The 71,171-nt window shown below is 46.0% G+C and overlaps 5 protein-coding genes across 12 annotated transcripts; 4 read left to right on the top strand and 1 right to left on the bottom strand.

The window, feature by feature from the left end:
* The first annotated feature begins 37,007 nt into the window (after positions 1-37,007).
* LOC123100637 (LOB domain-containing protein 42-like) lies at positions 37,008-38,191 on the top strand. Its single transcript, XM_044522530.1, has one exon. It carries the CDS (start codon positions 37,082-37,084, stop codon positions 37,976-37,978), a length of 897 nt encoding a protein of 298 aa, XP_044378465.1. The 5' UTR covers positions 37,008-37,081; the 3' UTR covers positions 37,979-38,191.
* A 3,331-nt stretch (positions 38,192-41,522) lies between these two features.
* Positions 41,523-43,891, top strand: LOC123100636 (UPF0548 protein At2g17695). Its single transcript, XM_044522529.1, has 4 exons — positions 41,523-41,685; positions 42,873-43,140; positions 43,219-43,435; positions 43,518-43,891. The coding sequence occupies exons 2-4, from the start codon at positions 42,878-42,880 to the stop codon at positions 43,725-43,727; spliced, it is 690 nt and encodes a 229-aa protein (XP_044378464.1). The 5' UTR covers positions 41,523-41,685; positions 42,873-42,877; the 3' UTR covers positions 43,728-43,891.
* An 8,918-nt stretch (positions 43,892-52,809) lies between these two features.
* LOC123100635 (cyclin-dependent protein kinase inhibitor SMR1) lies at positions 52,810-53,501 on the top strand. The gene has a single exon (XM_044522528.1). It carries the CDS (start codon positions 52,906-52,908, stop codon positions 53,317-53,319), a length of 414 nt encoding a protein of 137 aa, XP_044378463.1. The 5' UTR covers positions 52,810-52,905; the 3' UTR covers positions 53,320-53,501.
* Positions 53,502-59,462: 5,961 nt separating this feature from the next.
* LOC123099076 (phosphoglucan phosphatase DSP4, amyloplastic) lies at positions 59,463-65,140 on the bottom strand. Of its 2 annotated transcripts, none has more exons than XR_006448079.1 (15): positions 64,836-65,140; positions 64,677-64,734; positions 64,502-64,546; positions 64,313-64,415; positions 63,221-63,297; positions 63,072-63,148; positions 62,663-62,743; positions 61,858-61,990; positions 61,496-61,555; positions 61,262-61,318; positions 61,041-61,136; positions 60,806-60,865; positions 60,254-60,357; positions 60,040-60,171; positions 59,463-59,900 (listed from the first exon to the last, which is right to left on the bottom strand). XR_006448079.1 is itself a non-coding variant. In XM_044521209.1 (15 exons), exons 1-14 carry the CDS (start codon positions 64,859-64,861, stop codon positions 60,043-60,045), a joined length of 1,110 nt encoding a protein of 369 aa, XP_044377144.1. In that variant the 5' UTR covers positions 64,862-65,138; the 3' UTR covers positions 59,463-59,900; positions 60,040-60,042. The 2 variants fall into 2 exon arrangements, 1 of the variants encoding a protein (XP_044377144.1); XM_044521209.1 differs by having other exon boundaries at positions 60,254-60,361; positions 64,836-65,138.
* A 196-nt stretch (positions 65,141-65,336) lies between these two features.
* LOC123099078 (uncharacterized) lies at positions 65,337-69,816 on the top strand. 7 transcript variants are annotated; one of them, XR_006448081.1, is made up of 6 exons: positions 67,208-67,321; positions 67,537-67,567; positions 67,727-67,876; positions 68,477-68,589; positions 68,911-69,102; positions 69,218-69,571. XR_006448081.1 is itself a non-coding variant. In XM_044521212.1 (4 exons), exon 4 carries the CDS (start codon positions 69,300-69,302, stop codon positions 69,795-69,797), a length of 498 nt encoding a protein of 165 aa, XP_044377147.1. In that variant the 5' UTR covers positions 65,337-65,856; positions 68,477-68,589; positions 69,006-69,102; positions 69,218-69,299; the 3' UTR covers positions 69,798-69,816. The 7 variants fall into 7 exon arrangements, 5 of the variants coding, with proteins under 5 accessions (XP_044377147.1, XP_044377146.1, XP_044377149.1 ...); XR_006448080.1 differs by lacking the exon at positions 67,727-67,876 and having other exon boundaries at positions 69,218-69,570; XM_044521212.1 differs by lacking the exons at positions 67,208-67,321; positions 67,537-67,567; positions 67,727-67,876 and adding an exon at positions 65,337-65,856 and having other exon boundaries at positions 69,006-69,102; positions 69,218-69,816.
* Positions 69,817-71,171: the final 1,355 nt, after the last annotated feature.

The raw sequence follows: 71,171 nt of genomic DNA, 5'->3' as shown, positions 1-71,171 counted from the left end.
TCAAGGACATAATTCTTCTGTGCAGCAATGAGGATAATCCTCAGATCACGGATCCAATCCGCATCATTGCTACTAACATCTTTCAACTTATTTTTCTCTAGGAACATATCAAAATAAACAGGGAAGCTATGCGCGAGCTATTGATCTACAACATAATTTGCAAATACTATCAGGACTAAGTTCATGATAAATTAAAGTTCAATTAATCATATTACTTAAGAACTCCCACTTAGATAGACATCCCTTTAGTCATCTAAATGATCACGTGATCCAAATCAACTAAACCATGTCCGGTCATCACGTGAGATGGAGTAGTTTTCAATGGTGAACATCACTATGTTGATCATATCTACTATATGATTCACGCTCGACCTTTCGGTCTCCAGTGTTCTGAGGCCATATCTGCATATGCTAGGCTCGTCAAGTTTAACCCGAGTATTCTGCGTGTGCAAAACTGGCTTGCACCCGTTGTATGTGAACGTAGAGCTTATCACACCCGATCATCACGTGGTGTCTCGGCACGACGAACTGTCGCAACGGTGCATACTCAGGGAGAACACTTAAACCTTGAAATTTAGTGAGACATCATCTTATAATGCTACCATCGAACTAGGCAAAATAAGATGCATAAAGGATAAACATCATAAGTGATATGATATGGCCATCATAATCTTGTGCCTTTGATCTCCATCTCCAAAGCACCGTCATGATAACCATCGTCACCGGCTTGACACCTTGAAATCCATCGAAGCATCGTTGTCGTCTCGCCAACTATTGCTACTACGACTATCACTACTGCTTAGTGATAAAGTAAAGCAATTACATGGCGATTGCATTGCATACAATAAAGCGACAATCATATGGCTCCTGCCAGTTGCCGATAACTTTGTTACAAAACATGATCATCTCATACAATAAAATTTAGCATCATGTCTTGACCATATCACATCACAACATGCCCTGCAAAAACAAGTTAGACGTCCTCTACTTTTTTGTTGCAAGTTTTACGTGGCTGCTACGGGCTGAGCAAGAACCGTTCTTACGTACGCATCAAAACAACAATGATTTTTTGTCAAGTGTGTTGTTTTAACCTTCAACAAGGACCGGGCGTAGCCACACTCGATTCAACTAAAGTTGGAGAAATTGACACCCGCCAGCCACCTGTGTGTGAAGCACGTCGGTAGAACCAGTCTCGCGTAAGCATACGCGTAATGTTGGTCTGGGCCGCTTCATCCAAAAATACCGCCGAATCAAAGTATGACATGCTGGTAAGCAGTATGACTATTATCGCCCACAACTCTTTGTGTTCTACTCGTGCATATAACATCTACGCATAAACCTGGCGCTGATGCCACTGTTGGGGAACGTAGTAATTTCAAAAAAATTCCTACGCACACGCAAGATCCATCTAGGTGATGCATAGCAACCAGAGAGGAGAGTGTTGTCTACGTACCCTCGTAGACCGAAAGCGGAAGCATTATGTCAACGCGGTTGATGTAGTCGTACGTCTTCACGATCTGACCAATCTTAGTACCGAAAGTACGGCACCTTGATACGTCTCCGTCGTATCTACTTTTCCAAACACTTTTACCCTTGTTTTGGATTCTAACTTGCATGATTTGAATGGAACTAACACGGACTGGCGCTGTTTTCAGCAGAATTGCCATGGTGTTATTTTTGTGCAGAAATAAAAGTTCTCAGAATGACCTGAAAATCAACGAAGAATTATTTTGGAATTAATAAAAAATACTGGCGAAAGAATCAATGCTAGGGGCCCACACCCTATCCACGAGGGTGGGGGCGCGCCCCCCTGCCTCGTGGGCCCCCTGGAGCTCCACTGACCTCAACTCCAACTCTATATATTCACGTTCGGGGAGAAAAAATCAGAGAGAAGGATTCATCGCGTTTTACGTACGGAGCCGCTGCCAAGCCCTAATCTCTCTCGGGAGGGCTGATCTGGAGTCCGTTCGGGGCTCCGGAGAGGGGAATCCGTCGCCATCGTCATCATCAACCATCCTCCATCACCAATTTCATGATGCTCACCGCCGTGCGTGAGTAATTCCATCATAGGCTTGCTGGACGGTGATGGGTTGGATGAGATTTATCATGTAATCGAGTTAGTTTTGTTAGGGTTTGATCCCTAGTATCCACTATGTTCTGAGATTGATGTTGCTATGACTTTGCTATGCTTGATGCTTGTCACTAGGGCCCGAGTGCCATGATTTCAGAGTTGAACCTATTATGTTTTCATGAATATATGTGAGTTCTTGATCCTATCTTGCAAGTCATTAGTCACCTACTATGTGTTATGATCCGGCAACCCCGAAGTGACAATAATCGGGACCACTCCCGGTGATGACCGTAGTTTGAGGAGTTCATGTATTCACTATGTGTTAATGCTTTGGTCCGGTACTCTATTAAAAGGAGGCCTTAATATCCCTTAGTTTCCAATAGGACCCCGCTGCCACGGGAGGGTAGGACAAAAGATGTCATGCAAGTTCTTTTCCATAAGCACGTATGACTATATTCGGAATACATGCCTACATTACATTGATGAATTTGAGCTAGTTTCTGTGTCACCCTATGTTATAACTGTTGCATCCGGCATAATTCTCCATCACCGATCCAATGCCTACGAGCTTTTCACATATTGTTCTCCGCTTAGTTACTTTACCGTTGCTGTTGTTACAATCACTACAAAACTGTTACTGTTACTTTTGCTACCGTTACCGTTACTTCCATACTACTTTGCTACTAAATACTTTGCTGCAGATATTAAGTTATCTAGGTGTGGTTGAATTGACAACTCAACTGCTAATACTTGAGAATATTATTTGGCTCCCCTTGTGTCGAATCAATAAATTTGGGTTGAATACTCTACCCTCGAAAACTTTTGTGATCCCCTATACTTGTGGGTTATCAAGACTATTTTCTGGCGCCGTTGCCGGGGAGCACAACTCTATTCTTTGAGTCACTTGGGATTTATATCTGCTGGTCACTATGTGGAACTTGAAAGACGAAAAAACCAAAATTTATCCGTCAACTACGAGGGGAGGTAAGGAACTGCCATCTAGCTCTGCACTTGATTCACCTTCTGTTTTGAGTAAACTTGCGACACCTAAACCTGCTTCTGCTATTAATTCTGATATGTCGCTTGTTATTGATGATGCCACTTCTGCTATGCATGATACTTATGATGAAACTACTTCTATGCTTGATACTACTGTGCCACTTCGTGAATTTCTTGATGAACAACTTGCTAGGGCTAGAGAGAATGAAATTATTGAAAATGATAATACTGATGAAAGTGATGATGAAGATTCTCCCCCAAAATATGAATTGCCTGTTGTGCCTGAGGGCTATGTTATGGATGAAGAAACTGCTAGAGACTTTCTTGCTTGTAATGATAGAAGTAACCTTAAGAAATTATTAGCTAAGCTGAAACAAAAAACTCTGAATGCTAGAATGAAATATGATCCTGCTTATGCTACTTCACCTATCTTTGTTACTGATAAGGATTATGAATTCTTTGTTGATCCTGATATAATTACTTTGGTTGAGTCTGATCCTTTCTATGGCTATGAATCTGAAACAGTTGTGGCACATCTTACTAAATTAAATGATATAGCCACCCTGTTCACTAATGATGAGAAAACTCGCTATTACTATATCCTTAAGATATTTCCGTTCTCATTAAAGGGTGATGCTAAGATATGGTTTAATTCTCTTGATCCTGGTTGTGTGCGTAGTCCCCAGGATATGATTTATTACTTCTCCGCTAAATATTTCCTTGCTCATAAGAAACAAGCTGCTTTAAGGGAAATATATAATTTTGTGCAAATCGAAGAAGAGAGTCTCCCACAAGCTTGGGGGAGGCTTCTCCAATTACTTAATGCTTTGCCTGATCATCCTCTGAAGAAAAATGAAATACTTGATATCTTTTATAATGGACTAACCGATGCTTCCAGAGACCACCTGGATAGTTGTGCTGGTTGTGTTTTCAGGGAAAGAACTGTTGATCAAGCTGAAATTCTATTGAATAATATGTTGACTAATGAAAATAATTGGACACTTCCTGAACCAACTCTTAATCCAACTCCGAAGAAAAGGGGTATTCTATTTCTCAGTCCTGAAGATATGCAAGAGGCAAAGAAATCTATGAAAGAAAAAGGTATAAAAGCTGAAGGTGTTAAGAATTTACCTCCTGTTGAAGAAATACATGGTCTTAATTTACCGCCTGTTGAAGAAATACATGGTTTTAATCCATCACCTATTGAAGAAACACATGGTCTTGATAACCCGACACAGGTAGTAAAGGTAAATTCTCTCTATAGATATGATAAACCTGAAATCCCGCCTACTAAATTTGCTAGCCAATGCTTAGATGAGTTTGATAACTTTATGGTTAAGCAAGAAAACTTCAATGCTTATTTTGGTAGAGAATTAAAACGCAATTCTTATATGATTGAACACTTGAGTGATTATATGTCCAGACTTAAAGGTGAACTTAAACTCATTAGTAAACATGCTTCTATGGTTACCACTCAAGTAGAACAAGTACTTAAAGCTCAGAATGACTTGCTCAATGAATTGAATAATAAGAATAATGACTTTGCTGTTAGAGTTGCAACTAGAGGGGGTAAAGTGACTCAGGAACCTCTGTATCCTGAAGGTCACCCTAAGAGAATTGAGCAAGATTATCAGAGAACTAATGTAGATGCACCTAGTCCTTCTAAAAAGAAGAAAAAGAAAAATGATAGGACTTTGCATGCTTCTAGTGAACCTGTTGTAGACACACCTGAGAATCCCAATGATATTTCTATTTCTGATGCTGAAACACAATCTGGAAATGAACATGAACCTAGTGATACTATTAATGATGATGTTCATATTGATGTTGAACCTAGTAATGATAATGATGTAGAAATTGAACCTGTTGTTGATCTTGATAACCCACAATCAAAGAATCAACGTTATGATAAGAGAGACTTTGTTGCTAGGAAGCATGGTAAAGAAAGAGAACCATGGGTTCAGAAACCCATGCCATTTCCTCCTAAACCATCCAAGAAAAAGGACGATGAGGATTTTGAGCGCTTTGCTGAAATGATTAGACCTATCTTTTTGCGTATGCGTTTGACTGATATGCTCAAAATGAATCCTTATGCTAAGTATATGAAAGATATTATTACAAATAAAAGAAAGATACCGGAAGCTGAAATTTCCACCATGCTTGCTAATTATACTTTTAAGGGTGGAATACCAAAGAAGTTAGGAGATCCAGGAGTACCCACTGTACCATGCTCCATTAAAAGAAATTATGTTAGAACTGCTTTATGTGATCTTGGAGCCGGTGTTAGTGTTATGCCTCTCTCTTTATATCGTAGACTTGATTTGAATAAGTTGACACCTACTGAAATATCTTTGCAAATGGCTGATAAATCAACTGCTATACCTGTCGGTATTTGTGAGGACGTGCCTGTTGTGGTTGCAAACGTCACTATTTTAACGGATTTTGTTATTCTTGATATTCCCGAGGACGATAGTATGTCTATTATTCTTGGAAGACCCTTTTTGAATACTGCAGGGGCTGTTATTGATTGCAACAAAGGCAATGTCACTTTTCATGTTAATGGTAATGAGCATACGGTACACTTTCTGAGGAAACAACCTCAAGTCCACAGTATCAATTCTATTGGAAAAATTCCATCGATTATTATTGGAGGTTTTGAATTTCCTCTTCCTACTTTCAAGAAGAAATATTTTATTCTTATTATTGGGGGCGTGCATATCCCTGTTGAGGTAACATAGTGTTATTCGAAATTTCTCCGGATTCATGTTATTCGAAATGGGTTTGTTAACAAGACCTGATCAACTGCAGACTAAGGCATAGCCTAGTGGTGGGAAGGGGCTGATGCCTTCCCACCCACCCAGGTTCAAGGCATGGTAATTGCAATTTGGGTTTGTTGCACCAATTATACTGTAGGGGGTTCCCTTACAGTCTTTCTGTCAAAAAAAAAACAAGACCTGATCAACATTGTTAGTGGATTCCTTTTGATGAGCATGAGATGGATGAAGTTAGAAAGCACAACCTTCTATACCCTTCTTTTACTTTCTATTATTTGGATTAAATAAAGCAAAATTAGTATTTTCTGTCAGTTTTTTGAATTATCTGGGCAATAAAAAATACCCCGAAAATAAAAGTTCTCCAAATGCCCCGAAATTGAAATATGATTTTTTCTGGAATATTTGAGAATATCTGGCACTGAGAACACATCAGGGGGAGCAAGCACCTGGCCACGAGGGTCCAGGGCGCGCCCACCCCACATGGGCGCGCCCCCCTGCCTCGTGGGCCCATGGTGGCTCCCCTCCACTTATTCCAGCCACCACACACTCCTTCCTCCCAAAAAAATCAACAACCAGCTCAAGCACGGGTTCTTGCTCATCTTGCTGCCATTTTCGATCTCCTTGCTCAAAGCACCTCTCACAAAACTGCTTTGGGGGATTGTTCTTCGGTATGTGACTCCTCCAATGGTCCAATTAGTTTTTGTTCTAGTGCTTTATTCATTGCAAAATTTTGCTGCCTAGGTGACCATGTTCTTGAGCTTGCATGTCAAATTTATGTGGTTCCAAGTAGTTCTAATGCATGATATAGTCTCTAGGCACTTGTGGGAGTAGTTGCTATCAATTTTGTCGAGTTTGGTTCACTTTTATTTGAAGTTACTAAAAAATTCAGAAATTTTTCAGAGGAAGAAATATGTTTAGGAAAATGTATCAAGGTGGTCCTTTAAGGAAGCAAGGACCCAGGCTCGCAATACGCGATGCGGACGATGAACCACCGAGGGAAGCTCAAGTGCGGGCTTGTGAATGGCCTTCAGAGGACTTTATGGATCGAGCAGGAATCAAGGAAGAATTTAACGCATATGTGCGTAATGCTGATCTTGAGAGCTTCGAGGCAGATAAGTGCCGTCAGTACCACTATCTCACTGATTCCTTTGTGAGAAGGTTTGAATTTTCATCATCACGCAATTCTCAAACTATCCTGTTTGATCTTTATGAAAATTCTTATACTATGGACTTAGAGGATTTTAATACTGCTTGCAAACTTCCACAATGGGGTAGCACTAGTGAGCCTCGCAATTCTGAGTTTAGAGATTTTCTTGCTAGTATAACTGTGGGGGAGTCTAGAGATATAACACGAGCTACCATAGGGAGCATTCATTTTCCTGCTATATATTATTTTGCTCTCTTCATAGTTAGGTGCATAAATGGTAAGGATGAAGCATGTCACATGTGTGTCCCTGACCTCAGTGTTCTCAGGAGTGCTGTATTAGGAGATAAACATTATAATTTGAGAGCCATTTGTTGCACGTAGGTTGCATAATAATAGAGTTAATGGAGATTTCTTTGGTGGAATTTATGCAACCCGTCTAGCTAATTTTCTTGATATACCCATACGTGAGTATGATGTTGAGTTGCCTCCTGTTTATTGAGATTATGAGGCTATGGTTCGTCATCAGTTTGTTGAGAGGAACGATCAGTTCCTCCAGTACTGACTAATCTTTGACAGATGATGCACCTATCACGTCACTTTCCCTGCTCCTACTTTCTTTGACTTTCAGGCAAAGGGGAGATATGTCATAACCAGGGAGGAGGCAAATGAGTACGAAAGGAGGACGAGGGCAGCTCGCCTCCAAGCTGCAGCCCACGATGCAATAGCCGCTGCATCTCAGTACGACCCCAACTACAACTTTGGATATCCGCCAGGCCAGCCGTGGCAGTAGACCAACTTAGGCCAAAAGCCTAAGCTTGGGGGAGTACGTATTTCTCACCGACATTACATTTATGTTCACACACTCATTCTAGTTGTCGGTGTTCATACTTTTTCATTGTACTATCCATGCTAGTTATTTTTCTTTTTCTTGCCTTCTTCTTGTGTGTTTGATAAACCTTAAGAAAACCAAAAAAAATTAGTTGTAGCTTTTAGCTAGCTTACTTTCTTGCCGCAGTAGTATTAATTAAAAGAAAACCCAAAAATATTTCCTGTTCTTCTTTTGCTTGTTGGGAGCTTTCCTGTGTAAATAGTTTTATTTCTTTTATTTTCTTTGGGGGTCGAGAGGAGAAGACCATAATGAAAATGTTAAAGTGGCTCTCATATGCATTATTGTTGATTTAACCAAGAGCCCATATTATCTTGTCTTCTCCTATATGACAGATGCCTGCAGATTCCAGCTTAGTCCAATGCACGTGCACTATTATTATTTTTTCACATCGTTCGGTCGTGCAAGTGAAAGGCAATAATGACGATATATGATGACTTGATTGAGATGAGAGGAGCTGGTATGAACTCGACCTCTCTTGTTTTTGTAAATATGATTAGTTCATCATTCCTGATTCAGCCTATTATGAATAAACATGTTTGCAATGACAATTAGAGATTATAGTTGCTTATGGCATGCTTAATTAGCTAGGAGTTTATAATGGTTTACCTTGCGTGCCAACATGCTATTAAAATGGTTGCGGTGTGGTATGATAGGGTGTTATCCTCCTTTGAATTATTCAAGTGACTTGACTTGGCACATGTTCACGCATGTAGTTGAAACAAAATCAACATAGCCTTCACGATATTTATGTTCATGGTGGATTATATCCTACTCATGCTTGCACTCAATGTTTATTAATTTTAATGCATGTTCATGACTGTTGTCGCTCTCTAGTTGGTCGCTTCCCAGTCTCTTTCTAGCCTTCACTTGTACTAAGCGGGAATACTGCTTGTGCATCCAATTCCTTAAACCCCAAAGTTATTCCATATGAGTCCAGCATACCTTCCTATATATGCGGTATCTACCCACCGTTCCAAGTAAATTTGTATGTGCCAAACTCTAAACCTTCAAATGAAATTCTGTTTTGTATGCTCGAATAGCTCATGTATCAACTAGGGTTGTGTGTATCTTCCATGCTAGGCGGGTTAGTCTCAAGAGGAGTGGACTCCGCTCCTCACTCACGAGAAATGGCTGGTCACCGGGATGCCCAGTCCCGTGCTTTATACAAATCAAATCAAAATAATTGCAAATAAAACTCCCCCGGGACTCTTTTTAGTTGGAGGCACTCGTTGTTTCGAGCAAGCCATGGATTGATGCTTGTTGGTGGAGGGGGAGTATAAACTTTACCATTCTATTTGGGAACCGCCTATAATGTGTGTAGCATGGAAGATATCGCCATCTCTCGGTTGTTATGTTGACAATGAAAGTATGCCGCTCAAAATATTATTTATCTCTATTTCAAAAACCGAGCTCTGGCACCTCTACAAATCCCTGCTTCCCTCTGCGAAGGGCCTATCTATTTACTTTGATGTTGAGTCATCACCCTCTTATTAAAAAGCACCAGCTCGAGAGCACCGCTGTCATTTGCATCAATTACTATTAATTTATATTGGGTGTGACTATGACTGGATCTCTTTTACCATGAATTACAATGTTTAGTCAGTCCGTGATCTTCAGAGGTGCTCTGCATTTATGTTTTGCGGTCTCAGAAAGGGCTAGCGAGATACCATCTTGTTCTATCATATCATGATTGTTTTGAGAAAGTGTTGTCATCCGAGATTCATTATTATTGCTCGCTAGTTGATTATGCCATTGATATAAGTAAACATGAGACCTAAATGTTATTGTGAATATGGTTATTTCATAATCTTTGCTGAAACATGAATGCTGGCTTTACATATTTACAACAACAAGAGCAAACAGAATTTGTAAAAGTTTTTCTTTATCACTTTCACTTTATCAACTGAATTGCTTGAGGACAAGCAAAGGTTTAAGCTTGGGGGAGTTGATACGTCTCCGTCGTATCTACTTTTCCAAACACTTTTGCCCTTGTTTTGGACTCTAACTTGCATGATTTGAGTGGAACTAACCCGGACTGACGCTGTTTTCAGCAGAATTGCCATGGTGTTATTTTTGTGCAGAAATAAAAGTTCTCGGAATGACCTGAAAATCAACGGAGAATTATTTTGGAATTAATAAAAAATACTGGCGAAAGAATCAAGGCCAGGGGGCCACACCCTGTCCACGAGGGTGGGGGCGTGCCTACCCCCCTGGGCGCGCCCCCTGCCTCGTAGGCCCCCTGGAGCTCCACTGACCTCAACTCCAACTCTATATATTCACGTTCGGGGAGAAAAAAATCGGAGAGAAGGATTCATCGCGTTTTACGGTACGGAGCCGCCGCCAAGCCCTAATCTCTCTCGGGAGGGCTGATTTGGAGTCCGTTCGGGGCTCCAGAGAGGGGAATCCATCGCCATCGTCATCATCAACCATCCTCCATCACCAATTTCATGATGCTCACCGCCGTGCGTGACTAATTCCATCATAGGCTCGCTGGACGGTGATGGGTTGGATGAGATTTATCATGTAATCGAGTTAGTTTTGTTAGGGTTTGATCCCTAATATCCACTAAGCTCGCCTGGATGAGTCTCCCGTCCATGCCGCCATCCGCGCCGCGCTTGGCGTCGGAAACGCCATGGGTGCTGACTTTGAAAATCAAGTCTGGTCTGCAATCCTCCAACCCATCACTCCGTTTCGCCACAAGAGCTCCGGAATCCACCTCACTGCCTCAATCGAGCGCGCCGTCTTGGAAATCGACTGCCTCATGCTTGCATGCTACCTTCAAGGTTGCCTGGGAGGTCAGTCCGACATGTTCATGACACTCCAGCTCTCTCCATCAGTCTTTCGTTTCACCGTCTCATCGGCGCCGGTGGCTCTTGCCATCCTCCGTGAGAGGAAATCGTTTCTCCACGCATTGACATCTCCTTTGGCGTCTGCTCGCCTGCGGACGCCACAAAAGACAACCCTAACTCCATTGCCGCTCGCCTAATGGCCTCACCTATTCCTCGCCAGCCATCAACGCCGATCGAAACCACCCACCACGCTGCTAAAACGGTAGACATCGGTGATCGTTTTCAGCACGCTTTCCGTTTCATCCACCAAACCTTAAACCTCGACCCCACGATCGGCCTTGCTTTCCAGTCAGCCCTATGGCAAGCGAAACGCTCTATGGTTTCGCCTCCCCGCCTTGATCCATCACCCCGACGCAACACCATCATCTTCTTCCACTCCTGCCGCATGCCCATTGACTGCTACCTAGTCGCAGCTCTGCTGCAAACAAGGTTCGGAGGCCGGGCAAAAACCTTCGACGTCCAACAATTATCAACTTCAGCGTATTCCTTCTGCGTTGCCTCACCAGACGCCCAAGCAAGAATCACTTCATGCTCCCCACTCTCCACGCCATTCTTCTACGCATTGGTCATCGTTGCTGCATCCTCGACAGCTGCGGGGCTGGCTGACACCCAGTCTGCCTCGCCTCCCCACCTGCGCTCCATCAACAGACAAGACTCGATGCGCAGGACGGCCCCCGCTCCTTCAGCCCCCCGCAACGACCAGGTCTCTCTGCCGGACACAACATCGGCATCGCTCAGCGCTGCAACTGAGGTTAGGCCGTTCCGTCATGGATTTAAATTCTTTAACCGGATTCTAAGCATGTACCACACCGAGATCACACGACCTATATTCCCACTACGCCACGCAACAACGACTCCTTTCTGGATAGTCTGCACCTCTACACAAGTTATTCCAAACTCCACACTAATTTGCAATGCTCTAGACCACCACTTCTCGGTTAAACCAGTTTTCCAGGCAACTAAGCTTACTGACCGTGTGTTCCGCTCCTCTGTTGTATCAAAAGAGGTTAGATTTGAAATCTTGAAAAGATCGCCACTGGTTTTCAAATGCCTATCCCTACACCTCTTTGACCAGCTTTCTACGGCCACTGCGCGTGAACAGTAGCTAGCCGCCCAACTCGGACCGACCACGTTCGTCCAAACAACACTGGAGCACCATGCCCGCCGCGAATCGATACTTGGCTCACACCCGTCTACCATTGCCGCTCAACGTACACCCACACACTACACTTTCAAACCACGGGACATGCCTTTGTCCTTAGGTCCAAACAATGGGTGCATCACCACCACGAACACAATAGCAACAACTCCCTGCCACCACCCTGACGCGAATATAGCCACGTTAGCTACACCTATGCTTTTGACCATTGCTGAAAATGAGGAGATGGGCTACACACCTGCCCCTGCCTCGGCACAGCTACCTGCACTTGGTCAACAAGCCCAGCCCGTGACCCAAACCAACCATGCCCATACTCCGCCGCACAAGCCCACCGCACGCCTAGTGCATGAGCCACAAGGCTCTACATCCGGGCCCCCCCTGCCGGTCCATGAACACCAGCCAACCGCCCCCACGCCGCTCGCATGCATGCATGCGCAGCCCGTGCCGCACGTCCCTGCCCGCCACAAAACTCCAACACTGCTCGCGTCAGCCGAAACTGATCCCTGCCCTGCCTCTCAGTCACATGTCCCCTCACCGTCTGAACCCTGTACCACAACCCGTCCTTTGACTGAATGCTCAACGCCAACCATGGACTGCCCGCTGACACCCAGATCGTATCGGGACGTTCTTATCTCCCCTCCACCTCACACGCATGCAACACATACCTCTCCCCCTATAAATAACGCATGCACCGCACAGCTACCTCATCCAGCCCATCGCTTCTCCCCGCCCCTCCACACCCGACGCCGCTGCTTCCGCTGCCTAGCACTGGACCACCAGGTCCAGCACTGCCGAGACCCCATTAGGTGTGCTCGCTGCTGGTGCTCCGGTCACAAAGCTCGTCGGTGCCGCTCGGTTCGCATCCTCCCGTTCTTCCCATCTCTCCCAGCAAGCCCCAACGCCTCTAACCCAGCATTCCACCTCCAACAAAACACGCCAGCAACTCCCACCATGGCCAACCATGCTGCACCTTCCCCGTCCGTCCGCACCGGTGCTACCGCCAACTGGCCGCGCGATGCCGCCGGCCCCAACGCCCCCTTCATCGGCATCCCTGTTGCCCACCACTCCACTTCCCCCTCCATGCCCCAAACCAACCCATCCGCAAACCCCGCTACGCCCACGCTCGACCTAGATGCCTTGCGTGCTCGCCTAAATGAGGCACGAGCTGCGGCCGCCTTCGGCCCGTCTCCATTGCCTGCTCACGGCGACCACCACCAGCGCCACTCCGGCCCTCCCCTGGACCATGCACCGCTCATTGTCGCGCCTCCATGCCTTGTCAATGACGTCGGCCACATCGCCTTCGCCCACCTCCGCACTCCCATCCACAACCCTGCGACGCTCATCCACGACGCCATCTTAGCCCACGCCGGCAACCCCAGCTTTAGTGTTGCAGGTTCATGGCGAGGGGCGGGATGCGTCACTTTCGAGTCGGCATGCGTGCGGGACTACCTTGTCAGCCTCGGCTCCCTCGACTTCCGTGGCAACCAAATCACACTCGAGCCGGTCGAGCTTGCCGACAGGGCGTCCCCCGTCTTTGACCAGCTCATCGAGGTCCAGGCTGCGCAATTCCCGCACGAGCTCTGGCACGACGCTGGGATCTGGTGGGCTCTCAGCCGCCTCGACGACGTTTGCTCCGTCGACCACTACTGCCTCGAGGGCCATGACTTCAGAGCAGTCCGCGCCCTCGTCATGGTCGATCGACGCAAACGCCTTCCGGACTCCCTACCAATCCAGATCCCCCCCTCCAACGACATCAAAGTCGTCAAGATCACCAAGCTCGCCACGATCCTCGACCCAATGGGGCCCTCTGACCCATCGCCGTTCTTCTCCGACTCGGACTCGGACTCGGACTCGGACGACCACTTCTCCAACCGCGGCAACAACACACGCCACGACCCCGAGGGCTCTGCTGACGAGCTGCCTCGCGGCCCGCCGCCGTCCCCTGTCCTTGCAACCACTCCACCTCCCCCCAACAACATCGCCGGCTCCGTCGACATGCCTCTGCACGTCTCCTCCGGGGACGAGGGGCCTACAGGGGGGAGATCCACATCCTCAACATCTCATCCGACGACGACTCCGCCCCCCTGTCCCAGCGTGCCTCGCCTCCCAAGGCAGCCCATGCGTGCCCTATCGCCGACTCATCATCATCGACTGCTACCATCATGCGCCCCACCCCACGCCTCGCTGCGGATGTCGGGGGTGTACTCCTGCCGGCGCCCCCGCTCGCGGTCGACGGTGTCGTCGGCGACCTCGACGCCCCTCCCCCTCCGTCCGCCCTGCAGCTGTCGTCGGCGTTCTGTCAGTACGACAGCTCCACCTCGTCCAACTTCGACGGCGATGCTGCAGCCTTCACCTTCTCGGCTAGAACCGAATCCCCTGGTACAGTTCACGCTACGCCTTGTCCCCCTTCCGCAAAAAATACGCAAATCTCACATACCATATCAATGACCACAGCAGCATTGGAACCTGCAGATTCTGCCACACATGAGTCCGTGCTTCGCAAACTGCGGCACTGTGCCAAACGCTCGGCGGACAAGACAAAAAGCCTCCGCCGCAGCTCCCGCCTGGCCACCAAAGAACCCTTTGTCTTCACTGATATGACTACTAGGGCTGTCAGGGCAAAACCCGCGCGCCTCACTGCCTCGGACGTCGCAAAGGCTCTCAAGGACGCCATCCACAACGCCCAGCTTGATGTTCCTGAAGCCCCGCCTGCTTCTGCCGCAGCCCTTGCGGAGATTGCCGCACTGTGCGGGGCTGACGGCGATGTTGTTGCTTCCGTTGCTCATGCTGATGACAGCAGCGACGACGGTGGTGCTGACGCTCTGCCATGATGCTCCCACTATCCCACGCGCGCCCACGTGGCGGCCTAGCGGTGACTTGCTGTCCCTACCACGAGTCGACCCATCGGGTCTACTTATCCCCTCGCTTATGTGTCCGGGGCAAACCTTCTGGCTGCCTCATCTACCCCTTAGTCTATTGCCCCCTATCATTTCATATCAGTAGTTTGCTCTCGTCTAAGTGTTTGGTGTATTTCTACCTGTATGAGTAACACCACCCTATCTATCTGTTCGTGGAATGTACGAGGTCTTGGTGATGTGTCAAAATGCGCTGATATCCTCTCCGAACTTATCAGCATTAACCCACACTGCGCCCTCCTACAGGAATCAAAGCTAAATGACATTACTGAACAAAAATTACGATCCTTCCTACCTCGCTCTCTAGACCAAAATGTGTTTTTACCGGCCGACGGCTCGGCTGGTGGAACAGTCTCAGCTTTCAACTCAAACTACTTCTCAGTGCTCTCCCACACGCACAACAACTTCACCACATCGATCAAACTCACGTCCCTTGCGCACCCACAACCCTTTATCATCACAAACGTCTATGCTCCCGCAACTCGCAACCTCAAACAAGCTTTTCTCGATGAACTCAGAACGATAAAACAAGACGATCACACGCCCTGGCTAATAGTAGGAGACTTCAACCTTGTACGTTTTTCGCATGAAAAAAATAACCACAACTTTCGCCAACGAGAAGCAGATGCTTTTAACAGCATGATCAATGAGCTAGCCCTACTCGAACTCGCACTGCTCGACCGACGCTTCACTTGGTCTAACAAACGCTCTGTGCCAACCTTAGAACGACTTGACCGGGCGTTCTTTAATCTGTCATGGAATAATTACTTCCCTAACACAACACTGTCCTCACTGCCACGTATCACATCCGATCACGTACCCCTAATCCTACGCATCCAGACAGGTGTACCAAAACCACGCCACTTTAGATTCGAGTCCGCATGGACTCACTCCGCAGAATGCCATAACATCGTGCAGAAATGCTGGGCCAACAACCGTCAATCAGCCCTGAAAACAACACGTTCCTCTCTCAAACAATGGGCTTCCAAAAGATCACCAGCCCACCTCCGCGAAGCAGCCGCAAAACAAGTCATAAATCTCCTCGACCTAAAAGAAGAAGCCCGACCACTCTCTAGAGCCGAACACAGGTTAAGACTTGTTGTCTCAAATGCCCTGCACTTAGCTATTTCTGAAAAAATGGCCTTCTGGAAACAACGGGGGAAAGTGCGCGCTGCTATTCACGGTGAGGAGAACACTCAGTATTTCCACGCCGCCGCCTCCCAGAGACTTCGAAAGAACACTATAACTTCCCTCCTACAAAATGGGACGGAGTTCCACTCCCACGACCAAAAAGCAGTCATTCTACAGCACAACTTCACATCCATCATCGGCTGCGCACCGCCTACATCCTGGCCATTCCAGCCACAACAATTCTACCCCCAACCGCTACCCCAACTCCTCAATCTAGAATCTACCTTTACTCATGATGAAATAAAAAAACCTTTCATGCAAATGAATCCCCTAGCTAGCCCCGGACCGGATGGTTTTGGCCCCCTCTTCTACTGAAAATACTGGAATCTCGTAAAAAACCACATCTTCTCATTCATGACAGATTTCCAAAACCTCTCTGCACAAACTGAATGCTTAAACCGCGCCCACCTAATTCTGCTGCCAAAAAAAGAAGAAGCAAATACACCAGGCTCCTACCGCCCGATCTCTCTCCAAAATTGTCCCGTCAAAGCCGCCGCCAAGATCCTCACAAACAGATTAAAACCGCTGATCCCACTGCTTGTTCACGGAAACCAGACTGGTTTTATCTCAGGCCGTTGCATCGCGGAAAACTTTATCTATGCTACGGACCTTATCGGCTCCTGCCATAATCGAAAAGCCCCAACCATGGTCATAAAACTAGACTTCAGCAAAGCCTTCGACACTCTCTCCTGGGAATCTCTCCACGCCATCCTCCACTGCCGCGGCTTCCCGCCAAAATTCACGGCCTGGATCCAGGATATCCTCTCAACAGGAAAAACGGCCGTCATGCTCAACGGGATCCCAGGAAACTGGATAAACTGCAAGAACGGACTCAGACAAGGAGACCCCATATCACCCTACCTTTTCATCATCGCTGCTGACCTCCTTCAACAAATGATCACACAACACTGCGACGCTCGACACCTCACACACCCCCTGTTCACACACCTGCCACCAACCGTTCTATAATATGACGATGACACCCTCATAATCGCCAAGGCATCCAATGACGCCGCCATGCAGCTAAAGCACATTCTCCAAAATTTTGCCATGGCTACAGGCCTCACGATAAACTACACAAAAACCACTCTCGTACCTATGCATGTCTGCCCTTCTGTGGCGGACTCCATTGCTACCACCTTGCAATGCACAACCTCAACCTTTCCACAAATCTACCTAGGCCTACCCCTTGCACCGACCCGTCTACCCCCAAACGCCTTTCTACCCATTATCGAACGATGCCGAAAATTCTTATCAGGTTGGCGAGCAAAAATCCTATCCAAGGGCGACCGGCTCATCCTTCTGTCTGCTGTCCTTGACTCCATCTTAGTCTATTTTATGTCAGTCTTTCTCATCCCAAAAAGTGTGCTGAAAACCCTAGACTCTATACGTCACGCTTTTTTTTGGGCCGCAGAGGAAACTTGCACCGGTGCTCAATGCTTAGTTGCCTGGAAAAATGTTTGTAAGCCTAAAAAGCTAGGTGGTCTAGGGCTAAAAAATCTTCATGTTCAGAATAACTGTCTATTAATGAAATTTGCCGTAAAAGCTCTGCTACCGGACCAAACTCCGTGGCAAGATTGGATCGACCTTCAACACCCAAATGCTCTCATCGCTCCACAAAATAGCCACTCCTTCCTCTGCCAAACCATAAACCACCAACTACCAGCTCTACACACCATCTCCTTCGTCATCACAAAGTCTGGAACAAACACCTATTTTTGGCTAGATATTTGGTTACACCAACAATCACTCGCTACTCTCTTCCCCTGCCTCTACTCACATACCACCACCCCCCCTCGCTCGTGTGGCTGCTGTTATGAACCACGGTCTAGAATCAATCCTAAGGAACCGCCTAACATCTAATGCCGCTTCCGAGTTGTGCTCTTTGTTGTCTCTCCTGCAGGACTTCCAGGTGTCGCCGGGATCGGACGAGCGCTACCTAAACGGTGGCCTCACTTTCTCTACACGGGCCGCCTATCAGCTGGTCATGGCCGACACTGATGACAACGCTCATGCCATTGCAATTTGGTCTTCATGCGTTCCAAACCGTGTGAAAATCTTTGCATGGCTTCTGTTTCGTGGAAGACTCAACTCCAAAAGCAACCTTATCCGCAAGCACATCGTGCCAGACGCGCTATGTCCCCGTTGTGGGTTCGACGGGGAGACCGCCTCACATATCTTCCTAGACTGCCCCCTCGCTCAGAGAATATGGCAGCGAATCGGTCTATCACCACCCAACTCCATCGACAACCTTTGGGACTACCGCCTCCCCAACCAGCTTGACGCGCTAATTTGGCACTCCATCCTCCTCATCATCCTATGGAAAATGTGGGACTCCAGAAACGCCATGACTTTCAAGCAACAGAACCACCACAACATCTTCACCCTCAAGCGAATCATTGATGACCTTATGGTCTGGACGCACCGGATGAAGAAGCCGGCGCATAAGCAGGCCACCTCCTCATGGCGTTCCTATTTCTTATCACGCTTACACGTGCTTATGTAATTCACCTTTGTAATCGGACAGACGTTGGGTTACAAAAATGAGAAATATATTCAGGTGGGGGAGCTCCCCCCCCCCCCCCCCGCGGTGATTTTTCAAAAAAAAACACTATGTTCTGAGATTGATGTTGCTATGACTTTGCTATGCTTAATGCTTGTCACTAGGGCCCGAGTGCCATGATTTCAGATCTGAACCTATTATGTTTTCATGAATATATGTGAGTTCTTGATCCTATCTTGCAAGTCATTAGTCACCTACTATGTGTTATGATCCGGCAACCCCGAAGTGACAATAATCGGGACCACTCCCGGTGATGACCGTAGTTTGAGGAGTTCATGTATTCACTATGTGTTAATGCTTTGGTCTGGTACTCTATTAAAAGGAGGCCTTAATATCCCTTAGTTTCCAATAGGACCCCGCTGCCACGGGAGGGTAGGACAAAAGATGTCATGTAAGTTCTTTTCCATAAGCACGTATGACTATATTCGGAATACATGCCTACATTACATTGATGAATTGGAGCTAGTTCTGTGTCACCCTATGTTATAACTGTTGCATGAATAATCGCATCCGGCATAATTCTCCATCACCGATCCAATGCCTACGAGCTTTTCACATACTGTTCTCCGCTTAGTTACTTTACCGTTGTTGTTGTTACAATCACTACAAAACTATTACTGTTACTTTTGCTACCGTTACCGTTACTTCCATACTACTTTGCTACTAAATACTTTGCTGCAGATATTAAGTTATCCAGGTGTGGTTGAATTGACAACTCAACTGCTAATACTTGAGAATATTCTTTGGCTCCCCTTGTGTCGAATAATTAAATTTGGGTTGAATACTCTACCCTCGAAAACTGTTGCGATCCCCTATACTTGTGGGTTATCACACCTCTGCGATCTGCACACGTTCAGCTCGGTGACGTCCCACGAACTCTCGATCCAGCTGAGTGTCGAGGGAGAGCTTCGTCAGCACGACGGCGTGATGACGGTGATGATGGGCTTCGCCTAAGCACTTCAACGGTATGACAGAGGTGGATTATGGTGGAGGGGGCACCGCACACGGCTAAGACAATGTTAACTTGTGTGTCTATGGGGTGCCCCCTCCCCCGTATATAAAGGAGTGGAGGAGGGGGGAGGGCCGGCCCTCTATGGCGCGCCCTGGAGGAGTCCTACTCCCACCGGGAGTAGGATCCCCCCCTTCCCTAGTTGGACTAGGAGAGGAAGGAAGGGGGAGGAAGGAGGAAGAAAAGGGGGGCGGCCCCCCACCCAATTCGGATTGGGCTTGGGGGGCGCGCCCCCTCCTAGGCTCTCTTCTCTTCTCTCCCACTATGGCCCAATAAGGCCCATATACTTCCCGGGGAGTTCCGGTAACCTCCCGGTACTCCGGTAAATGCCCGAACTCACCCGGAACCATTCCGATGTCCAAACATAGTCATCCAATATATCGATCTTTATGTCTCAACCATTTTGAGACTCCTCGTCATGTCCGTGATCATATTCGGGACTCTGAACTACCTTCGGTACATGAAAACACATAAACTCATAATACCGATTGTCACCGAACGTTAAGCGTGCGGACCCTACAGGCTCGAGAACTATGTAGACATGACCGAGACACATCTCCGGTCAATAACCAATAGCGGAACCTGGATGTTCATATTGGCTCCCACATATTCTACGAAGATCTTTATCGGTCAAACCGCATAACAACATATGTTGTTCCCTTTGTCATTGGTATGTTACTTGCCCGAGATTCGATCGTCGGTATCTCAATACCTAGTTCAATCTCGTTACCAGCAAGTCTCTTTACTCGTTCCGTAATGCATCATCCCGCAACTAACTCATTAGTCACATTGCTTGCAAGGCTTATAGTGATGTGCATTACCAAGAGGGCCCAAAGATACCTCTCCGACAACGGAGTGACAAATCCTAATCTCGATCTATGCCAACTCAACCAATACCATTGGAGACTGCTACCTCTTTAGCACTGCGTTGGTTTTCCCTTGAAGAGGAAAGGGTGATGCAGCAAAGTAGCGTAAGTATTTCCCTTAGTTTTTGAGAACCAAGGTATCAATCCAGTAGGTGACCACACTCAAGTCCCACGCACCTACACAAACAAATAAGAACCGCAACCAACGCGATAAAGCGCTTGTCAATCCCTTCACGGTCACTTATGAGAGTGAGATCTGATACATATGATAAGATAATATTTTTGGTATTTGTATGATAAAAAGTAAAAGTAAAGAAAGCAAAATAAACGGTGCCAGAAATAACTTGTTGACAGGAAATTAATATGATGGAAAATAGACCCGGGGGCCATAGGTTTCACTAGTGGCTTCTCTCAAGATAGCATAAGTATTACAGTGGGTGAACAAATTACTGTCGAGCAATTGATAGAATTGAGCATAGTTATGAGAATATCTAGGTATGATCATGTATATAGGCATCACGTCCGTGACAAGTAGACCGAAACGATTCTGCATCTACTACTATTACTCCACACATCGACCGCTATCCAGCATGCATCTAGAGTATTAAGTTCATAAGAACAGGGTAACGCTTTAAGAAAGATGACATGATGTAGAGGGATAAACTCATGCAATATGATATAAACCCCATCTTTTTATCCTCGATGGCAACAATACAATATGTGCCTTGCTGCCCCTGCTGTCACTGGGAAAGGACACCGCAAGATTGAACCCAAAGCTAAGCACTTCTCCCATTGCAAGAAAGATCAATCTAGTAGGCCAAACCAAACTGATAATTCGAAGAGACTTGCAAAGATAACCAATCATACATAAAACAATTCAGAGGAGATTCAAATATTGTTCATAGATAATCTTGATCATAAACCCACAATTCATTGGTCTTGACAAACACACCGCAAAAGAAGAGTTACATCAAATAGATCTCCAAGAGAATCGAGGAGAACTTTGTATTGAGATCCAAAGAGAGAGAAGAAGCCATCTAGCTAATAACTATGGACCCGAAGGTCTGAGGTAAACTACTCACACATCATCGGAGAGGCTATGGTGTTGATGTAGAAGCCCTCCGTGGTCAATGCCCCCTCCGGCAGGACGCCGGAAAAGGCCCCAAGATGGGATCTCACGGGTACAGAAGGTTGCGGCGGTGGAAATAGGGTTTTTGGCTCTGTATATGATGTTCCCAGGGTATATGGGTATATATAGGAGGAATAAGTACGTCGGTGGAGCAACGAGGGGCCCACGAGGGTGGAGGGCGTGCGCAGGGGGTAGGCGCGCCCCCCTACCTCGTGGCTTCCTCGTCTGTTGCTTGACGTCCACTCCAAGTCCTCTGGATCACGTTTGTTTCGAAAATCACGTTCCCGAAGATTTCATTCCTTTTGGACTCCGTTTGATATTCTTTTTCTGTGAAACACTGAAATAGGCAAAAAAAATAGCAATTTGGGCTGGGCCTTCGGTTAATAGGTTAGTCCCAAAAATAATATAAAAGTGTATAATAAAGCCCAATAAACATCCAAAACAGAATATAATATAGCATGGAACAATAAAAAATTATAGTTACGTTGGAGACGTATCAGAGACACCTGTAGAGCACCTTTATAATCACCGAGTTACGTTGTGACGTTTGGTAGCACACACAGTGTTCCTCCGGTATTCAGGAGTTGCATAATCGCATAGTCATAGGAACATGTATAAGTCATGAAGAAAGCAATAGAAAATAAACTAAACGATCAAGTGCTGGGCTAACGGAATGGGTCAAGTCAATCACATCATTTTCTAATGATGTGATCCCGTTAATCAAATGACAACTCATGTCTATGGCTAGGAAACTTAACCATCTTTGATTCAACGAGCTAGTCAAGTAGAGGCATACTAGTGACACTCTGTTTGTCTATGTATTCACACATGTACTAAGTTTCCGGTTAATACAATTCTAGCATGAATAATAAACATTTATCATGATATAAGGAAATATAAATAACAACTTTGTTATTGCCTCTAGGGCATATTTCCTTCAGGATCGTCCGGTGGTGCCAAAGAAGAAGTCTTGTTCTTCTAGTTTCTTGCCGGAGGACGAGTCGAGGAAGGCGTCGCTTGCTTGAAACTTGACTTGTCGCCAGTACTTGGTGATGCTCTAGTCGAGGTAGGAGGTGTCAAAGTCGAAGTAGGGGTTGCTTGAGTGTATGAGCCGTAGGTCTTGGATGAGTACTTGGTGTACTCGAAGTCTTCTTGTACTTATCGTTCCGCCTTGGTCGCTTGGTGAACTAGCTCGAGAAGGTTGGAGTAAGGTTGGAAATTGGCAATCTTTCGTATTAGGTGGTTGAGGCCGTTCAAGAAGCGTGCCATTGTTTGCGCATCATCTTCTTTGAGATTGGCTCGTATCATGGCAATCTCCATTTCTTGATAGTATTCTTCCACCGTCTTCGTGCCTTGCTTGAGGAGTTGCAACTTCTTGAAGAGATCTCGTGTATAGTATGTAGGCACGAAGCGTGCTCGCATGACATCCTTCATTTGTGTCCAAGTCGTGATAGGTGGCTCATCCTTCTCGCGACGTCGCTCAATCACTTGTTCCCACCAAATGAGGAGGCAGTCTTGGAACTCGAGGGATGCCATGGTGATCTTCTTTTCCTCGTCATAGTTGTGAAGACGGAATATCTTGTCGACTTTCAATGCCCATTATAGGTACTCCTCGGGATCGTTGCTGCCGGAGAATTTTGGCATGGTGAACTTGAGCTTGCTGTAGCGGAGTTCTTCATCATAGTGACGATGTTGATGTCGCTCTTGTCGAGGAGGAGGATCTTCAAGTACTCAATCCACTTGGTGTCGCTCGAGACGTGGAGGGGGGGTCTTGGATCACTCGATCCTGTTGTCGAGGAGAAGGTCGGGGAATGTGTTCGCGGTTTCACCTTTCTTGTTGTTCTTCACGTCGAGCGGCTTCTTCTTGTTGTGCTTGACGAAGCGCTTCCTCTTGGTCACATACTTGATGACTGCGTTGGGCAACGGCTCGAGTGGACTCTCGGAGTGCGTCTTGAGCCGCTTGAGCTTGAGCTTCACGGTTTTGTTGCTCTTGCCGAATTGCATCGCCGTCTTGATATTCTGGATGTGGACGATGTGGCGGTAGTTGCTCTTAATCCATGTCTTCTCGCTCTTGGTGTCGTGCTTGCTCTCGCACTCGAACTCGGTCTCGGAGGCCATTGCCATGGAATGGATTTTCTTGCGCTCGGCGATCTTGAGTGTCGTCGCGTCGAGGAGGACTTGTGTTGGAAGAAGAATAGGACGATAAGTGGCGACTCGAGTGGCGCCGTGAAGAGGTTGAGGAAGATGCGTGGCTCACGAGCATGTTGTGAAATTCATCCATTTGTTTGGAGCGCTTGGCGTCCAAATAGCCCTGTTGTCGTGCTTCCAATTGTCGTAGGTCGGTGGCGAGCTGCTCGATGCGATCACCCAAAGCTTCACTCTCTTGATGTAGAGCTCGTTGCGCGATGAAGAAGTGGTTCTTGGTGACGTAGTCGCGTTCACCATCTTGCTCCTCAAAGAGTGGGTTTGCCTAAGAAGAAGGCATATCCATCATGTGAAAGTGATGAGTAGGAAAATGAGAGAACAAAACCAAATTAAGTTACCTTTTCCGAAGATTGTGGATGTAACAAGTACGATCCCACATGATGCTATAATAGTAGAATTGGTACCGGGTATTGTTTCTTACACCTACAAGTAAAAGTCTTATGGAAGAGCTCGGTTAGGAAGTGGCACAAATAATTCAAGCAAATGTTAGTCAAGATGTTGAAAAAGTTGAGAAGATTCACAAATGGCAAGTAAGACAAATAGATCAAACCCAAGGATAACACGAGGAACACACACACGAAAGATAAATGGGATCCGCACAACCAAGGTGTGAGCTCTAAGATGTTGAACCACAGAAAATGCTCTTGTTGTACGGATACTAGAGAGATGCTAGCTCGATTGCTCCAATGGGCTAGATACGCTAGTGCACCAACCTAATAGAGAAACGGATCGTCTCACTATCCCAAGTATGCTTATGTATGTATGAACCAAGATGATGGACTAGGTAAAGTGGCTCAATGCTATTGCTTGCAAGCTCTTGCTTCTCTTCTCTTTTGCTTAAAAGCTTTTCTTCTTATTCTTTTTGACTATGCCACAATGCTTGATGTACGAGCCACAATGCGAGGTTACAAGTGGTATATGCACGGTAGAGACGGAAACTAATGGTGCACTAAAGGCGTGGCCCGACAATACTCAACAAGCTAGTCTCAATGGGTAAGCTACGAAAAAGAAGCTCGATGGCTATCAAGGTAATGGCAAGGGTAAGACAATGGTGTCGTCGAGGCTACCGTCCTTGCTTACGGTTGGTATGAAGATGGAGTGGTCGAAGCCGATGTGGAGTCCGAGTCGATGATCGAGTGGCAGTGATGATGATGCCGGATCGCGCCTAAGTAGCCGAAACACCTTAGGACACGAGAGAAACCGCAACCCAAAACTCAAACACCCACGAGAAATATTACGGAAGAACACAAGTGGTGGTTGGGTGACAAAATGGTGAAAAACATCAAATGTCCGAAGTGCTCTGGATGGTCCATGCGCACGGGGTAAGTGAGGCCCGTGTGCACGGGGTCCTCTGGAAGCGAACGAAAAGCTTAGGATTGGTGGTGATTTTCAACTTTGAGGCTAAATTCGATAGAAGGGTGGGGAAGATGATAGGGGGTAGATCCACTTGCCAAACACCAAATTCGTGGATCAAATCAACCAAATCTCACAAGATCCAACAAATTGCAAGAAGAATTTTGGGACTATTTTTGGTGGGGATTTTTGAATTAGGACGAAAAACAACAAAATCAAGCTAGAAAATGGAGGGTAGGGACTCCAAGATGTGAATCAACCTTGCTCATGATACCAAGATGTTGTAGGGTGAAACCCTAAGATGGATCTTTTCACACTTGGAGGGGGGAAAGGAGATGAACACCAAGAACACAAAGAGGAAATCACTCCAACAATACCCAATTACACATCCACTAGAGTAGCAACACAAGATCCAGAAGTTCACAAACACAACCAAAGGAAAGATACAATGGTAGAGTTCTTCCCACTCCTAGGAGATGAGGTCTTGATGATGGTAGTGTTCTCCAAGATGGAGGTCTTGAAATCCACAAGTGGATCCTCTCCTAAGAGGCCTTGATCTCCAATGGAGGTGGTAGAAGGAGCAAAGCTCGCAAATATCTCATCTAATACTTTGCTAACCCTAGGTACGAATTATATAGGCTTGGGGAGGTAGGAGACGAAGTGGAGGCCCAACAGCAATCTCAGCCGCTCATCCTGTAGGGTCCGAGCGCATGGGGTAAGTTGGGCCCGTGCGCACGGGGTACTACAGTCGTAGCTCCCTGTGTAGTCCATGGGCACGGGGTCGCCTGGGACCTTTTGTCTAGATTCTTGGGAACTCCTTCTTCATCCTTGGCGACTTGGGGCGCTTCTCCTTGGACTTGGTGATGCTCCTTAGCTGCTTGGTGGTGTTCCTCTTCATACCTAATGAGGCATAGAGCATCTTGGTGAGGTAGCAACCAAGTTCCGTTTGTGTCCATATGCATATCAAGTAGGAAGGAGTTCACCTCGGTTTCCATTGCACGTGCTCTAGCTCTTGTCATGGGTCCACGTGGTGCTTGATGTGTTGGTGTAGAGTCCATGTGGATGATGGAAGGATGCTCTAACTCTTGTACCAATATCATTAATCACCAACTAACAACAATCACAATCTCCCTTAACACACTGAAATCCACTTATTTGTCTCTTACTGCACGCACATAAGTTCCCACACATATATCATATTAATTGCATGCACAAACCGTCAGTGAGACTTGAAACATTTATCAGAGGTGATGAGAGGCACACCACCTTTCATAATGTAATTAATGAGATGTGCAGAGGCAGATTTGGGCCTGGGCTGTAGCCCCAGGCGTGGACCGGCTAACACCTTACGTGTACTAGCAAATATTCTGGAATTTGAGATACAAACAAACCTAGCCCCAGGCTTTTGCCAGCCCATTAGCCCAAGTATAATCCCTCCATGGCTGTGCAGTTGACACTCGACCGTCTCTCGCCCGATCGTTCCTAAAAAATGGGTAATGCCACACTTACGAAGAAGTTTAACGTAATCTTACATGATTAGCCAGATGTCAATTTGTGATTGGGATTAGGGAGAGGGGGGCCACCCCAGTTAATATCAAGGGGAGAGAATTATTTAGGGAAAGTGATAACCCACAAGTATAGGCGATCAATTGTAGACCTTTTCGATAAGTAAGAGTGTCAAACCCAACGAGGGGCTAAAGGTAGAACTAATATTTCCTTCAAGTTCTATCGACCATCGATACAACTCTATGCACGCTTAACGTTTGTTTTACCTAAATAAGAATAAAAATAGAAGTACTTTGTGTAAAGGGATAGGTTTGCAAGATATTAAAGAGCGTAAAAATAAAAGTTAGGTGCTGATTTACTAAAAGAACAATTATGTTAGTATAGCAAGTGTGGAGAAGTGGTGGTACGATTTGCGAAATTGTCCCTAAGCAATTGGCTACGTTACTAGACCGATAACAAGTTTTTATGTGGGAGAGGCCACTGCTAGCATGTCATCCCTTACTTGGAATTCTTTGCACTTATGATTGGAACTATGAGCAATCATCCACAACTACTAAAGCTCGTTAAGGTAAAACCCAACCATAGCATTAAGATATATTGGTCCCCCTTCAATCCCGTATGAATCAATTTATATGGTAGGAAGAAGCTTCTGGCACTCTTGCCCTCCAATGCATAGTCCTATCAACATGCAACTAACCATATGGTGTGATCCACATGCGCGCTCATATGATGGGCACCAAAGGACAGCAACATAACCACAAGAAAATTAAACCAATCATAGCAATTCACCATTTACCCCAAAGAACAACAAAACTCTACTCAAATATTATAGGATGCAACACATTATTGGATAATAATATTAAGTATAAAGCACCATGTTCAAGTAGGGGGTACAGCGGGTTGCGGGAGAGTGGACTGCTGAATATAGATGAGGGAAGGTGATGGAGGTGTTGATGAAGATGACGGAGTTGTTGGAGTAGATCGTCGTCACACGATGATTGCCCCGGCGGTGTTCCGGCGCCACCGGGAAAGAGGGGGAGAGAGCCCCCATCCTTCTTCTTCTTTCTCGACCTCCCCCTAGATGGGAGGAGGGTTTCCCCTCTGGTCCTTGGCCTCCATGGCTCCCGGAGGGCAGGAGCCCCTCCGAGATTGGATCTCTCTCTCTCTCTCTCTCTCTCTCTCTCTCTCTCTCTCTCTCTCTCTCTCTCTTTTGTTTTGTGTTCCTGTTTTTTGTCCCTTCACCATTTCTTATATTCCCGGAGATTCGTAACTCCGATTGGGCTGAAATTTTGAGGGGATTTTTATCCGGAAATTATCTTTCTTGCGGCAAAAGGAAGGCCCCAACCGCTTTATGGGGTAGCCACAAGCCTGCTAGGCGCGCCCAGGGTAGGGGTGATGGAAATATGCCCTAGAGGCAATAATAAAGTTTTTGTTATTATATTTTCTTATTCATGATAAATGATTATTATTCATGCTAGAATTGTATTGACCGGAAACTTAAATACATGTGTGGATACATAAACAAATACCGTGTCCCTAGTGAGCCTCTACTAGACTAGCTCATTGATCAGAGATGGTTAAGGTTTCCTAACCATAGACATGAGTTGTTATTTGATAACGGGATCACATCATTAGGAGAATGATGTGATGGACAAGACCCAACCGTTAGCATAGCATATGATCGCTCAGTTTATTGCTACTATTTTCTTAATGTCAAATACATGTTTCTTCGACCATGAGATCATGCAACTCCCGGACTCTGGAGGAATGCCTTGTGTGCCATCAAATGTCACAACATAACTGGGTGATCATAAAGGTGCTCTACAGGTATCTCCGAAGGTGTTTGTTGGGTTGGCATGGATCGAGACTGGGATTTGTCACTCCATGTGACGGAGAGGTATGTCTGGGCCCTCTCGGTAATACAGCATCACAAGAAGCTTACAAGCAAAGTGACTAAGGATTTAGTTACAGGATGGTGTATTACGGAACGAGTAAAGAGACTTGCCAGTAACGAGATTGAACTAGGTATGGAGATACCGACGATTAAATCTCGGGCAAGTAACATACCGACGGACAAAAGGAACTATGTATGTTGTTATAAAGGTTTGACCGATAAAGATCTTCGTTTAATATGTACTCCCTCCCTTCCAAAATAGATGACTCAACTTTGTACTAACTTTAGTACGAAGTTAGTATAAAGTTGGGTCATCTATTTTGGAACGGAGGGAGTAGGAACCAATATGGGCATCCAGGTCCTGCTATTGGTTATTGACCGGAGAAGCGTCTCGGTCATGTCTACATCATTTTCGAACCCGTAGGGTCTGCACACTTAAACGTTCATTGACGATATAGTATTATATGAGTTATGTATGTTGGTGAACGAGTGTTGTTCGGAGTCCCGGATGGCATCACGGACATGACGAGGTGTTGGGAAACGTTGCATGGAAAACAAAAAAATTCTACGCACATGCAAGATCTATCCATGGAGATGCATAGCAACAAGGGGAGAGTGTGTCTACGTACCCTCGTAGACCGTAAGCGGAAGCGTTTAACAACGCGGTTGATGTAGTCAAACTTCTTCGCGCTCCAACCGATCAAGTACCGAACGTACGGCACCTTCGCGTTCTGCACACATTCAACTCGGTGAAGTCCTCCGCCTTCTTGATCCAGCAAGACAGCGAGGTAGTAGATGAGTTCCGGCAGCACGACGGCGTGGTGACAGTGATGGTGAAGTGATCTCCGCAGGGCTTCGCCTAAGCACTACGAAAATATGATCGGGGGTGTAAACGGTGGACGGGGCGCTGCACACGGCTAAGACAATGTTGTGTCCTTGTGTGGCGCCCCCTCCCCATGTATATATAGGTGGGAGGGGAGAGGGAGGCTGCCAGGGCAGCCAGGGCGCGCCCCTAGGGGCTAGCCGCTGGCCCTAGGGTTCCTGCCCTCCTGCGCCCCCCTTTCCTTATATGGACAAGTGGGAAAGGAAAGAGGGGGGAGGGAAGGAAGTGGGAGTCCAACTCCACACTTTCCTTTCCTACTCCTCTTTCCTTTCCCTCCCCATAGGGCCGGCCCCATACAGGACGCACCAGCCCCTTGTGGGCTGGTGTGTTCCCTCACTTTGCCCATAAGGCCCATATCTTTGCTGGGGATGCCCGAAACTCCTCCGGTGACCCGATAAGTACCCGGTACCCTCCGAAACACTTCCGATGTCCGAATACCATCGTCCTATATATCAATATTTACCTCTCGACCATTTCGAGACTCCTCGTCATGTCCGTGATCTCATCCGGGACTCCGAACAACATTCGGTCACCAAATCATACAACTCATATAACATTATATCGTCAACGAACGTTAAGCGTGCGGACCCTACGTGTTCGAGAACTATGTAGACATGACCGAGACACCTCTCCGGTCAATAACCAATAGAGGAACCTGGATGCCCATATTGGCTCCTACATATTCTACGAAGATCTTTATCGGTCGAACCGTTATGACAACATACTTAATTCCCTTTGTCCATCGATATGTTACTTGCCCAAGATTCGATCATCGGTATCTTCATACCTAGTTCAATCTCGTTACCCGCAACTCTCTTTACTCGTTTGTAATACATCATCCTGTAACCAACTCATTAGTCACTTTGCTTACAAGGCTTCTTATGATGTGTATTACCGAGAGGGCCCAGAGATACCTCTCCAATACTCAGAGTGACAAATCCTAATCTCGATCTATGCCAACTCAACAAACACTTTCGGATATACCTGTAGAGCATCTTTATGACCACCCAGTTACGTTGTGACGTTTGATAGCACACAAGGTATTCCTCCGGTATCCGGGAGTTGCATAATCTCATAGTCGGAGGAATATGTATTTGACATGAAGAAAGCAATAGCAATAAAACTTGAACGATCATTATGCTAAGCTAACGGATGGGTCTTGTCCATCACATCATTCTCCTAATGATGTGATCCCGTTATCAAATGACAACACATGTCTATGGTTAGGAAACCTTAACCATCTTTGATCAACGAGCTAGTCTAGTAGAGGCTCACTAAGGATACGGTATTTGTTTATTTATCCACACATGTATTTAAGTTTCCCGTCAATACAATTCTAACATGAATAATAAATCTTTATCATGAATAAGAAAATATAATAATAACCATTTTATTATTGCCTCTAGGGCATATTTCCATCACGAGGAGCTCCGGAATGGTCCAGAGGTAAAGATTGATATATAGGATGATATGGTTGGGCCAAGGGGTAAGGCCCACGGGCTTTAGGTCGATGCAAAAGGGAAGTTTTGCGGAGGTCATGGACCAGACGCTGAGGACCGTGGTGTTTGGTACTGGAGTCCAAGAATGACTCTTGCCTTGCGGGCAAAACCGACTTTGAGGATGCTCTTTCTCCAAGAAATGACCCCAGGGCTCAACATATAAATAGAGGGGCAGGGCTAGCACCCGGAACACACCATGATTCACCAAGCCGTGTGCCGGCGCCCCCTCTCCCTCTTGTTCTAGTTCCTCCTTCGTCCATGTCCGTTGTGCTTGGAGAAGCCCTACGGAATAGTTTCACCACCACCGTCACCACACCGTCGTGCTGCCGGAACTCATCTACTACTTCGCCTCTCTTACTGGATCGAGAAGGCGAGGACATCATCGAGCTGAACATGTGCTGAACGCGGAGGTGCCGTGCATTCAGTACTTGATCGGGACGGATCGTGAAGGTGTACGACTACATCAACTGCGTTGATAAACGCTTCCGCTTAGCGATCTACAAGGGTATGTAGATGCTTTCCCCCTCTCGTAGCTATACATCTCCATGGATAGATCTTGCGTGTGCGTAGAAATTTTTTGTTTTCCATGCAACGTTCTCCATCAAGGGGGCACCGTGTGAGCTTGTGGGCCCCTCAAGAATCGTCTCACATTGATTCTTTTTCCCAAAAATCACATATATTCCAAAATAAATCTTCATAGATTTTTATCATGTTTGGACTTCGTTTGATATGGATTTTCTGTGGAACAAAAACATGCAACAAACAGAAACTGGCACTGGGCACTAGATCAATATATTAGTCCAAGAAAATCATATAAATTGTTGCCAAAAGTATGTAAAAGTTGTAAAATATTGGCATGAAACAATCAAAAATTATAGATACGACGGAGACATATCAAAATGTTACGTAAAACCTTACGCAACTATTCGTAAGTGTAAGATTATCCAAAAGAAAATCTCTCGCCCGATTGAAAGCGGAGGAAACCTCACCTCGATCAGGCACTGCGCCGCCCCCCTAGTCAACCCGCGATGCGCCCCGTTCGCCTCTCATTCTTCCCATTCTTCTGCAAGTCTCCAACTCCTGCTAAATTGCAGTGCGCGCACACCCGGTTAAACAGGCAATTTGTAATTTGTACCATCTAAATTCGTTTTTGCTACTTCTTCCATATCAGTCAAACTCACTTAGTTGGCTATTTTAAATATATTACTTAGTCAATTTTATTTCATTGTGAATAGTGATTTGGAAATCCAAGGTGAATCGATGAATCACAGTTTGGTGTGTGATGTCTACTACGCAACCTTCTTCTTGTAGACGTTGTTGGGCCTCCAAGTGCAGAGGTTTGTAGGACAGTAGCAAATTTCCCTCAAGTGGATGATCTAAGGTTTATCAATCTGTGGGAGGCGTAGGTTGAAGATGGTCTTTCTCAAGCAACCCTGCAACCAAATAACAAAGAGTCTATTGTGTCCCCAACACACCCAATACAATGGTAAATTGTATAGGTGCACTAGTTCGGTGAAGAGATGGTGATACAAGTGCAATATGGATGGTAGATATAGGTTTTTGTAATCTGAAAATATAAAAACAGCAAGGTAACTAATGATAAAAGTGAGCGTAAACGGTATTGCAATGCTAGGAAACAAGGCCTAGGGTTCATACTTTCACTAGTGCAAGTTCTCTCAACAATAATAACATAATTGGATCATATAACTATCCCTCAACATGCAACAAAGAGTCACTCCAAAGTCACTAATAGCGGAGAACAAACGAAGAGATTATTGTAGGGTACGAAACCACCTCAAAGTTATTCTTTCGGATCGATCTATTCAAGAGTTCGTACTAGAATAACACCTTAAGACACATATCAACCAAAACCCTAATGTCACCTAGATACTCCAATGTCACCTCAAGTATCCGTGGGTATGATTATACGATATGCATCACACAATCTCAGATTCATCTATTCAAACCAACACAAAGTACTTCAAAGAGTGCCCCAAAGTTTCTACCGGAGAGTCAAGACGAAAACGTGTGCCAACCCCTATGCATAGGTTCATGGGCGGAACCCGCAAGTTGATCACCAAAACATACATCAAGTGGATCACGTGATATCCCATTGTCACCACAGATAAGCACGGCAAGACATACATCAAGTGTTCTCAAATCCTTAAAGACTCAATCCGATAAGATAACTTCAAAGGGAGAACTCAATCCATTACAAGAGAGTAGAGGGGGAGAAACATCATAAGATCCAACTATAATAGCAAAGCTCGCGATACATCAAGATCGTATCACCTCAAGAACACGAGAGAGAGAGAGAGAGAGAGAGAGAGAGAGAGATCAAACACATAGCTACTGGTACATACCCTCAGCCCCGAGGGTGAACTACTCCCTCCTCGTCATGGAGAGCGCCGGGATGATGAAGATGGCCACCGGTGAGGGATCCCCCCTCCGGCAGGGTGCCGGAACAGGGTCCCGATTGGTTTTTGGTGGCTACAGAGGCTTGCGGCGGCGGAACTCACGATCTATTCTGCTCCCCGAAGTTTTTAGGGTATATGGATATATATAAGCGAAAGAAGTCGGTCAGGGGAGCCACGAGGGGCCCACGAGAGTGGAGGGCGCGCCCAGGGGGGTGAGCGCGCCCCCATGCCTCGTGCCTTCCTCGTTGCTTCCCTTACGTACACTCCAAGTCTTCTGGATTGCTTCCGTTTCAAAAATAACTCTCCCGAAGGTTTCATTCTGTTTGGACTCCGTTTGATATTTCTTTTCTGCGAAACACTGAAACAAGGAGAAAAACAGAAACTGGCACTGGGCTCTGGGTTAATAAGTTAGTCCCAAAAATAATATAAAAGTGCATAGTAAAGCCCATTAAACATCCAAGATGGATAATATAATAGCATGAATACTTTATAAATTATAGATACGTTGGAGACGTATCAGTGTGCTATATTGAGCTTTATGTATTTGCAAGCATTAATGATATTAAGATCAAACAGTGCTATCATAAATGCGGAAACGCAAGAGGCTACTACCTCGTGCACTTTGTGAGAATGACATATTATGTGTTATTTTTCTGTGTGCAAAATTTCATATGAACAATCGACTTGGTCCATGTCCATTATCTTGTTTCTAAACACTTGATTTTATGTTTGCAGCTGAAGGTCCTTCTAACTGCTGGTGAAGGAACGATGACCTAAAGTTGAGCAAGTCTGTGTCAATTTGGTACCAACGCTTGCAATGATGCACTTTGTTAAAACTATATTTTCTTGATTTTTTTCTCGTGGTAATAATGTATTCATACTTCATTTTAAATGTGAATTTTTAACATACTTCTAACATGCTTTGATATGTGTGGTATTTGACATTAATTTTTAGTAACTTAACTTAGCCCTAGACTTTGAGAAATCCTGGCTCTGCCTGTGGAGATGAGAGAGTTATTTTGACGTGTAGAAATCTAAATCAGCAAGCCAATAATAATTACAATGAAAGCACTATGTATAAATATAGAAGATAATAAGTGAGGTATAATATTTATCTACTACTAGATGTATAGTTATAAAACTGGACTAAAGATGACTCCAACATGAACTGGTTATACAATGCTTTCTATGGACAACTCGTATATCAAGCTCATTAATCACCAACTAGCAAAAATCATGATCTCCCTTAACGCGCTCAATCCAACTCGTGTGTCTTCCTGCACGCATACATTCCCCACATATGTATCAAATTTACTACGGTTGCGAACTGTGGGTGAGACTGGAAACATTTATTACAGGTGATGAGTGCCGCTTTGCATAACAGAAATACTGGAAGGGGGGAATGATTCTCATGTGAACAAATATGAATCAACGAGTAAATAATAAACACAAATATGGAAAACATAGAAATTGACTAAGTGACCTATACTATTTCGGTCATTAAAAGCGACTTATAATATTTATCTATGATTACATGTATTGTCTTAAACTGGACTAAAAATGTATGGTGTTTAATATTTATCTATTTTTCTTATTTTTTTATTTTTGTTTGTCTCTTTCTTGTTTAATTTTTAATATATTAACATTTTAATAAAATAAGGAAAAAATCAACTATTTCTAGTAAATTTCCTGAACCACTATACATTCGATATAAATTCATGAACATTTTTTTAGACCCTTGAACATGTTTTTAAAACCCATGAACCTTTTTTTACAAATTCACATACATTTTCTAGTCCATATGTATTTAAAAAATGAAACACTTGCAAAAAAATTAATAGTTTTTCAAGTATATGAAAAATAAAATTTCATGTGCATTTTGCTTAAATCTGTGAACGTTTTTAAACACTGTAATTATTTTTAGAATTCATAAACCCTTTTTGTAATCTGAAAAAAATAGTATGATTACTAGAACAGCTAGAAATTTTGATGAAGGCTAAATATAGAGAGAGAAATAAGTTGCACCGTGCTCGCTCGGCTTTTTTCTAGCGTTCGGCCCATTAGACTCTTTATACCTAGTAGTAATAATGTTAGTATCCCATGGCCCATGATTGTTGGGTACCTTTGCAACTGCTGTAAGTGCATTCGAGTATATAGGGAGCAACTAGTTGGAGGGTGCTATCGCATGGGGAATTTTTCTCGTGTCACGCGCTGGACGCTTCCTTCATTAGGGTGTTTCTTTTCTTTTCTATGATTTTTATTTTTATTTTTTTATGGTGTTATTGTTCTTTCAAGTTTTATGGTTCTTAAGATTTCTGGGTTTTCTTAGGTTTTTTCCATTTCTCGAATTTTTCCAAGTTCTTCTCTGTCACGAGTAAGAAGTACATGTTTGCTTTCGTGTGAAGCATAGTGGTGATTTTATTTTTCCTTTTTACTTCTTTTTTTCTTATTATTTTTCAATTTGTGAACATCTTTCAAAATCATGATCATTTTTTGTAATCGTGAACACTTCTAAGATTAGTGGATTTTTTTACAAATTCATAAACATTCTATTAAATAATGAACATTTTTTGAATTCGTGGTTTTTTTTTAATCATGAACAATGTGAAATATTGTGGTTCGAATATTGTGGAACATTCAGTTTGCAACCCGGGGTACTGCAGTGACTTGACCAAATATTGTGTAGCCTTGACTTGGATAGTATAGCGAGCATATTTTTTCAGTCGGTTCTTTATTTAGTTTTAGAAAAGGTGAATATTTAAAAAAATTGAGAACATGCTTTCTAAAAGGTGAAACTGTTTTTGGATTTTTTTTCAAAAACACTAACTTTTAAAGTATTTGTGAACATTATTTAAAACACAATAATTTTATGAAGCACGATAATTTTTTTAAACTCAATTGCAATTATTAAATATTAAAAAAGGATACCACCTTGACATGCTCGGGTAAGTGGTGTGGATTGTTGCCGAAAAGGTAGAGGTTGATGCCCGGTGCCTGCGCTCTTCGTGTCAGACACACAACCTGCCTGTCTTCACCATATCCCTCCCTCCCGGGTCGGCCGGGATGTCCCCTACCATACAATGCGCACACGGCACTCCAAGAAAACCGCGGCGGCACCCCGGAAAGATACTCCACCGAAAGCTCCTTCGCGCCTATTGTTTCTCAGCTAAAATCCATTTCTTTCTGAAAATTCAATTTGGTTGAAAACTGAATGCAGTAACTATGTTTTCCACCCCGCAAAAAAAAACTATGTTTTTGAAATACCCCCTTCCTAACATAGAAGACTGGCACTTTTGGATGAGGTGTGAACTAAGCCCGAACTCACCAAGTGAACAAGAAAAAAAAAGCAGAAATAGAAAAACCTGATTATTTGGTGGTACAGTATGCTCACCGAATTTTGCAGGGACATCACGCACATGAGCATTTTGAACCACAAAAGAAAATAGATTTTTAAATTTTTTAAAACGATTTTACTCTTCACACTTGGGCTCACAGAGATCAGGTGCATAATAGCCGCATCCGTTTCTTTCTTCCTTCCTTTTGTGGAACCCCCGGGTGAGCACAGCACCGGCATGATCGATCTCCCATTGTTTTGGCAGCGGCGCCGAACCCACCCTCCCAAAACCATGGGCCAACACACCTATAAAACCCTCCTGCCCTCTCCGCCGTCCCACGCCACCATCACCACCACCACTTCACCGGAGCAGGAACATAGAACCACCTCCACCGACCGACGGGAGGAAAGAAACAAGGCCGACCGACGATGCGGGCGAGCTGCAACGGCTGCCGGGCCCTGCGCAAGGGCTGCGCCGACGACTGCACCATCCGCCCCTGCCTCACCTGGATCCGGGGCGCCGACGCGCAGGCCAACGCCACCGTCTTCCTCGCCAAGTTCTACGGCCGCGCGGGGCTGCTCAACCTCCTCGCCGCCGGCACCGACCCCGCCCTCCGCCCGGCGCTCTTCCGCTCGCTGCTCTACGAGGCGTGCGGCCGGGTGGCCAACCCCGTCTACGGCGCCACCGGGCTCTTCACGACGGGCCAGTGGGAGGCGTGCCAGGACGCCGTCCAGGCCGTGTTCGAGGGCCGCCGCATCCCCGTCCCGTCCGGGGCCGTCAGGCATCCCGGCTTCGTGGCGGCGTTCGACGTCCGCCGCCATGTGCCCAGGCCCAATGTCGTCCCTGCGCCTGCACAAGCCCCCGGCCCGCTCGGCGTCTCGCGCGCTGGGCGCACCATGTTCAAGCGCGCGCCCTCCTCTTCGACGGACAAACCCAGGATCTCCTCCGGCGCCAAGCGCGGCGAGCACGACGCTGACCTCGAGCGCGTGCCGAGCCATGGCGAGTCGGCCGGCAGCCACGACCACGTCGAAGACGACGGCGTGGCAGTGGCAGTGGCAGTGGCAGTGGCAGTGGCAGCCAAGCAGGTGATGGGAGAGTCGGGGGACACCGAGGCTGAGGCGGCCTCGCACGTCAGCCAAGCAGAGCAGAACCCCCCAGTGCCGCAGCTGGCCCGGGAAGACGACGACGAAATTGGACTGGAGCTGACGCTCGGGTTTGGGCCGTCAACGCGCGTGCTGAGGTCGCCGCCGGCGCGCTCCGACGCGGCCAGCAGCTCGGGCGCCGAGTGCGGCCACATCGGCCTGCTGCTTGAGCTGCCGGTGTGAGAGAAGAGACGCGGCCACGGTGCCGTCCTTCGTACTGCTAGCTGTGAGAGAGAGAGAGAGAGAGAGACAAAAATGGCAGTTTTAGGATCAATGTGAGTATTAGAGAAGAATAATGCAGTATCTGAAACCTGGAAATTTTCAAATTAAATTCAAGAAGTTTTTGTGTATGCTGAGTGCTTTGTTCCAGGGTATACATCAATAAAGTTAATTAATTTTCAGAAAATAAATGACTATATCTGTCTTGTTTTGATATACAAAGACTATGCGTGAGGGGGAGTGAGCGATTGATCGTGCTATTAAATACAACAAATGGCGTGTACACCTTATAGATACATGTACTTTTGTAGGTAGATAAAAACTTCACGGGCCTCGACTGCACCTGCACACCCGCAGGATCAAACAAGATTCAATGTAACATAACCTTCACGCGCCCTTCGTCGGAACTAGAGGCACCACCCAAGCGGGGACAAAGCGAGAAAGGACCTTATTCCAACTCTAGGACGCGATCGTCTCTCGCCACCCCGGAACAGACACAAAACGTAAAAAAAAAAAAAGGAAGAAACGGAAGCCCTACTGATGGCGTGAGAGGGGAGTGAGTGATTGATTGTGCTATTAAAATCATAACATGGCGTGTACACCTTAGAGATATATGTACTTTTAGAGGTAGATCGAAACTTCACGAGCCTCGACACAGTGGCATCGGCTGCACCAGCACACACCGCGGGATCCAAACAAACCTGGCGGAACATAACCTTCACGCACCCTTTGCCAGCACTAGAGGCACCACCCGAACGGGGACAAAGCGGGAAAGGGCCTTATTCCAACTCTAGGACGTGATAGTCTCTCGCCGCCCCAAAACAGACACAAAACATAAAAAAGAGGAAGAAACAGAAGCCCTCCTGATGGCGTGAGAGGGGGTGGGGTGAGTGATTGATTGCGCTATTAAAACCAGAACATGGCGTGTACACCTTAGAGATACATGTACTTTTAGAGGTAGATCGAAACTTCACGAGCCTCGACACAGTGGCACCGGCTGCACCAGGACACACTGCGGGATCCAAACAAACCTGGCGGAACATAACCTTCACTCACCCTTTGCCAGCACTAGAGGCACCACCCGAACGGGGACAAAGCGGGAAAGGGCCTTATTCCAACTCTGGGACGTGATAGTCTCTCGCCGCCCCGAAACAGACACAAAACATAAAAAAGAGGAAGAAACAGAAACCCTACTGATGGCGTGAGAGTGGGTGGGGGTGAGTGATTGATTGCGCTATTAAAATCAAAACATGGCGTGTACACCTTAGAGATACATGTACTATTAGAGGTAGATCGGAACTTCACGAGCCTCGACACAGCGGCACCGGCTGCACCAGCACGCACCACAGGTTCCATACAAAACCCGGTGGAACATAATCTTCACGCATACCCCGTCGGCACTGGAAGCACCACCTAAGAGGGCACAAAGCGAAAAAAGGACCTTAGGGCATCTTCAAGGCGGACCCGCAAACCGCCTGCATCCGTCTGAACCGCGTTGTCCGGACCGTCAAAGCCATCCAACGCGGGCATGTATCGGTCCCGCGGGGTGGTCTGGACGCTTTTTCTCCCACAAACCAGAGACTAAGTAGGGGAAGTTTGCGGGAGTCCGGACACCAGACACGTAGGACTCCAACACCCTCGATCCACCCAAAACCCTTCCCGGACCCCGCGCCTCCATCCTCCCATTTTCTCTTCTTCCTTTTTTCTCTCTTACCTTCGCCGCTGCTCCCCACCCCACCCGCGACGCCACACCCCTGCCAAAACTCTACATCTCCATCACCTCCAGCGCTGCAGCAGGGCTCCACCCCGCTTCTCCTCCATCACCGTTCGACCCCTGTCCTCCGACCGCACCGCCAGGTAGCATCTGCTACTACTATACTCACCATGCCCAGCAACTGTTCGATGACGCCATGGGAATGATTGGCTTCTCTGGTTACCAGAAGTGCACGGCCGCACTCCGGACGCTTGCATAAGACATGGCCACCGATTCATGGGACGAGTACCTACGGATGTCTGAGAGCACATGCGGAGATTCCATGGTCAGGTTTGCAACTGCTGTGGTCGAGGTGTTCGGACCTCAATACCTGAGAGAACCAACTGTGGCAGACACCGAGAGGCTCTTAGCAATCTCAAAAGCAAGAGGGTGACCAGGTTTGCTTGGATCCCTTGACTACATGCATTGAAAATGGAAGAACTACTTGGAGGCTTTACAAAGGAAATATCAGGGTCATGTTAAGAAGCCCACCATCATTCTTGAAGTAGTTGCAACACAGGATCTTTGGATTTGGCATGCTTTCTTTGGCATGTCTGGGTCTCACAATGACATCAATGTGTTGCAGCAATCGCTGTTGTTTGCGAGGCTGACTGAAGAATAAGTTCCTCCTTGACACTATACTGTCAATGGACATGAGTACAACATGTACTATCTGATTGACGGTATCTATCCTCCGTGGGTTATCTTTGTCAGCACCATCTCTAACCCAGATGGCTAGAAAAAAGGCTCACTTTGCCCAAAGACAAGAAGCAGCTGGAAAGGATGTCGAGAGGGCATTTGGAGTTCTGCATGCCCGTTTTACAGTTGTTCGTGGACCTGCTAAACAATGGGAGCCGAAGACCTTGTGGGAGGTGATGACATGTAGTTGATCATGCACAACATGATCGTCGAGGATCCACCGCACCTCAAAGATCTGAGAGGGATGTTTTCGCATAGGGGAAGTCATCCACTCAAGTTGCAGCGAAAGTTGGGTTCTTTTTTAGCAATTCATCAAGCTTTAATCAGAAAGACATGGTCATAGGAGTCATGGGGCCACAGATAGCGACCCTAATCAACGAGACAAAACTTGGCAAGGTTATGACTGCGGCGATTCGGTGCCGCATCTGCTCTCTGAAGTAAACTATAAATTCAAATAAGACAGTAAAGAAATTTGAAAGTCTGAATTTTTTTTTACATCAAAGATGCTCGAATGCCCTAGTTGCCTGCAAAAATTCATGGTGAAAGGATATTCGAGGAGCTCAAGAGAAACAAATTGATGGTCTCATAGAAACCTGAAAAATAGCACCATCCAGAGCCTCTTTTTTTTTACCGAGAGCTCCTCAAAAGTCATTTCGCTCTGAAAATGTGTACGCACCTAGCGCAGTAAGCATCTTTGATGCCAAAAGAATCTGAATTTTATTATTATTTCTTTTGAATTTATTGTTCACGATGTACAAATTGAGCCTGGGCTCAGACAGTAATTACCAGAAGGGTTATGTGCTTCATAGTTCATCCACACACCTCAAAACCGAAACTAAAATCACGACCAATAAAGTTTTGCAACAAAAGTTGTTCGTTTTATGGAAGCAGCAAAAGTTTTTTTTTAGTAACCAGCAGCAAAAGTTGTTTTAAAAAAAAAAGAACAGCAAAAGTTGGTTATTCTTGAAAAATTGGGAATCGTAGAAATGTGTTGGTTGGTCCAACTGGAATGAACCTGGGCCGGTAGCTGGGCCTACGCCAACTCACAGGGCCGGCCTCAGATCGAGGTATCCCCTTCCCCGTCCAGTAGGCTGCTACTGAGAGGCTGTGAGACCTCGCCACGGTTCCTCTTACCGGCCGGTCGCCGCAACCGCCGCAGCACTCGTCGGCCGGTCGCCGCCGCCCGCCGTACCGGCCTTCCGTTCCCTTGGGTTTCCAGGTATGTATGCCCTCTCCAGCCCAGCCCCCCTCCACTCCTCCGCCCTCACTGCCCCCATTTCCACATCGTCCGATGCCAGGAATCTCCAACAATTTTAGGATCCACCAGAGGAAGAACGACCCGAGTAGCCCTGCAGTTTTCAATCCATCTCGGAATTGATACAATAGGTTTCACATGATCAGACTATGAATAGTAGCCTTGAAGTAGCAACCGTGTTCTGTTTCTGAATTTATTAGTAGAAAACAGAGCATGAGCAACTAAATCGTTGGGTGGATCAGACTAGCTGTGGCTCGAACCTTCGCCGCTCCTCGGTTCCATTTAGTACTGGCTGGAGTGTATTTGAGCTGACCGATGTGGGGCATATTGGTAATGGAGTATTCTCCTTCATCATGTAGCATAACAGAGCTTGGTTGTACTGTAGCAGCTAACTGGGTGCTCTCAGTCAGCCCTCAAGCTTTTGTTCAGAGATTTATTTAGATGGTAAAATAAAGATCTTGATCTATAGACTATTCGTACTCGTGGGGTTGTTCTGTCACAGTTCAGGGTAGAGTTTAGTTCACGACATTCAATTTCCTCCTGCTCGTATCATCGCCTCCGTGCAACGTGTCAGAATATAACTTCAGCACTAAGCTCAGAACCTAGCTAGCTTGCTTGAGTGTTGGCTCAGGATTTTCTTTTTCTTCCCCATATTGTGCTGCCAAACACTATGTAATATACTTACTATTAGTGATATTCTGAATGGACACAACTTGCTATCAGTGATATTTTGGATGCGCACAACTGTGTTAATAGAGGTTGATAGTTGATGAACTTTGCTATAATTCTTGGCCTGTGCTTGTGTTAATAGAGGTTGATAGTTGATGAACTTTGCTATAATTCTTGGGCTGTGCTTTATAGCACTTTGTTGATTATATGAAAGGCGATGTTAAATTATAAAATGCATCATCTGGAATTCATATGCCGTGCAAATGTTTTTCCCCATTGCAGCTCTAATTAGATTGTTTGTTATAGTCCAGATTAAGGGAGCAGGATTATTCATCTGTTAACTGGCACCTAAAGTGGTTAAATTAGCAGAAAAAATCTAGTAATTCTGTCTAGCATGTTATTTTAGTCCATTACAAGAAGCCAATCATGAGCATCTTATGACATGCCCGTAAGCACGCACAGCCTCACACCACTCTCTGTAGAAACCATGGCATGGGGAGGCCTCTTCTTGAGCCTGAGCCGCCCCACACCGGAGCAGCAGAAGTCGTGCCTCGCAGCTGCCGGCGGCTTCAACTACGACGCTGATCTCCACGGCGCCACCCACCCGAAATCACCAGCCGCATTAACAACCTCTGAAGACACCGACAGGGCGCTGGCGGACCGCGGCTTCTCCGTGAACCGGTCGCGAGTCCTCGTCGGCTCCGGCGCCGATGCCTTTGGCCACGCCAAGTCGGCTCTCCTCTCCTGGAAGTAAGCCTGGCCTGTTCTGAACTCCAGTGTCGTAAATGTTTGCAGCAATGCTGAAAACCGTTGGTTGTTGTTGGTCAGGCACCTGGCGCTGGGCTGGGCGGAGGCGGAGCCGGGCACGCCGGTGAAGATCGGCGTGAGGTTCTGCATCTGCTACAAGGAGGTGGTCCCCTGGGTGATGTTCCCGCTGCAGATCGCGTATGTCACCGACGACAACTACGATGGTGGCAAGCGCGAGAAAGGCGGTGGCGGCGGCGTGTTTGCGTTCGGCAGCGGCACCCTGCAGGGCCATCTGCTGGTACTGCCGCATTCTGTTTCCGGTTGGGATCGAGTTGCAGCAAATTGATGATGGTTTGTGTGACATGGTTGCGTGGATGCAGGCCGGGGAGGAGCGGTTCTCGGTGGAGGTGGACGCGGAGGAGCGGGTGTGGTACGAGGTGGTGTCCTTCTCCAAGCCGGCGCACCCGCTGTCGGCGCTGTGCTACCCCTACGTGCGGCTCCGGCAGAGGCACTTCGCGCGGGAGTCCGGCAAGGCGGTGCTCAGGCACGTCGCCGCCGCCTGCTCGACGACGACGCCGCGGACGCAGTGATCATCGACGGTCGTCCTAGCTGCGGGGCCGGGAGTGAATGGATGGCTTCACTTCCAATTTCTGTAGAGGCAGTGATGATGGAGTAGGTTCATTCTGCTTCCGTTGGACGATGTGTACATGTGGCAGAACAAAACGAAAGATGACAGGTTGCTCTCGTGGTTCCATTCCTTTTTCTGCTCTTGAAATCAATTTTTTTTTTCTTTCGGGTCTGCTAGATATGAGGTGCCTAAATTTTTTGCTCGCGGTCAGTCGATTCTGAACGAGGCCGAAGGGTGACGTGTCGAGCGCGGTGAGGAGAGCTGTGATGTTCCAAACAGAGGCGAGGAAGCGGGTTGATGACTGGTGCAGATCGGAGGGGGGTGCAGGGTCGTCGCCGGAGAACTTAAGATCGGAGGGTTCAGAGGAATGGCCTTGGACGGCGGTGTGCCGTGGCGAGGGGAGGGCGGCGGCGGCGGCAGCGCGAGGAAGAAGAAGATCATTTTTTTCAGAGTAAAATGCACTGGCAGTCACTCAACTTGCGAAGAGCGCTCAGTTTGGTCACTGTACTTAGAAATACGGTCACCATATACGACAAGACGTGTTTGTACGGTCACTGTTGCTCGTATGCCACCCGTCGCCGCTCGGTTTGACCATGTGTTGACCAATCCTGGACGCCAGCTGGCATTAAGCGGGCGGTAGCGCGGTGTTTTTGCAGAATCCCCCTTGGTTCGTTGTGCTTTAGCCGAAAGCGCCTTGCCTGTTCGGTTTCGATCATAACGAGGGGAGGAGGAGGAGAGCGGGGGCAGAGGAGGCGATCGTCGGCGGCAGCACACCATCTCCGGTCATCGAGATCGCGGAAGAGCGGAGTCGCCGCGGAGGTGCGCTGCATCGCGTCGCTGCCGGAGGGGCGCCGCATCCTCCTCAGGATGGGGCCTGTTCGTCGACCAGATGGAGCTCCTCCACCGTACTATGGTAAGCCCCACGTACATCCGCCATGATTGGTGCTTGCAGTCTCTGATTGCGCGATTTAGGGTTTCACATTGTGCACATGGAGATGTAGGAGGCCAATTTTGCCCGCAAGATTTCACAAGATTTAAGCTAGGGTTTTTGCCTGACAAATTGGGGGTTTTCGGTGTATGGTTTTTGCCTAACAAATTGGGGGCTAAGTGTTTGCTTGGAGGTCATTATGATGCAATTGTAGGCCTTTTAGATGTTTGAACATACGGTTAGGGTTTTAGGTTAGGAAAGGTGGTTCCTTGTAATATATGTTGACAGAATTGTGCTCTGTTTTCATCTTTGTAGGACCACGCAGCAGGAAATTTTCAGTTCAGTTTAACCATGGTGGATATTTCCTTGGCAAAGGTAGCAACCGTTCTTATGTCAATGGGCATGTGCTGTGGTATGATGATCTGGATACAGTGAAATGGTCCCCAATCATGGTTGAGCACCTAGTTGAGGAGATTGGTTGGGAGATGGCAGGAAGGCTCAAGGCTTACTACTGCATTCCAATCCTAACCTTGCAGAAGAATGGCTTGAGAGAAATTAGAGGAGATGGAGACACAGGCCGGATGATAACATTTGTTGATCTTGGCCACCACTCATTCAGTCTCTACTTAGACCATGAAGACAGTCTGAATTCAAACAATGATGATGATGATGTGGTCAATTTCCCAAGAGTGCAGCTACCTCCAGTGTTTAGTCCTTCTAAGACAAGAGTTGATCAGGCAGAAAGTACTGAGGCTGTAAATGCAGGGACAGATGTTCATGTCCCTGAAGGTGCAGGGCATGAAGGTGAAGCAATCCCAATACAAGTTGTGTATCCAGAGAGCTCAGATATTGACGTGGGCAATTATGTGTTTGCAAGGAGGAATTGTTCTTTTGGTAACCAGGATGAAAATTTTATGGCTCCAGATGTAGTGCAGGAAGCAGAACAACAAGGAAGTGATGAAGCTGGATCATCAAGAGTATGCAAAAGGAAAACCAGACAGAAATGCAGTTCTGATTACCTGGAAGATGATGATACTGACTCAGATGACTCTGACTTTGATCCTAGAGCCATAGTGAGCAGTGACTATGACATAATTGATGGTGATGATGATTTGTATGCTGATAATGTAGACATGGATGAGCCTGTGGAGACAAAGAAGAAGAAAGAAGAGAAAGGGAAGCAAAAGGTTGAAAAGGGAAAAGAAGCAGTGAAAGGAAATGAGAAAGATGGAGACAAAGCAGCAGCATATGATCATGAAGATGAGTTCTATGAATTAGAGGGTGATGACTTGTGGGCACCAGATTCTGATGATGAAGAGGTATTCATGAAGTTCAAGGCATTCAGACCAGAGGATCTTCATTGTCCCAAGTTTCATGTTGGTCAAGTTTTCCAAACTGTTGAGCTCTTGAGGAAAGCCATCAAGGAGTACTGCTGCAAAAACAGGGTAGATGTGAAGTTGCCAGTCAATGATAAGAAAAGAGTGAAGGCAACATGTGATGAGGACTGTACTTGGTATCTTTGGGCTTCATATGATAGCAGGACCAAGTGTTTCATGGTCAAGAAATATGTGGATGAGCACACTTGTACCAAGAAGTGGAAGATCAAGGCTTTCACAGCACCATTTCTAGCACAGAAGTATCTTGAGAGCTTTAGAGCTGACCAAGACATGAATTTGAGAAACTTTTCTAGAGTTGTTCAAAAGGAGTGGCATATGACCCCAAGCAGGACCAAGTTACAAAGAGCTAGGAGGCTAGCAATGAAAATAATTTATGGCGATGAAGAAGGCCAATACAACATGCTCTGGGACTATGGTAATGAGTTGAGAAGAAGTAACCCTGGGACCTCATTCTTTGTTGCACTAGATAGTCAGGCAAGGTTTAATAAAGCATATATGTGTCTAGATGCATGCAAAAGAGGGTTCTGCAAGGATGTAGGCCTATGATATTCCTTGATGGTTGTCATATCAAGATAAGGTACAGAGGACGGCTACTCACTGCTGTTGGGATAGACCCAAATGATTGTATTTTTCCAATTGCAGTAGCTGTAGTTGAAGTGGAAGACAAGCCTAATTGGTGTTGGTTCCTTGAAAGACTAAAGAATGATGTTGCTATCTTTAATACTGCTCCGTGGACCATTATGTCAGACAAACAAAAGGTAAACAACATCAATTGTAGTATAAGTAGTACTCCAAATTTAGTACTCGCTCCATGCTTATGTTTATCTTTTGTTATTGTAGGGCCTTATCAATGTTGTGGATGAGTTATTTCCAGAGTCAGAACACAGGTTCTATGTCAGACACATGTGGCAGAACTTTCAGCAACAATTCAAAGGGGATGTTCTTAAGAATCAACTTTGGAAGATAGCAAGAAGTACCACTTCTATCAAGTATGAGTAGTACATGGTTGAGATGAAGGACATCAGCTTGGATGCTTACAAGTGGTTGCATGAGTTGGAACCATACACATGGGTTAGAGCATTTCAAAGTGATCTTCCCAAGTGTGATATATTGCTCAACAATAACTGTGAAGTTTTCAACAAGTGAGAAGCCAATTAACTTGCTATGTGCAGTGCTTACTTCCATGTTTGGCACTTAACTCAGTTTTGTTTTATACTTGTAGGTACATACTAGATGCTAGAGAGCTACCTATACTTTCTATGCTAGAAAGGATCAAAGGCCAACTGATCCAGAGGCACTACAGCAAGCAGCTTGAGGCAGAGAAGATGAAAGGAAATATTTGTCCAAAGATCAAGAAAAAGGTGGAGAAGCTAACTGAGTGGGCAAACCTGTGCTATGTGGATGGAGCTGGAGATGGGGTGTTCCAGGTAGGTGACAGGGGTGTGAACTTCCTTGTGGACTGGCACACCAATGAGTGCAGTTGTAAGAGGTGGTAGAAGGGTGGCACACCTTGTGTACATGCCATATCATGTGCTAGACATGAAAGAGTTGACCCTCTTTCATTGGTGAACCAATGCTATTCTGTGAACATGTTCAAAATGGCATACAAGAACATAATCTATCCATGTAGAGACATGACAGAATGGGAGAAGATGAATGGGCCACCAGTTCTGCCACCATTGTACACCAAGCAAGTAGGCAGACCATGCAAAAGCAGAAGAAAAGCACCAGGTGAAGTAATTTGCAGTAATGGTGGCAAGAAAATGTCTAGGCATGGTGTCATCATGCACTGCAAATACTCTGGAGAGCCAGATCACAACATTGAAGGATGCAAGTACCTCAAGGCAGGAGTACCTCCTCCAAATATTCATGCACCATCAGCACCACAAGCAAATCATGAAGCAACATCACCAGATGAGCAACATGTGCAAGATGAAGATCTTGTCATTACTCAGGTATGTTTTTGCAGAAGATGTTTCAGTTTTGTCATACAGCACCACAAGCAAATCATGGATCACTTAAATGTTGCTTCATTTTGAGCAGGAACACAACCCTGCAGAAAATCCTATCATAGAAGATCTCATGGTTGATCAAATGATAGAAAGGGTAAGTTTTGTCATACATGATCTCATATATTTTGCCAAGCCTACTATTATTGTGTGATCATTTATACAAATGTTATGTCATGCAGAGGCCTATGCCAAGAGTGATTGCACAAGGACCTGTTCCAGAGTCAACATTCCTTTCTGCTGCTCAGTTGTTGGTCAATCAAAACCAAGGGAGCACAAGCACCATTCAGCAAGGAGAGATGGCTAAGAAGTTACTTGCTTTAAAAAAGCAGAGAGACAAAGAGTTAGAAGACAAGAAAAATGCTATACTTGCAGCAAGGAGAGAAGAATAGGAAAAGAAGGCTGAAGAAGCTGCCAGGAAGAGACATCTGCAAGAGGAGAAGAAAACAGCAGAGGCAGAGAGGAAGAGACAGGCAGCTGCTCAGAATAGAGAGAAGAGGAAAGAAGAAGCAGCAATAAAAAGTAGGCTCAAGTAGAGACAAGGCAGATTCTTTTGGAGGTTAAGAAAACTATAGCTGCTGAGAACAAAGCAAAGGAGGCTGAGAAGAAGGCTCAAAAAGAACAAGAAGCTGCCAAGAAGCTAGCAGAGAAAGAGGCTGCTGCAGCAAAAAGAAGAGCAGATAAGAAAGCAGAGAAGGAGGCTGCTGCAACACAAAGAAAGGAAGAAATGAGGCTGATATCTATTGCAATGGGTAAAAGCCAGGATGATTCACAACACCAAGAAGATGGTCAGCCAAGGAAGGCCAGCAGAACATCCATGTTTGATATCTTCAGGTGATGAGACAGTGGACAGCCAGAACATCCATGTAGTATGCAAGCATCTTATTTTGCTCAATCCATGTAGTATGCAATCAGTGGTAATGTAGGAAAATGTTGCAATTGATCCATAATGATGTAGACACATGAGTATGGATCATTGTTGCTCATTTTGTAACCAGTTCTATAAGATACTTCTTTGCCCTACTTATGACTATGCTTAATGCCCTGGTTATAACATTGCCCAAGATATGACAATGGTCACATTTGTCCTCTTCAACTTGCAGCAGTTGTATAGTTGTTTTGCATGCAAAATGAACTGGAAAATGGTCTACAAGCATCATCAACTACCTTTGCAATGCACACACACAAGGCAAATATGACAATGGTCAAATGTGCCCAAATTGACAGCATCATCAACTAGCTTTGCAATGCACACACACTAACAGTACAAGATTCCTTGCTCATTAACTTCATAAAAATGATATCTTCATAAGACAGCAAGATGATCCATTAACTTCATTTGTAGTACAAGATTGTCACTTGCATTACATATTGCAAAAGCATCAGATACAATGCAAAAGATTGTAGTTGCATTACTAGTACCAGTTCATCTCCTAACAAACTAGGCATCATTCCTAACATACTAACAGTGAAATAGCTACTGCAAACACTGCATCAACTACATATTGCATCACTCTTGCATCCACTCCATCACTTCTTCAGCAGAGAAATAGCTACTAGTAATGCAACTACAATGAGTGCTGCCAACAGTGCCTTCATCATCACCAATATTTCATTGCCTAACCCTACGAGTGTTTCAGCTTGTTGCTTGCTCATTTGACCTGCAACCCTTCCATGATGTCCATCTTCAAAGCCTGGAAGATCAACTGCACCTCCACCTGCATATCTTCGATTCCTTGCTCGAATCAGCTCTTCCCTCTTATCCTCTGCAGCTCCTAATGCATCTACGACTTCATTGCCAACGAGAAACTGATTATCCATCAAGTATGCAACGTATTCCAACTCCCAATGCCAGAAATGGTCCTGAAGATCAAAAGAAAAGAACAAACGCCGGAAATCACCATTACAAGTTCCCAAAATTCGACCAAAATGAAGAACAGGGATGCACTCCACTTACACCAACAAGACACCTGTAGAAGACCCAGCCCTCGTGCTTCTCCGTGTTGGAGAGATAGAACTTCACACGAGTGCGGCAAGAAGGGCACCTGATGAGCGGCACCACCACCGAACGGCCGCCAACCGATGACCAGACCGAGCTTGTCGACATGGCGGAGTCAAGCAACTGGCGGCGGCAAGCGGCAGGGAGAGGCCGCCGGCAAGCAACACAGAAGAGGGCGGCGGCAAACAGCAGGGAGAGGGCGGCGGCGGCAGAGTGGGGAATTTGGGAGAGGGCAGCGGCGTCGGCGGCAAAGTGGGGAATTAGGGATTCCACTACAGAGTGCGGTATTTCAGGGGGGTCGATGGATAATTACATGCGCCGGCCTAATTTACAGAAATAACCCTGAGCGTGCCGACGTGGACGACACTGACCCGTCAAACCGAGCGGCCACGGGTGGCATACGAGCAACAATGACCGTACAAACACGTTTTGTCGTATAGGGTGACCGTATTGACCGTATTTCTAAGTACGGCGACCAAACTGAGCGCTCTTCGCAAGTTGAGTGACTGCCCGTGCATTTTTTTTAGGCACCTATGGCAGCATAGTTCCTCCTAAACAAATCATTTCCGTTGGTTGTTTTGTTCTGTGACACGCACTCGCTCTCAAGATAAGGAAGAAACACATGGCGCCAGCCGCGACTGAGCGACGTGAGTGAGTGAAAGACGTGGTGACAGTCCCCGCAAAAAAAAAAAAAGACGTGGTGACAGAGCTCATCCATCCATCCATCCCCTCTTCCCGTAGTTCGGCGCATCCGATGTGGGTCCGCCAGAGTGGGAGTCATACCAATGGTCTGGTCTGGTCTGGTTGGTCAGGTACACGTCCCCCCTTCCATCCCTATCACTTGGTCGCGCACGCGCGCACGTTGCTGGCCTTCTCGTTTGAATGAAATTTCTGAACGGGAACGGGAATCCGAGGCGAAGAAAGAATCCCAGGGAGACGGAGGGAGGGAGGGAGGGAGGGATATCGCAATCGTCGGCGGGACGTACGTGGCGGGTGCGTTGAATCAATTCTCGCTACGGTATCCTATGCTGCTGCTGCTGCTGCTCCTTGATAGTACGATACGCTTTCATCCTTGATCCGTCGGTCCGTCCGTCGGCTATCCATCCGCCAAATCCGGGAACCAACAAATACGATCGACGTATCGGTTGAGGCCAACAGACTAGCGAAAACCCCTTCCAAAATGTAAACAGACTAGCGAAAATTGCCGTGGCGGCTTCACAAGCCAAGAAGCAAAGTTGAATCCCTGTTGTAGATCAGGGGCAGCAAGGCACATGTCAAGCTTATTAGGGGATGTGCCGGCATGGATCCCCTCTGCGGTAGCCAGCACCACCAGAAAGAACATCACCGAAAGCCAGCAAACACTCCTCGCTCGCGCCTGCTGCCCGCACCCTATTGGTGTGTCGCCACTCACAGGAAACGCACCAAACCCCTCTATGGAAACTCCATATCTAACCCTACTATATACAATGGCGCGACAACTCGGGGAAATTCTTGACAGTCAAGTAGCAATGTGATGCCATGGATGTCTTCAAGGCAGAAGCGCTATCTTGGCAATGGCAAGATGGTCACAATACATCAGGATTGCCAGCTGCTATTTCTGGATGACTGCTTTCATATGGCGCGGGACTTCACCCAGGTTCGGTATGAACGCTGCCATACAGAGAAGCAAAAAAAAAAAAGCAACCTTTGGCGCACAATGGATAACCACACACGCATTGTCGAGTCGAGGGGAGAATCGATGCCGAGGAAGCACATCGGGAACAACCTTGTCGCGACGCCGGCCACGCTCATCCCCATTGTCAATCTGCCGAGGACAATCTCTGCCGCCCAGCACGTGTCCAATCTCGAAAACTGACAGCAAAGAGGAGGACACGGCACAAGAGCCGCAAACCGTGCGCACCCAAAATGTAGGGTTTATCGCGCAGCATCTATGGTAAGGGAGGAGAGGACTGCAGCGACGGCCGACCCCTTGGGCAAGGCAGCCACAGCCATAGGCGTCGTCATCTCATACTAGGTGGTTGAGGACGGGGCGTCGACCCGTTGGCTGGGCAGCTGGGGTTGCTGCCAGCCCATCCAAGTTCGAGTCCCGACTCGGACGCGCGGTGCTCATGGAGTTTATCCTATAAGAAAATGCCAACGAGGTGGGTTGGTGTCATTTTCGTACTACTGGCAGTGGCAGTGGCAGTGGACGACCTGGAAGTAATGGTGCACGTCGCCGGAAAAAAGGTGGTCGAAGCTTTGCCTGTCATGGGGATCAAAATGGTAACAGAAATGAATGTCGTGCATGAATCTCACGCATCTCGTGTTCACGCGCAATAAGACGGAGATAAAACCGGGGCCCGTTCGATTTCAGACCCGAATAGGCAAGCCACGGCCATAGGCGTCGTCATCTAGTAGGTAGCATTGTTTTAAAAAAAAAATAGTCGGTGGCAACCTCGGAGTAACGGCGCACGTCGCCGGGAAAAAGGTGTCGTCCCTACCTTGGGGCCGAAGCCTATCGTGCGCGGCAAGATGGACAAGGAAAGGCCGCCCCGATTTCCCAGCTACTTCCTTCGTCCCGGGTCGGGTCGGCCGGTTCCTTCAACGATACGCGTCATCTGCCCACCGGGCCCCATTCCGTTTCACACACACCTCCCATCCCACTCCCGTCTGACCCGTCACGACCCGACCCCCGCTACATATACAGCGCGCTTCCCTCGCCCCCCACACCAGCACCAGCCCTCCTTTTCAAATCGCTTTCAAACAGGAACACATCGCCGCCTCCTCCTCCCCTTCCTCCGCTCCCTCCCCCATCCATCCAGTGATCCATGGCCGCCGCCTCGCCCGAGTTCTTCAACCCGGCGGACGCCTTCTCGCCGCGCATGCACCTCCTCTCCGCCGGCGCTGGAGACGGCGGCTGTGGCGACGGCGACGAATACTACCGCTGCTGCAGGACGCCCACGGGCGCCGGGATCGGCTGCCTGGGCCAGGCGGCCACCTGCCCGCCGGCGCCGCGGAAGCCGCGCGCGCAGCCCGACGCGGCCTGCCGGAAGCGCCTCTTCGACGTCCAGGTCATCAGCCTCCGCTTCGACGACCTCGACGCCATCTTCCGCCCCTCGCCGCCGCCGCCCTGCCACGACCGCAACAACAAGCAGCAGCAGCGGCGGCAGCGGAGCCGCCGCGTGCTCGGCAGGCTCGCCGCTGGCTCCACCGGCCGGCGCAGCCGCGCCAGCTTAAATTAAGTGCCTGCCATTAGCAGTCAGTACCCAGTAGTTGAGTTGAGTTGACACTTGTGTGGATGGATGATTGAGTTATCAGCCATCTTCAGGTAAAAACAGTAGTGGTAGCCACGACCCATACTTCGCTTTGCACACCCATCCTCTGTAATCATCCGTCATAATAATATTATTATTTCTACTGTCCATCTTTGATTCCTTGCGAATTTCCAAGTGTTGAAGTTTAACACCACTGATTACCACGGGTGGCAGAGAAATTGACTGTAGAACAGGGGTGAGAAATTGACTGACAGGCACAGAGAGGGAGCCAGCTAACGGTGGGTACCATATGATAATGAATCAACGGTAAAATCTTTTGAGATGAACGGGAAAAAAAAGCAGATTTGGTGTTTTCATCTATAATACAAAGGGGAACAGGATTTTCGAAATCAGATCCAATCAGGGGATGCAGTGGATAAGATTAAAAGGCTTAATTAACTCTGTATATCATATCATGGAAAGAAGAACAAATCGTCATCCACACAAATTCATTACCCTTTTGATTTGACACTTGCCAAATCTAACCTGTTTTGTTTTGATTGATTTTGCAGTAATAACCATGCCATGTATGTGCCCAGTGATTTAGGCTTTTTTCTTTTTTGAAAAGTTCCTATTGCTGCCTACCTAATAATTATCTGCCCAACTCAGCACAGCAAGCAGCCGGCTTTGACTTCAACGGCAAAAGACACCGACGCTGACCATAGATAGAGCCGTCGACTTTGACAGTTGACTTGACTCAGAAAACTTCAAAAAATAAATCCCCCTACCTCTGTTCTGGGGATGACCATGATGAAAAGAGTGTACAGTGTAGTACCAAAACAGGTTCAGAAGATGGATGAAATGGAATGGAACCAACCATTTAGGTCAGATCCAAACATAACATATGAATAGAATCATCTCATCAGCTGATTTTATTCTTCAAATTCCCCGTAAAATAAAGGGCTGTGCACGAGACCTTCAAACAAAACGTGTAACATATGTATATGTTACTACTACTGAAGAATAAAATCAGCTGATGAGATGATTCTATTCATATGTTATGTTTGGATCTGACCTAAATGGTTGGTTCCATTCCATTTCATCCATCTTCTGAACCTGTTTTGGTACTACACTGGGGGAATTTGAGGATTTGCCACGCCTTTAATTACACTTTGAGGATTTGCCCCTGTTTACCCTGTAACTGAGGATTTGCCACGCATTTGCTGTAATCTTGAGGATTTGCCCCCGACGAGACGGGCCACAGCAAAATGACCAACAAGCCCTCGTGTTGATCTACGTGAGAGGCAGCCAACCCCGATCGTTCTGTCCCAGATATCACGCTCGTCTGATACGATTTGGGTGGCAGCGGCGAAGGCGACCTCGATCTCCACGACGGCGGCGACGACGACGACGACGGCAGCGACAACGGCAGTGGTGGCTGCAACCTGGTATGTGCCACTATATGCCATTCCTTCGACCGTCACCTGCTCCCCCAAGGTCGTTGTTCCTCTAGTGCAACATGTCAATACGTCCACCTTTTGCCTTGGTATGAGTCTGAACCAACTCCCAGATTTGCCCCTAAAACATAGTTAATCAACAAACTCCGAAGAAATCATCTCCAGATTTTCTGCAAATTCAGAGTCCTGCTATTAGCTCCCACTTGATTGTTAATGTCAAGAAACCTGAAGATAAAATAAAAGCCATTTGGCACCTGTTGAATAAACATGTAAAGAGAATAACAAGTTTGATGCAGAGCATGTACGGTTGATCTGTGGAGGATGGATGCTATGGATGATGGCCCTAATATGGGTACTGAGGGTGTTGCTCTCAAGACACAAAGGTGAGAATGATACTCTATCCGCATTTCCGTCAATGAACAATCTAACCGTAAACTTCGAATATTTCACTGTAGGGTGAAGCAGCCTGTTCATGTTAACATCAAAGTTAGAGTTCTTCCATATCGGGCCATGCTTGCTGATGGCGCCGAGGAACAAATGGAGCGGCAGGATATTGAAATGCAGATTAGATGGAAGGGGCTCACTTTAAACAAATTTGCATATGACTTGAGCCAATACATACCATGGGGCCCATGGCAGGAGGTGCATCTGTTTGGCTATGATAAGGATTCAGATGAGGAATGCAGACTGGTTAGCACTAAGCAATTGAGAAGCCATTTGATTGACCATATGTGGGGAGAGGAAGAAAAAGTGAAGATGCTAGTTGAGGTGCATACAAAACCTGCTAAGAAATCTGTCGCGAAGAGAGCTAACAAGCCTACTAAGGAACCAGCTGCTAAGAAACCTAAGAAGGCACCTGTTGAGAAGGCACCTAAAATCCTAAAATCGGCTATGGATGATGTACTATGCAGTGCTACATCATCTGTGGTTGTGGACAATGCGAATGAGGAAGCACTTGAGGTTGTTCAATCAATGGCGAGTCAAACAAGTGCTTTTGTTGACAATGATATTAACTTCACAGCATGTGATGTTGTTCAACCCAATATGCCATCAATTTCTGACATTGCTGAAAGCAATGAGCAATGCGGGTCTTCAGTGGTGTTGGATATCGAACCACCAATTGATTGGAGCCTAATTGAGATTGCTCCTCCAAATGAAGATGAAGTGGATGTTCCAGTTACAGAGGAGAATATGTGTGATTTTCTAGGTATCGAGGAGGATGAGACACATGAAGCACCTTCTTCGCCACCTAGTGAAGATGCGTATCTCACTGATGAGGAGGACCAACAACTATTAACTGAGGCTGCTATTCCTGTTGATGACAAGATAGCTCAAGAGGAGGAGATTGCATATGACAAAGAGAACCCTCATATGTATGTAGGTGCCTTGTTTCCTTCAATGGAAGAGTTCAGGATGGCAATAAAACAATATGCCATTAACAATGAAATTGACATATGGGGATATAAAACAGACAAAAAAAGATATCTCGGACAATGCAGAGGCATCAAGTGTCCATGGAGAATAACTGCTCGTTTAAGGGCTGATGAGAAAACAATAAGGGTACTAACAACTTTCTTGCTAACAATAACTTCTGTTTCTAGTACTCCAATTCATATTACTTGGCTTTAATATGAGTAATATGGATCGGAGGGAGTGATTAATTTTCTTTTATTGAATGCAGTACTATTTCTCATAGGCCATTTGTTTTGCATGGATGCAGGTCACTAAGATGAGTAAGAAACACAAGTGTTCTTCAAGTAGCAGAGTAAAAACCACCATGGCAACACAAGGTTGGGTTGAAGCCAAGGCAATGAGTATACTCCAGAATGATCCTACCATAGGATGTAAAGAACTACAAGAGAAGCTCGAAGAAACTTATGACATCACCATTGGTTATGATACAGTTTGGGCCGGTAAATCTAGAGCCGAAAAACAGATTTATGGCACTTTGAAGCAGAGTTTTCAGAATTTGCATAACTTCAAAGCAGAAGTTGAGAAGAGATCTCCAGGGAGCATCGTAGAGGTTGATACCAAGGTAGTAGATGGTAAAGTCCACTTTCACAGATTCTTTATGGCTCTTAAACCTTCCATAGATGGTTTTCTAGCTGGTTGTAGACCATATCTCAGCATAGACTCCACGGCATTGAATGGTAGATGGAGAGGACACTTGGCAGCTTGTACAACATTAGATGGTCATAACTGGATGTTTCCTGTTGCAATTGGGTTCATTGATGGAGAGACTGAGGAAAACTGGACTTGGTTCATGTCACAACTCAATAGAGCTTTAGGTTCAGTCCCTAACTTAGCTATATGTACAGATGCATGCAAAGGTTTAGAAAATGCTGTCAAAAAGGTTTTTCCTCATGTGGAGCAGAGAGAGTGTTTTAGGCACTTGATGGCAAACTTCACAAAAAAATTCAAAGGTGATGTGTTTGGTAGGATGTGGCCTGCTGCTAGGGCATATAGGCCTGAAGTTTTCTCCCATCATATGCAGAAAGTCTTGGCAGCTAGTAGCCGTGTGCATGAATATTTGTCAACCTATCACAGTTTGAAGTGGATGAGATGCAGTTTCAATGCAGACATCAAGTGTGATTATATAAACAACAATCTGGCCGAGTCTTTTAATAACTGGATAAAAGATTATAAAGACTTGCCTGTTGATGAGCTTGCTGACACATATAGAGAGTTGTTGATGAAACTAGTATACAAAAGAAGGAGAATTGGGGAGAAATTGAGGGGAAAGATCATTCCTGCTGTTATTCAACAGATTTTCAATAGGACTAGAGGGCTTGGTCATCTAAAAGTTGGAAAATCAGGTAATGGTAGTTGTGAAGTCAGGGACACAAGCAAAAACAGTCTTAGGCATGTTGTGAAGGTTGATAAACATGAATGCACCTGTTTGGAATGGCAGCACACCGGAAAGCCTTGTGAGCATGCTCTAGTATTTTTGATGGGGAGGAGAAACCCCAAATGGGTTGACTATGTTCATAATTATTTCTCCTTGGACAAGTTTAGGGCAGCTTATGCAGGTGAGATTGAGCCTATGACAGATAGGAGTCAATGGCCTCATGTGGATGTTGGTTTCGACATGGACGCACCAATTGACAAAGGAAGACCGCCTGGAAGGCCTAGAAAGCAGAGGTACAAGAGTGCCCTCGAAGGTGGAAAAGGTGGTCCAAAAAAGAAAGAACCTAAACAATTGGGCAGCCAAAACAGATGCAAAAGATGCAATGAACTAGGTCACAGACAAGCTGCTTGCCCTTTAAATGGTCCCAAAAAAAGGTAATTATATAACCAAATATATTTTGCATTACTTTTGTCATGTTATGAATTGTTTCCAGTTATATGCATTTTGTATCATGTTGCAGGAAGAGAAAACAGAGAGCAAGAACATATCCTGCTGAAGATGATGAGCCAGGACCTCAAATTGGTGGTGCTCCCGTTGGCACACCCAACAGACAAATTGGTGGCGCTCCTGTTGGCACACCCAATAGGCAAATGCTTACTATTCCTGCCAGTCTCCATGATAGTCCTAGGCCAGTGACAAGAAGGTAATATACAGTAAAATGATTATTTCATTGCAGTCCAAAGTTGATCTCTCATGTTTACTATTCCACTCTTTATAGGATGCTGGCTATAGCCTTGGCTGATGAATCATCAGAGCCAACAGAGGTGCCTTCGACCTCGCGTGCGAGAAAGCTGACCCCTAAGAGAAAAAGAACGTAGATGGTGGCGTGCTTATGTGGTGAACTAGATGCTATGTCATGTCATTTTTTTGAGCTAAACATGCTATGTCGTGTCCTTTTGTGCCGAACTATGTTTGTTGATTCTTATGTATGGATGTCAAAGTCAGACTATCTATTATTGTAACCAAATGTTTGCAGTTGCCACGATTTGTGAAGAAATGTTGTCCAAGTGGTAGCCTGATGATGCACAATTTTTTTGGCCAAAAAATCAAACTACCCAGATAAAGTTGAAACAATTCCACAAAATAAAGAGTTTTAAATTGAGCATTCTGGGAAAATTTGAGCTCACTTGGCCGAACAGAAATTGAGAAACTTAAAAACAGATCATTTCCGGCCTATTTTTGGGTCAAATTTGGCCTAAAATTGAAATTATGCAGGAAACATTGAAACAATTACTGAAAACCGTGAATTTCTGGGAGAATTTGAGATCATTTGGCGGAGCAGAAATTAGAATATTAAGAAGTACCCAAAATGACAAATCTGAAGTTCACAACTTCAGAAAGTACACATAACCACAAATCTGAAGTTCCTTAGATTTGGGAGAGCACGGACCTGTGCAGCAGCTCGGGGAAGGCAGAGCCCATTGCGGCAGCAGCAAGCTCGGCGAGGGTCAGCAGGAAGAAGCAGCAGCTCGGGGAAGGTTCCACACAGTGAGACCTCGCAGCAGCTCACGGACGCACAGCAGCATGCAGCGGCAGCTCGTGGAAGGTTGCACACAGGGCGTCGCAAGCTCAAGGAGGCACAACACCACACAGCAGCAGCTCAGGGGAGGACGCCCTTGCCGGTATAGCTGCTGCAAGGTCGCACGACATACGGCGAGGTTGCAGGGCGGCCATCCACCATGGACGAACAGAGTACAAGCAAAAGGAAGAAGAGATAAGGTACATGTCCGATTGGGGATTACTCATCCTGATTTGGACCAGGGGCATTTTGGTCACATAATTTATACTATAATCTGCCAAATGATCCAAACCGTGTACGGAGGGCAAATCCTCAAGATTACAGCAAATGCGTGGTAAATCCTCAGTTACAGGGTAAACAGGGGCAAATCCTCAAAGTGTAATTAAAGGCGTGGCAAATCCTCAAATTCCCCTTATTTTACTTTTATACTACAATGGTGGTACTGTCAGGGACACTGATTGCTCGTTTCATGGAGCACGCGTGTGTTTACAGAAGAGAAGATGAGGAAAACTGCTAATAGTGATTAGAACTCGAGCCAAACTATTTCCAGTTAAGAGCTACTTGCTACTCGATCTGAGCACAGCAGCGCTTCGAAGATGCGAACTCTAGTTCCATTTCATCAGTAGGTGTTTCCCAGCTGCATCTCCAGCCGGTCGCACCCCTGGCATTTCCAGCAAGGGAAGTTCTGCAATTTATGGCGAATAATTCGTTAGGCTCTTCTAATCTAATCCAAGCGATTCGTTTGCGCACTACTGTACGGTGTATATGGAAGAAAATGAAAATTAGAAAGTTGCGGCACAAAATTCTGGACGATCTGGGCTAACCTCTTATTGCTCAGTGTACTGTTCCAGGTACTCTTTAATCATCAGCCTTTCCTCTTTTGTTAGATCAGGGTCTGGGCCAGTCAATCGCTCCCTCATTGCCTTCTCTTCATCGCTCGTGCCGTCCCTGGCAACCTGCAGGCAAGATTTGTAAGCTATATATGCTGGGATAAGCAAGACGTCTGAAGATTACTTTCAGGGAAATTATCTATCTCACTTGGATGTAGTTATTCACATGGCCGTCGGCATTGGGCTTGGTCTTCATCTCATGTTCGTTGCACACCCAGTTGCCATCCACTACATATTTGTACTCATACCGTCCTTCCTTCAGGAAACACAAACACCAAAGGTATGTAAGATACAGGTGAGTGTGAAGTTATGCACAATTATCCTCTGCAGTACTGCAGATGACATGTGGGGTCGGGTCCACACGGCAGCGACCGTACTGCACGGTGCGCTACTAAAGAGGATCCCAACGAGAAAGTGACATAACGACTGCCACCAGTATACTTGGATCAATAAGATGACCAAAACTATGGTTCTAATTAATGTTCTCTGGTGGCAAACTATCAGGATATTCAGAGGTCGGAACCTTTGAATTCTATATATGAACACTGTTGAAATGTAAGAATTATGAAGGATTAGGCTTGATATCACACGCTGATGGTATACAGATGTAACATACAAGGCATGTGAGGAATATAACAATGAACAACGAAAAATAAAGGCGGGCGATTGCTCTCGGTATGATAGTTAGGTTGATACTCACAGGTAACTCTCTCTCAAGAAACCATGCTTTTTTCTCCTCATCATATGCCAGGGGAATTTTCTGCATAAATACAAGAAATATAAGATATAAAAAGAAATCAGTTAAGAGTTCTCCTATGTAACAAGGATTTAATACAAACATTCCATACTAGAAAGCAGCTGGGCAGAATCACACCATCTAACTGAAATTCTTCAACACAAGAAATGTATATGACATAATTGAAGAATAAACATACCTGTCCCCACCCAATGTCAAGCCCAGAAATTTCAACAGAAGAACAACTGCCATTTTTCCACTTCAAAGTGATGCAGTTTTTTGACAAGCCCGTGAGCTAACGAATAAGACAGTCATGACTTATTATTAGCAAGACGAGATGCATGACACACAATTATATCAGAAATCTACTTTATCTTCATCATAACTACAAACTGGGAATACAACATAGTTCTTACTTACAATGTCAGCTGTTGCCAATTTGATGGCTTCCAACTTCGGAAAGCTAGGCCTTTTACTCTATACAACATAAAAGAATGGATTCAAAAAACAAGCAAGATAACTAGCCATGTGATAAAAAATAACTTAGAATACAGTGAAAGAGAGATCAGCAAACAAGCATCCGGTTGGTGGATACTGGCATCAACAGTGCACACATGTTAACTTACAAAGAACTTTTCAACTTCCTAATACTACCTGTAGTAGTTGATGTCCTTCGTTAAGATTGTAACCAAGAATCCAGAACATATATGCCAGCTGAAATTTTGCAAAATATTCTCAGAATTAGAGAACTGTCAGCACACAAGAATATGGATAACATCAAATCATAGTGGAAAGTTACCAAAGCACTATGCAAACTGTACATTTTACTCACTCCAAATAAGATATGTTATTGTCTAGCTATATTTGTTATCTGGTGGATGGTACTACAAGGAAATGCTTGCATATATGCAGGTCGTTATGTTGCTTCATTTTCTGTGGGAAGAGTCACGACTATGTAACCCAATTGGCACATCCGGACATATTGAGAAACAATAAGAGAAAGACTGTAAACCTACTGCAACAGCAGGAGCTCTTCCAAGTCCAGCAGTACAATGTATATATGTTATTCCACCATTATGGCTGGCAAGCTTGTACAATTTGCTAATCACAGCAGGAAGCCTCAGTCGCAAATCAAAAGCATCGAAATCCCTGGTGTAATTAAACATTAAATTAATTTAATACTTTGGATATTCGCAACACAGACAATGAAAAGAACACACACTGGATGCAAGGAAGAACTACATTGCTATATACTCCCTCCGTCCCATAATATAAGATCGTTTTGCAAGCTAAACAGCTTGCAAAACGATCTTATAATATGGGACGGAGGGAGTACATAGTGCCTGGTGAAAATACGAATCACCTAGCTCCAGCCTCTAAGTATTGAGAAGTGAAATGTTTGTGATTGAACTGGGTACAGAAGCCAAAAAAAAAAACAGAGATTGTTCATCGGAGTAACTTTTCATAAGATTATGCATGTTGAAGACTTCACTTGTGTGAAGATTTTTTTCTTGTATTGAGAAACAGTATTGGACAACTGTACTGAAATGTAATACCATATCATGGATGTACAAGGTCAATAGGACCAGAGAGAATAGAGACAACAAGTTGCTAACTATTTGGTAATCTCTTTGAAACTAAATGGCAGCTGAATGAACACTACAATTTGATCAATTCCGAACCCAGATGAACAATGGCATATTCTCCAATTTAACTACATCACCTTGGAACAAGGAATTGCATAACTCCATTTGGCATAGGTTATGCCAAATTCTTAAGTCCAGTTTAAAATGGACTCATGAAGATTAGAACTTTTAATACCTAACTTCTTCACGGCAGTGCTCAATGTCTTTGCATTCTAGACAATAGTCTTGAATGGCATGGATGTCAACTCCAAAATATCTAAACAAAGTGGTGAAGGATGGAACTCATATAATCATATTAAGAAAACATTGCATAGCAGTGGAAGTAACAAATAACCATTTCGCTAGGATAAAAACTAGATCATGTTAAAAGATGTCTACACACACTGCACAGATAAAATATCTGCAGACAAAAGTGCATGTGTGGGTACAAAGCTATGAGCCGAACTCGACAATATTTCCTTATGCATCAACGTAAGTGTTACGCTTACAGATATGCAAGTTTGGATCTAGCTTAATAGGCAGCACTGAAGATATTTCTTTATTTCTACCAGAAAGATGAAAATACACTTGAATGATAAGGATACTCAAGGTCTGGATCTTGCTGCAAGCAGAATACAGTTTTTACACCAATCTCCCGAAGCTTATCAACATCACTTGGGGTCTACACATGAAAGCAGATAATTAGATGGAGTCACAGGTGTAAAGTTTCTATCTGAATGGTTGAGATGAGAACCTGTAAGCAGGAGCCTACAATCAAGTCTGGGCATATAAAATTGTAATTCATTCCAAGCTCATGCCTGTACGTCAACACTAGAAATGTTTTTTTTGGAATAAAAGGAAATATTTTAGGAATAGTGTAGTAAACAGAACTTAATGAGAAAGGAGCATAATTTATTGCACAAATTCGTGCTTAATTGGTGATTTGAAGATAAGACAATTTCGACAAATCAGTATCAAAGATTTCTACATGATAAGATTCTGTACAATGTAATGAACAAAGTTAAACAGAACAACATGATAGCAGCGAACGAGGAAACTTTGAGTCGAGGAACGATACTACATATAGCATTATGGACAAGGCCAGCTGTTGAAATAGTCTCCGAGAAGGGGAGGTTAGATATGCCAAAAAAAATCAGATGAATGAGCTGTCGCTAAAGCCTAAAAGTCTACTGTATAAAGTTTAATGGAGAAGAACACCATAAAACGATCACACCAGGATAGTGTTTAGTTATGACTAATTAGTATAAGATATTGCAGGAACCCGCGCTTAATTGGTGATCTGAAGGTAAGCAAATATTGACTAATTAGTATCAGAGCTTTCTATATGGTAAGATTATGTACAACGTAATGAACAGAATTAAACAGAACAGCATGATAGCAGCAAACGAGGAAACTTTGAGTCGAGGAACAATACTAAATATAGCATAATGGACAAGGCCAGCTGTTGAAACACTCTTCTTTTTTTAGAAAAGGAGGATTACCCCCGGCCTCTGATGTTGAAGCACTCATGGTCTCGAAGAAGGGAAGGTTAGACATGCTAAAAAGTCAGATGAATGAGCTGTCGCTAAAGCCTAAAAGTCTATAAAGGTAAGGGAGAAGAAGATGATAAAATGCCCATACTAGGATAGAGAATAATAGTTTGTTCTGAATGGTTCCAATCAGGTAGCTCGAGTCAGCATTCTGATGGTGTCATTTGTATGAATGGGGCAGCAAGGGATTTCATCAAGTCAGCAAGCAACATGAATGAGTGAAATGCAACTAGACACGCAAGTGCAAGCAAAAACTGTGAATCGGTCATGGAGGTTGAATGCTTCTCTTCACCTACCTGCTCCCATGGCTTGTGTCATGTTGGTGCTATACGCATCGGACTTCTCCGCGCCGGGCTCCAACGCGCTGTTCTCCGCGCTGGAAGTGGATGTCCCGGATGCCTGAAATCGCAAGTCCACAAGCGTTAAGACGGTCAGTTGATTCCCTGAAACAAAAGTGAAATCGCAGAGGATGTTGAAATGCTTACGGTCTTGACGGTGTTGGAGCGGCGACTCCCTCCGCGAACCATGGCCTGGGCCGACCAAAAGCAGCGGGTCAGATGAGAGACTCGATTCCGTGGCCGGCGAAATGGAAACCAAAATCGAAATAGATGGATGAATGGGATCCGCGGAGGGGAGAGGTGGTTGAAAGAAGAAACTCACGAGGTTGAGCGGCGAGGGCCGCCTCATCGATCTGGATCCCGCTAAGATCGGAGGCTCCCTGGGGGCGGCAAAAATCAGCCAAGCTGCGGGGGCGAGAGACGGCGGCGGCGAAACATGATTCCGGCGAGAAATCGAAAGGGGGGCCCCTGCCTGACTTACTTGAGCAGGTGCTGGAGGCAGTTCATGGCGACGGCGACGGCGACGGCGACGGCGACGGCGGAGCGGACGGGAGAGGAGAAATATCTCGCGGCGGAGGAGGGGGAAGAAGGGGACGGGAGGAGGAGCAGCACGGGCGCTGGCTCTGCTCTGCTCGCTGGCTCGCCTGCGTGGACGCGGCGTATCGACCCTCCCTCGTGACAGTGGCCGGGCTGTGTGGGGGTGGAGTGCGCGCGTGGTTTATAGGCTTGGTCCACGGAGACTCTGCGGGATGAGGAGGAGAGGGACCGCGGTGGCCCGTGGCTAAATCGGGCGGGGCGGGGCCCAGTTTTAGTGTCCTTTGACCCGTTCCTCGCCGTCGCGACCGGACGACGTCGTCGGGGCGTACGGCGCCACCGGACGACGGGACAGCTGCCTGGCTGGGGACGGCTGGTTGCCATGCATTCCATCCCCGCTATCCTCTTCTTCTTTTATTATCTTTCGGATTTGCTACTCCCTCCGGTTCGAAATACTCGTCGCGCTGGTCAATTTGCAAAAACACCCACCCCTTTATTCCGACACAACAAGCGATCCTCGCCGCTGCTCTCGCCCCCTCCCGTGACTCTGCTTGCTCCGCCGCGCCATCGTCGGCCTCCGTGCAGCTCGCCCGCGCCTTCCTCCCGCTCCCTCCTCCCTGCGTAGCTCCTCCGCCCCCTTCTCTACGCAGCTCGCCCGCTCCCTCCTCCGGCTTACTCCTCTGCGTAGCTCCCCCTCTCACTCCATTGGGAAAAATGGCATCTTTCTCCTCTGCAGAACACAGCGCCGCCTAGCACTTCGCCATGGACGCGCTCAGCTTCGTGGTACCGCGGATCCTCCTCTTCGCTGTCACCCACGGCTCCGGGGTGTTCATAATGCCCTGCCACATCCCGCAAGGGCTCCGGGGTGGCTGGAGATCTGTGGCGGTGGAGGGGATCGTGCTGTCACCTCGCCGGACGGCTACAAGAAGGTCACCATATGAAGACCGCCTTCTTCATCACCGCTCTAGGTACTGCCAATTTTCATCATGGAAAAGTTTTTCTGCAATTTCTGCAATTTTGTACAGAGTACTGGGGTACAGTAGCTCTTTTTTTGCCTGAAAGAGCATCAACCATGGCTGCAATTTTGTCTGTACTGTGTAGATTGCTACAGCGAACATGTGTAGATTTTCTGCAATTTAAATCTATGTGCAGATTGACCTCCAGCTGACATCAGTATGGTTAATGTTCAGTTCATCTGGATGAATTGGGTCTAACTTTGTGGTTTCACATCTGGGTATTGGAGCATATGCAACCTTGAATTTTTGGGCATTACCAATGCAATCATATGATGTTCTGATCATTACATCACTGTGTAGATTTTGACTCAAAATTTCTACAATTTTCCATGGAGTAGTACTGCAGAGAACTGGACTAATTTTCTGTAATTTTCCACGGAGTAGTTCTACAGAGAACAGGAATAATTTTCCATGGTGCTATGGTGCTTTATGGTGCAAAATGAACAGTACAATTAACCTTACTCCTTCAAATATTTTCTACTCTGTAAACAACAACATAATGTTGGAGTATGTAAAGAAAAATGAAACAGAGGGAGTTGTGTTTGCAACACACTTGTAGTACTCCATTTATTTAACTCCACTAGAGGGCAATTAAGGCCAACAAGCATGTAAGGAGTAATTCTTGTCCAAACATGTTATTGGAGTAATTCTTGTCCAAATTTTTCTTTTTTCTTTTTCTGCTCCTCCTTTATCTTCAATTAATCCAAATTATTCCAGTTAATCCAAATTAACAATTAACAACACTCCTACTCTTAATAAAAGAGAGAAAGAGAATTCAGTAAGCTTTTTTACTCCATTAACATACAAATTAACAAAATATGATTATACATGAATATATTCTGGGGTTACATGCAATTAACAGCACATTAACAAATAATCATTAACAATTACTCCCTCTTTCATCTTTCATGTATTTGCTTCTCCTTTAGTGACCCTCTATAATGTCCAAAGTTTTCCAATATAGCTCAGCATCGAATCTTAGATTGATATGTAGCATCCCCTCCCTCTCCATCCTATCTTTGTTCATGTGCGGGATCTTGTATCCTGTACCTCCCTCAACTCTCATAACCTCAATCAGGACTGACTGTAAGGTTATAAACACTCTCGCCAGTTTGTGCACTTCATACCTATCATATGCTTCTTCAACTGATTCTATCAGTTCCTTGATGTTGTTTGGTGCACTTTCAAGCGTCAAGGACTGAATTGAGCTGAAGAAGCAAAGATCCAGGACATTCATATCAGGTGAATTTGCAGGCTGCTGCATCAACCTGATATCCAGTTCTGATTCTGCTACGGCAGCTAGAAAATCTGAATCATCTGGAGGAACATGTGTTCTTGCGTTATCTTGCTGGATGTAGATGGTTCGATTGTCTTCGGGCCACTGTGCTTCAATGGCTGGAATGACCTTTTCACATAGGTATTCCCTCATCACATTCCTAGTAACTGTGACCGACTTTAGTTCCTTAGTCCCTTTGAGTCTGTTCTTGGAATCCTTTTTTGCTGGAGTTTCTTTGATGAAGGCCCATACTCCTATCTTGCCATCAAATGTTACATTTCCTTGATCATCAAATCGTGGCCTCGCAACTGCTGTTAAGAACATGACCTTGCCGATACTATTCTTGTTTTGAACAGTGCGCACCGGATCTGGTTCTTCTTCATGGAGGTAATAGGTTCTGTTCCTTTTCGTCATATCAAACCATTTCTCGTCGATGTGAACTATGTTCTGCATATCAATGAAAGAGGGCATTGCATCTGCTATTGTTGTTTGATCAATCATTGAAATGCAAAACTTGAGCCTTGATAGCTTGTTTTCTGGTTTCAGAGTGGGCTTCAGACTGTTTGTGTGTTTCCTTATCTTTCCCCATTTGAACCTTCTCCGCAAGGTAGAATATGGTACATCCAGAGACCTAGCGAGTGCCCTCAGTGTAGACCTTTTGTTGAGGGGAATTGAAGGTATCCTCGAGAGATCAAGGTCTGCCCTCTTTCTACCACATCTCCGCTTCCTTTTATTAGACACATTGATCTCTTCTCCTCTTGCAAGCTGGGCATTTGCCTCCTTCCATATTCTTTCAACGGTTCTGACACTTGTGTTCAGCAGACCAGCTACACGTTCTTTGTCTCTCTTGTCAATTTCTCCATCCCTGCTAAGTGCTTTTAGTGCAATATATGCTGCAAATTTGTGAGTGTCTGGTAGATCTGGTTTTGCCCGTGGTATACGTACATCTTCCTCTCCTTCAGGCATATGTACATCTTCCTCTTCTTCAGACATATGTACATCTTCCTCTCCTCCAGGTGGAGTGCTATTCAGATCTGGGAGCACCATAGTGTTGTACCTCTGCTCTCTGTTCTGATTCAGGTCCTCAACATGTTCTCACCTGATCATGACAATAAGCATTCATTTAAAAAAGCATGACAGTAAGCATGAAAATAAGCAAGTTACTCTTGTATCTGTACTGCTTTATTTTGTTTTGGCAGTAGATCATCAACCATATATTCCTTTTGTATGCTTTATGTTTCAGTCAGGGGTATTGCTTTATTCACTGTCTAACTAATTACTGTTTCACTGTTATAGGAACTCAGTTAACAACATGTTATTGGAACTACTCCAAGAACAGAACAGAATGGCATGTTAATGTCAGTTAACAACATGTTATTACTTCCAAGAACAAAACAGCAAAACAAAAGGTACTCCTACTGTTGACACTTTGACAACAATACTCCTTAGCATCTTATTACTTCTTGGTGAAATTTACATCTTATTATTTTTTGCTGTCAATACAGTGACACCAGTATAATAAACAAAAATCAGCCAAAAAGAGAAGCCTACATTGTTTTTACTTTCTCCTATTGTCTACTGTCTATGCTTACTCCTACTGTCTACACTGAATTTTTGGGTGTGCTCTACTTTGATGTACACTATTCAACAATATATACAGTAGAGTAATTACTGTCTACTGAAAATGGAGTAAGTGTGATCTTCAGAGTGTGCTAACCTAGTATCTGTAGGTTTTGATTTGCTTGCAGATTTGTGAGTGTGATCTTCAGAGTGTGATTTGACAGTCTTCAGAGTGTGATCACCATTTCCTTGATGAACACAACAGAGAGGAACCAGTTGACAGGAACATCAAAGGATCAAGAGGACAGTAGCCGCTGCCCGCTGCGTCGAGAGGATCAATAGGAGCAGCAGATTACTCACAGGTATCGAGCAACAGAACCAAGCTGTAGTACTTACTCTCTTTTTGTGATTGCTTATGGGGGATGTGAGTACTTACTCTCTTTTTGTGATTGCTTATGGGGGACGTGAAAATTTCAGTTCAAATCGCTCCAGCCTTGTGGTATTTAGAGCACAAATTCACGTCAAGAGGAGCAGATGATCAATTCGAGTTGTCGGAGCTATGAACGCCGGAGCAGCGGCGAAGGGTAAGGGAGCTGCGGACGCGGAGCAGCGGCAGAGGGTTAAGGAGCTGCGGACGGCGGAGCAGCGGCGGACCTTGGGCTCTCGATTGGAGCGGAGGGTGGCGCCGGCGAGGGACCTGCGGCCGGCGGGGAAGGATGTCGAAGTTGCGGCGGAGGGTGAGGGAGCTGCGGACGGCGGAGCAGCGCAACAACGGCAGACCTCGGTGACGGAGCTCTCAATTGGAGTGGAGGCAGGCAGCCGGCGGGGAAGGACAACGGCGCTGCGGCGGAGGGAGACAGAGCTGCGGATGGCGGAGCAGCGCAGCAACAGCCGAAATCAGGCTCTTGATTGGGGCGGAGGTAGGCGGCCGGCGGGGAAGGACGGCGGAGCAGCGAAGGAGCTTCCAAGCCACGGGACGACGGCCAGGATGGAGAAGATTCAAAACTGGGAGGACCTTTTTGCAAAATGTTATTTCTATAGCGCTCGCGACAAGTAATTGGAACCGGAGGGAGTAGTTAATTTCCATCCATATATGAGAAATATTCTTTTTCGGATTTGGCTTACTTAATTCTACTTTTAGCCACATATATCCTTTTATTTTCTAATCAATGTATGCACCAGCTTTGCTTTTTCCGTGAATCCCTAAGATTTTCATGCCTTTACCTTGTACCCGATGTATCAGACTCATAGAACACCAGCTTGTTTTCTCCGTAAAAACTAATTACTCTTTCGACAGCAATGCTAATAAACATCTCCGAGATTTGAGATTTCTCAAGCAAGTCGGTTTCGTTTGCTCACATCAAATGAAATGTCATGACTCGTATCACCAACTAAATACATGCGCAAGTCAATGGTTTGAAGGAAAAAAAAATCCCAATTGATAATGTATTTTTACGGGGTGGAAAAATAGTGTTATTCCGTAACGATAGGGTTACAATCTCGAGACAACAAGTCCTCACCATACGGATGGCTCAAGTTCAACCACACCGCAATACAAGCTTCGGTATGGCTATAATATGGGCAGTGATCTGCGCCGGCGCACCGGCCCAAATTTGGGCCGGTCGAACCAGCGTCGTACGATTTACTGCACAGGAGCCGGACGATTGCCTCTTCCTCCCTCGTCTCTCTTCTTAATAGAAAAAGAAATCCCACTGCGCCGCCATGGACGGCGAGACGCGAGCTCCCTAGCACCTCCCTACGCGTCTCCCCTATCGTTGCCCTCGCCGCCGGTCGCCGTTGTCGCCTCCTGCTTTCTCCCAAGCAAACATGCGCCCGCGGCTGTAGCTCCCCGTGGCGACGGTTGCAGCTCCGATGGGCGGGCCGCGCAGCTTCGGTGCTGGTCGCCGATCGCAACTCCGGTGCCAGTCGCTGGTTGCAGCTCCGGTGCCGGTCGCCAGTAGCAGCACGACCGGCGACATGCGTGACAGGCACCCAGTCAGTTCATCATCGTTTTGAATGGACGTAGCAAAAAACATCATTGGTCGTAATAATAATGATAGACGGTTGCAGCAAAAAAATGATGTCGCCCGCGTTGGACGCAAACATGTCAGTCCACTCCGCTGAAAACATTTTTGTAACCCGTCGTAGCTTTTCCGAAGCACGGTTGTAGCTTCCTGATCTCCAGCTGCATCCATTTGTCGTCGCCGGCCACAAAACTGCAAAGCCGCTGATTGTAGCAAATAGCGACGCCGGTTGTAGCAAAAATGCGATGCAGTTGTAGCAAAAACCAGCTGTGGTTCCAGCTCCCTTGTTGGTTGAAGCAAAAACCAACTGTGGTTCCAGCTTTTGCTTTGGTCGATTGTATAAAAAAATGGCTGGTTCCAGCTTCGGCGTCTGCTCCTCGGGGATGCAACCATAGGACTAGGAGGAG

Source organism: Triticum aestivum, chromosome 4D (genome assembly GCF_018294505.1).
Source record: "Triticum aestivum cultivar Chinese Spring chromosome 4D, IWGSC CS RefSeq v2.1, whole genome shotgun sequence".
NCBI classification, from domain to species: domain Eukaryota; kingdom Viridiplantae; phylum Streptophyta; class Magnoliopsida; order Poales; family Poaceae; genus Triticum; species Triticum aestivum.
This window is presented reverse-complemented; position numbering and strand designations above follow the sequence as displayed.

Coding starts and splice junctions, on each gene's coding strand:
- LOC123100635 (XM_044522528.1), top strand. CDS start 52,906: ATGGCCGCCGCCTCGCCCGAGTTCTTCAACCCGGCGGACGCCTTCTCG.
- LOC123099078 (XM_044521212.1), top strand. CDS start 69,300: ATGAACGCCGGAGCAGCGGCGAAGGGTAAGGGAGCTGCGGACGCGGAG.
- LOC123100637 (XM_044522530.1), top strand. CDS start 37,082: ATGCGGGCGAGCTGCAACGGCTGCCGGGCCCTGCGCAAGGGCTGCGCC.
- LOC123099076 (XM_044521209.1), bottom strand. CDS start 64,861: ATGAACTGCCTCCAGCACCTGCTCAA. Junction 61,137..61,261: donor AATTGGCAACAGCTGACATT/GTAAGTAAGAAC, acceptor CTTATTCGTTAG/CTCACGGGCTTGTCAAAAAA. Junction 60,172..60,253: donor ATGTGAATAACTACATCCAA/GTGAGATAGATA, acceptor TCTTGCCTGCAG/GTTGCCAGGGACGGCACGAG.
- LOC123100636 (XM_044522529.1), top strand. CDS start 42,878: ATGGCATGGGGAGGCCTCTTCTTGAGCCTGAGCCGCCCCACACCGGAG. Junction 43,141..43,218: donor TCGGCTCTCCTCTCCTGGAA/GTAAGCCTGGCC, acceptor GTTGTTGGTCAG/GCACCTGGCGCTGGGCTGGG. Junction 43,436..43,517: donor CCCTGCAGGGCCATCTGCTG/GTACTGCCGCAT, acceptor GCGTGGATGCAG/GCCGGGGAGGAGCGGTTCTC.